The 72,089-nt window shown below is 37.9% G+C and overlaps 1 long non-coding RNA gene across 1 annotated transcript; it reads right to left on the bottom strand.

Moving 5' to 3' along the window:
- Positions 1-21,977: 21,977 nt before the first annotated feature.
- On the bottom strand, positions 21,978-38,262 carry LOC121065032. Its single transcript, XR_005816869.1, has 3 exons — positions 38,253-38,262; positions 34,931-34,934; positions 21,978-22,207 (listed from the first exon to the last, which is right to left on the bottom strand). It is a non-coding gene; the product is annotated as an uncharacterized LOC121065032 (long non-coding RNA).
- Positions 38,263-72,089: the final 33,827 nt, after the last annotated feature.

Here is a 72,089-nt window from a genome sequence, read left to right as displayed (position 1 = left end):
TTCAGAAAATTGTACTTCATAGTGATTTTAGTCTGCTGACTTGGACTGAGCACCCTTTACCAGTTCAAGTGTGTTAAATACCCTCCTTGAGTGAACCTTCTGGTTAAATTTTGTTAGAAGGAATCTCGTTTGTGGTCTGAAACATGAAATTGTCATGAAGTAGGATCGTTTTGCTCTAGTAGGCTCATTCTCAAGTCTTGTTTAAGTTGTAAGTCTCAAAAGCAGTTCACATGCACATGCATTATTTCTCTGTTTCTTGGTCTTGTGCTTTGAAAAATTGTTTCAAACATTTATGAATATTACATAAAAATTCTGAACAGACATGTTTTGGGTTGATGTGTACAAATTATGTCCGCAAACCTTTTTAAACATATAGGCAGATTATATGTGGCAAACATTTATAGTATGTGACATTCAAGAAATAATCCTCCTTCTGTTCACAAGACAGTATGTCTTTGCTTATACACAATGCTTCAAATCAGGTCTTGAATATTGTGGTAAATAGTAGAGAATCACAAAAATAATAACAAATAGGAAGTTTAAAGAGAGAGAGAGAGAATTACTTAAAAGGAAAGAACTGTGACATTTTCAAAATTAAAACAACAACAACAACAACAACAAAAACCTGTCATGGCTCAGATCTCCAGTAAGATCCAAGACTCTGTCCTCTTCCCGACCACACCCTCTCTATCACTCCTACTCTGTTCCCCTTCCCCTTTCCTCCTGCTTCTCACTATATTGTTGTGTCACAAATTATCACTACAGCATTTGAGAACCTTCTGAGAACTTCTGAAAACACAGTGTTTATGTTGTAATTAATTTAGCTACGAAAATATAGAAGAAACATTAAAGGAAAGAATCCTGGAAATAAATCAACATTAGAAGAAACTGTATTCCCTCGATCAAGAGGTCTAAAATTAATTATAGCAAAGTCTTCCAAATTGGAAGCTACTGAAATAATAAACAATAAACATATGGAAGGGATAAATTGAGACACAGAGTGTACCTTGTAACACATGTTCTGTGTAAATCATATACCAGTTCAGGTAATTACTCCCACACTGTTAAGCATAAACTGTAGTTTATTTCAAGCTTTCCCCTGACATATGATATTAAAAAATGATATGCAGGTAACACACTGTGCTAAAAATGTGTAAGCGTGATATAGTTAACCTAAACAATTAACTGAAAATTGGGACCTTGATAATTATTTCCACTATAAAGAGAATGTGATGATGAAGTTCAGTTCTTGCTGTAATTCTAACATTTTCCCAGCCTCCATGGTCAGGCTATTAATTCTTTCAGTTTGTTTTTGTTTTTGCTTCATTTCTGTTTCTTAATTTTATTCACAGAGATGTATATAATTCAAACCTTCCCCATACCATTGTCTGTATCATAACCAAAGATTCAGCTCTCACCAAGGCTTTATAGGAGGTTCACACTGTAAAGGAAATCTGGAAGCACATATCACAGGAAAAACAAAAAAAAAAAAGATTGGAAGAGACATCAGAAGGATAGTTAATACATGTCTTGAACATTCACTGCAGTGCTTCATTATGAAATTAATGGGTAGTGGCTGTTCTTAGAAATATGACATCACCTTATTTTGGTGTTCAGTTCTGGGAGATGGAAAAAAAAGTTTGGGTTATAATTTCCTATTGTCCTGATTAATTCACTCATACAGAACTCCAGTGCAATTTTCACATTCTTTCTTCAAAATAGAGACTTAAACCTCACAGCCTAGTGAGCTCTATAAACAATGCTTTGTCCTAACTTACACTAACTCCAAATGTGATAGGACTCAAAATAACATAACTTGTATGACTCCAAGCAGAATGAAATGAAATATTTCACTCACAGTTACTTTGTGAACAGGGTTGAAATGTGGTGATATTCCACATTCACAGTGTTTTTTAGTTTCAGTAGGACATTGCACTTCTCTCTAACCACCCATTTAGTCAGAATAATTCTGTCTCTAAACTTCCCCATGGGATCAAATGCAAATTCTTCTCTCTTTGTTCCTCCACTCTGAAAACCAACACACACACACATATGCCAGAAACCCACTCAAACTATAACCTCAGTTGCCATGAAACTCTGGGAAATTACTTGGATAGGAGAACTTTATTTTCTACCATCTCTTAGTTTATAAGTTCTTTTTTTTTTGCATTAATGTCTATTGTTGTAACTGTTTTCTCCATCATAGAAGTCATTTGCTTTTAAAAATAAATCTAACTTACATTTATCATTAACGAAGCCAGCTGTTTTACTCAACAGCTTTATTATGGTTTTGTCCAATCCCCAGACCAAAAATAACCAGGACAATGTTTGCATTAAGGAAAAAAATCTTAAATCTTTTCTAAATTTGAGGGACTACAGATGTGAAGCAGAAGTATGTGAGAGAACAGAAGCCTTAAACAGAAGCACGTAGAATTCTGGGCATATTTTTGTCAGTGTTCTGTAAAAATTGGTAGAATAATGCCATTTCTGAGTAGGCATGCAATTCCCAAGAACCCAAGAACCTGGACTGAATTTTCACTAATAGAGTCTGTAGTAAGAAAAAAAAAATAAAAAATTATAGTTACGCATGAAAATCCTTACTGACAGTGTTTAACAAAAGAGTAGGGCTCAGTATGTCAAAATAAATAAACAAATAAATAAATACATATTGATAAAGCAGATCCTGTATTAGATAAATTATATAATTGAAAACACAAACACACACAAAACAAAAAACATTCAGGTAACTTTTTTAGATTTATGCATTTGGAAAGGAGCTTTGAAGACTTCTTTTAAGAACAAAGATTTTGAGAGCTTGGTTAAGTGGATGCTTTGCGAACAAATAAATAAATAAACACAAACACACACAAAAAAAACATTTAAGGCAAATTATTTGTTTTTTCCTTTATCTATTTTCTGTTTGAACTCACCTTTGTGTATTGTGCTTGTTCATATTGACCCTGAAAGCACAACAAGTAGTCTGGGGTGGGGTGGGGGTGATGGGGGGGAATATTTGAAACATAGATACCTGAAAACGTATTTTGAGATATGAATATTGTTTGTTTAATAACTTCTAGCAGTTGGTTTAGGCTATGGTGTTATATGATTACTAGTGGAGTCCTGTCAGTGGTGTGAGTTTTTGCATGTATTGTTCTTAGTTCCTATATATTTCTTCAGGAGGTCATTCAAATATGCAGGCTGGAGAATAGCTAAGTAATGTTGGTTTCTTTTACTTGGACGAACTGGGTATCTCAAACAAATGCTTTAATGCCCTGTCTGTACATCACACCCTTTTTGATGTTCAGACATTTGCTGGCTTTCCTGATTTGTGTGTTTTTGTAAAGAGCAATTTTTGCATTTTATCATCTTTTATGCCGTCCCTGGTGTCTAAATTAATATCAAAGAGGCTGAGGCTAAGGTTGATGCAGGAGCATTTCAGAACTGTTTCATGGATAGATGGTAGCTTGGAATTTGTAATAAAAATTGGTAAGAGAAGTCAAGTATAGATGCCATCTAAATAAGTTAGCTACACTAAAATACAGTTATTTAGAATCATTTCCTTTAAATGGCTCATGAAATGAAAGGCATATTATGGACTATTTATGTGTACCATCTTGATGGTAGTAGCTGTGCAGTCTGGTGAAAGATAAAATTATTGAGGATGAGAACATAATGGATGAGTGTGCCACTGTTTAAACTGGAATTCCAAGTGTTTGTTCTTAGCTATTGCTGTGTTACATATGCGATGGACCAAATTAGTAATGACACTAGTGCTTCTTCTGTTTAGGAAAATGAGACATCCTACCACTCATAAGAGTAAAATCAGACCAAGATTTTTTAAATTTCTAGCTCTCCATTTAAGACAATTCTTGCATGGGAACCTTCCAACCTTTCAACCTATCAAGAACTGTGAATGCAGTCTGGAAATCATATGCTTCTTCTTCAGGATGTAAATTATTCTACCACAGACAGAGTCATGATTTATCTTTCCAAAGTTAAGCATATGCTTTGGCAGTCAGATCCAAGTACGGTGAGACTTTGCGACGGTCATAGTTTTGGTTGGGAAAAAGTTAATTTTCTTTGTAGAGGCTCATATGATGATGTGTTTTGGATTTTTGAAGAAAATAGTGGTGATAACACACCAGCGGTTTCAGTTATTGCAGAGCAGTGCTCACACAGAGCCAAGGGCTGTTCAGCTCCTCGTGCTGCCCTGCTAGCAAGGTACCTGGGGGTACACAAGGAGCTGGGAGGGGACACAGCTAGGAGTTGATCCAGACTCACCAAAGGGATGTCCTGTACCCTATGTCAGCATGCTCAGCAATAAAAGCTGGGGTGAAGAAGGAAGCGGGGTGGAGGTGGCATTTGGAGTCTTCCTCAGAAGACATTATGTGTGATGAACCCTACTTTCCTGGAAGTGGCTGAACACCTGCCTGACATTGAGAAGGAATAATTCCTTGATTTGATTTGCTTCTGCTCATGGCTTTTGCTTTACTTTTTTGATTTTCTTCCACATCCTACCTGGGGAGACTGAGCAAATGGCTGTGTCATACTTTGCTGCTTGCTGTGTTTAAATCACAACAGCAATGTTTCCCTAAAACTTCACTAGCAGCAGCAGGACTTTACTGAATAATCACAGTGAACAGAACACAGCATTCATAAATTCCTTTAATTAGGGCCTACTCTACTCCCATTTAAGAGAATACAAATGTCTCAGAGTTTACAGATCTCATGATCACACACATATTGATTACAATGACAGCTAAAGTCGCATCATTTCTCATCTTAAATCATCAAGTTGTATATCTGTTAGCTCTACGACCATTATAGAGGTCACAGAGTGTGGTGAAGCACTGCCACAGGCTGCCTAGAGAAGCTGTGGATGCCCCATCCCTGGAGGTGTTCAAGGCCAGGCTGAATGGGGCTATGAGCAACCTGGTCTGGTGGGAGGTGTCCCTGCCCAGGGCAGGGGTGTTGGAACTTGATGGTCTCTTCCAACCCAAACCATTCTATGATTCTATGCTTCAAACATTTAGAATAAAAATAATGTAAGAAGATAGATAATGGTTACAAAAATACTATGGAAACAACACATGCAGTGTTTTTATTTATATCTATCTCAGTAAGCCAGCAAGTGAATTCTTGTCAGATCATTTTAGAATACCAACAGAGTGTACATGGATATATAATCACTAATGAGAGCAAGAAAGGATGTCAAAAACTGTAATCATACTTTGAGTTTTGTAACTGTCCATTAATAGAAAGCTCTTTCACTTCTGGACTGAAAGGGTCACTGTAAATCTACATCTCCAGATGAAAAAAAATAATAAAAAAAAAAAAGGTCATTTTACATCTCATAATATCTACCCTACATTAGGGACTGTTATCGTGGTGAAGGATTTTTCCTTTGAATAAAACATTAAATCAGTCTTTTCTGCTCAGTAGGCTTTATGGATAACATGACATGACTAAAAGGGGAGTAATAATGATTAGAAATCTCCAAAGACTATTGGCTTAATGCTTATCAACTGTACATAGTGGATAATGAAAGCAGTTCATAAAGACTTCAGCATTAAAAAGCTTAATACATGGAAAAGGAAGATGGAGTTGTTGGGGAAAAAATATTTCTTTTTATATTAAACTCAGACTCAATCTATAGAGGAGTCTTAGGCTAAACCAGGAAATTTCTAGAGCACCTAAGTGGCTTTCTGTGTCCAATCTGTTCTACTGAATTTAAAAATTATCATTTTTATGACTGTTTTAACATTTCTAATAAGCAGAAGGCAGTGGAAAGATGGTAAAAAATAATAATAATAATTAAAAAAAAAGATTTTAGAAACCTTAAAAGAAAGTAAAAATGTGGGGCAGAACTCTGAGTAAATTTTAATGTTAATTTAGCTCGTAAACAGAAGATAAATGATTTACCTGTGCTCCACTGCCATATCTAATGCTCCATGTACTTATGTATATTCCAAAGCTATAGTCCATTAAGTATATTTTTGTTTCCCACAAATTAAATTTCTAAGCTTGCAAAAGAAGTTATCTGTATTGGTTGTCATGTTTCTGTGAAATGATGTGGATTTCAGTAAGGCTGTACAAGACTACAAAAATGAAACCCCCAAACTGAGTTGCAATATACTACTTTTAAATGAGGTATCCCATTCAGTCCTAAACTCTAATTTTCACACATGACAGAACTTGAAATGTGGCCTGAAGTCTTCCAGTTTTGTTGTAAATCATTGTCAAATGCAAAAGAGAATTTTTCTGTTTTGAAAAAACAAACAAACAAACAAACAAAAAACATTTAGTTTCTTTTGGTCATTATATTAACATCTGTGGTTTTAGGGGAAAAAAAAAAGAATAGAGTTAGATAATAATCCTCATTTATTTATTTATTTATTATTTAACCAACAAAATGAGCTTTGAAGAGAGCAGTAGGCTTCAGAGGGCTTCAACCCACGTAGTATTCCTTCCCAGCAACTGGAGAGTCCCAAAGTCATGACAGTGAGCATACAGAGACTGGTTATGGGAATCACCTTTGTATTGAGGTTCAAATTTATCTTGCAATTGCCACACAGTGCTTGCACTGTGATTTCAGTACAAGACTCTATCACTCTGCTAAATCCAAATCCTGTGTAATATGTTGTGGTTTAACACCATCAGGCAGCTCAGCACAATACACCCGCTCACACTTCCCACCAGTGGGACAGAAGAGATAATCAGAAAGGTAAAAATTGAAGAACTTGTGGATTGAGATAAAGAAAGGTTAATGGGTAAAGAAAAAGCTGCATGTGCAAGCAAAGCACAAAAAGGAATTCATTCAGCACTTCCCATTGGCAGGCAGATATTTAATCATTTCCAGGAAAGCAAGGCTCATCAAGTATAATGGTTACTGGGGAAGACAAATATCATAACTCTGAAAGTCCTTCTTCCTCCTTCCGCAGCTTTTATTGCTGAGCACACTGTCATGTGGTACAGGACATCCCTTTGGTTAGTCTGAGTGAGCTGTCCTGTCTGTGTCCCCTCCCAGCTCCTTGTTTAACCCAACCTCTTTGTTGGCAGGGCAGCATGAGAACATGAAAAGTCCTCGACTCAGTGTAACCACTGCTCAGCAGAAGCTAAAACATTGGTGTGCTATCAACACTGTTTTCATCAAAAATCCAAAACAGACCACCGTATGAGCTACAGTGAAGAAAATTAACTTCATCTCAGTCAAAACCAGCACATATAAAATACATGCAAATAAGTAAATTTAGTAAATCATTAAACCCTCCTCATTTATTATATCTAAAAGAATCTGGTCATACAGCATTAGACTGACAACTACTAGAGGTTAAACTGCAATATATGAAGGGTATGCCTCTATATTTTAGCATTCCCGTTTATAAAAAAAAAAAATATTTTTTTCACACTTACATACAAAATCTAGTAAATAATGTGAATTTCCCACATTTCATTGAATTACATATTACTTATGAGGTTGGCCTCCTTCTTACAAGTAAGAACATTTTAATGCACTGAGCAACATTAAGAAAAGCATTGAGCTTAGAGCCATTTGCTTAGTACCATGTCCAAATGGCTTTAAATATCTCCAGTGATGGAGACTCCACAACATCGCTGGGCAACCTGTTCTAGTGCTTGGTCACCTGCATCATAAAGAAGAGCTTCCTGCTGTTCAGATGGAACAGGAAATAAGGAGTAAACTGTTTCAGCTTCTGCCTACCACGTCTTGCCCATTCAATGGACACCTCTGGAGGGAGCCTGGCTCTATATTCTTTGCAACCTCCCTTCAGTTATTTATACACATTTATGAGATCCACCTTGAGACTTCTCTTCTCTAGCCAAAATAGTCCAAGATCTCTCAACATCTCATCATAGGAGAAGTGTTCAAGTCCCTTAATCATGACATGGACTCCTCTCCATGGGCTGCAGCTCCGGCCTGGGGCCTGCTGCTGCAGGGGCTCTCCATGGGCCACAGCCTCCTCCAGGCCACATCCACCTGCTCCACCGGGGGCTCCTCCACGGGCTGTAGCGTGGAGATCTGCTTCGCTGTGGGACCCATGGGCTGCAGGGGGACAGTCTGCTCCACCAGTGGCCTCTCCGCGGGCTGTGGGGGAACTTGTGCTGTGTGCCTGGAGCACCTCCTGCCCTCCTTCTGCACTGACCTTGGGCGCTGCAGGGCTGCTTCTCTCTCAGCTCTCACCCCACTCTCCTACTGTAGCACAGCAGTTTTATTTATTTAATATTATTTTCTTACATCTACTCTCACAGAGGGTCATACAACATTGCTTATTGGCTCAGCCCTGGTCAGCAGCGGGTCCCTTTGGAGCCTGCTGAGACGGGCCCTTATCTAACATGAGGCAGCTTCTGGACACTTCTCACAGAGGCCACCCCTGCAGCCCCCTGCTACCAAAACCTTGCTTTGTAAAACCAATACAACTTAGTAACATTTATTCAAATTCTAGTGCTAGACAACATACTCCAGAACTTCTAAAGGGAACAGCATGAATACAAGACTACTGTACATCTGAGCTGCACAGAGAACAGATGACAGGAGCTGTTATTGTTAAATGGTTGTGGAGAGGATCTACCACACATTACAAACAATGAAAATGTACAGCACATCCCCCCACAATTCTGTTGATATATAAGGTGTACCTGTGAAACAGAAATGCAAGCTAGCAAATGGCTGACAAACATATATAAAAACACGATAAGAAAACAAACTGAAAAACAAAAACAGTGCTTTCAGGGGGTGGGGGGGGGGGGGGGGGGGGAAGGGGGAGACGGGAATTGAGAGTGAGGGAGAGAGAGAGAGAGAGACCAGTTTCCCAGCTCTTGCTTATCTGACACAATTCTTTCATTCTTTTGGAGACATGGGAGAAATGGACATTAAAGTAGATAGCTCCAGCTACACAACAACCAGCCCTTGGTCTGAATTCCTTAATGGTTTAGCTGTGTCTTTATACTTTATGATATGTTTTCTGAGTAAAAGGAGAGTGTGACACAAGGTGAACAGGTCTATGTAAGAGCAAACTGGGTGCAGAAGGAGCAGATGAACAAATGGCAGCAGTTCTTGTAGTGGCCCTTTTGTCTTAATAAGACTGAGCTGAATATCCCCACCTTACCCTGAAACTGTCTGAAACTAATCATTGACTCACACTATTACAGCTTTATTAGAGAAGGGAATGTGTTTATGCATGTCAAATTAGATCTTCCATTTTAATTTCCTTAAAAAGGAATCTAGCCTGTACACAGTAAAACTGCTTTTCAAAGTGAGCCATCAAAGAGCAAGTGATATGTGTGGATACATAGCATGTGGATATCTGGACCCAAACTGTGCTGCTGGTCTGAACTTGTGTTTCAGTGTTTTTCTAAAATGTAATGGAATGTTTCTGACTAATTCTCAGAGTACTCTTAGCATCTGGGAGTGTGTGTGCATGTGTGCACATGCATTCACAATGGCTCCCAGATTAAAACGGTGATTCTAAAATGCACTACAGGAACTAACAGTAAGGACTGGGTTAACAATCTACTTGATATTTTCATTTGTAATCATCCTTGCAACATGGCTTCTACTAATGAAAGCCACTCTTCTGCTTTGTTTCCAAACAACTGCCCAGAAGTTGGGAGTTTTCTTTCATCTTTTGATTTGAGTTAATAACCAGAAGTAGTCTGAATACAATCTTGTACCAAATCTCTCAGCAAAAACAATCCTGCAAACATTCATGCCAGAAGAATTTTACATTCTACAAGTCCATTTCCCCCCGCCCCCCCCCCCGAGTTTCATGTTAAATTTTTCGTATTATTTCAACATTTACCTTTTGTTTTTACTGATTTCCCTTCCCCTGCCCAAGTGGTCATTTTCTTCTCAGGTCTTTTGCCATTCTTTTGTCTAGATTCATTACAACTCATCTAAAATGATGACAATATTATCTCGATGAAACTTACTAATTCGTTTTTGTTTGTTTGTTTTTGTTTTGTTTTCAGGTCAAGTATAATTCTTCCATGAAATAGAAAACCAAAAGATGTCATACTAATTTAACCTGAACATGCTTTAAATATAAATTCAGAAAGATGGATTTAATGTATTGATTTTTGAAGACTTGAACATCATTGTTTTCATAATAATAGATCACAGAGGAAATCAAAACACAATACTTTGACACCCCATATATCAAACTGACACAGCAGTTTAGCATAAACAAGTGCTATTTCATTTTAGAAATATGTAGATATATTTTATTATGATGCTAGTAGAGAATTGAAAATACATAGTCTGTCATAAACTCATAATGTTTTTTCCCATTGTTTTAGCCTTAATTTGAATGAAACATGAAGAATACTAAGCAATCACGTATAAGGCAAAGTTAGTATGACTTAAGGTTTTAGATCACATGGACAATTTTGAAAATCCATCTTATCAACTAATATCAAAAGAGAAAGGAAACTATAGGTTTTAAAACACGAATCATTATCTCCAATTTTTCATTCTTAAACTGTAAAGAAGAAAGGTGTAAAAGGTGAAAAAGCTGCGTTTAAGTAGCTCATAGATTGTACAGTATCACTATTCTGCAATTTAGAGTCAGACAAATTCAAATGACAAACTACAATTCAGAGATTAACTATTGAAAGTAGCAAAGGCAGATTCTACTCAAAGGTTAGAAGCAGTGAAAATACAAAACTAATATTAATATTATTTACTTCTGTTTTGTTCTGTTTCAGGACCAAAGATTACTCGAGTCATCACAGGATTAAACCACAATTGTTTAGGAACAAGTAGGACAGTAAATCTAATCTCCACGTTTTTCAAAATGATGTAAAAATAATTCGGCTATTTTCAGTCAGTAGAACTGTGCAGATGGATATTTTATTGTTTTTGTTTATTGTATTTAAAATTTATTTTAGGCCTCCCCAGTCATCAATCAGGGCTATAGACACAATCACTTTAATATTGCATTCCATATATACATTTTTTGGCTATCCAAGAAACTGCAATTGTATTTAATATCAGTTTGGGTGGCTACATGCCACTTCCTAATTAAGATTGCCTAATTAATAAAAAAAATCCTTCTTTTAAGGAGAGAGAAAGGCTTACAGCTAGAGAAGTATTAAAGAACAGTATTAGAATAAATGATAAGAAAAAAGTAACATGCAAATGACTAGTGTCTTATGTTGGAGTCCTTTTTCACTCTTCTGCTTGTTTGAGATACCCAGTTGTATCACCAAGCTGATAAACAACATAGTAATTTTTTTTTTAATGGTGTCAGACAGACCTTCAAATGATCCCACTACTAATATTCTACATTAAAATAACTTGAATTTTGTTTTCCAACTACATATATATCTGTAGTTTGATTTCCAAAACTCATATGTGAGTGAGCTATCTGGAGTGAAACTAAGTTGTTTTTGATTCCCCCCCCCCCCCCCCTTTTTTTCCCCACAAATAAAACATACAATTAGCATGGCTGATGACACTAAGTTATGGAAAAACAAACAAACAATTTTTCCTTTGTGTCTTCCCTATAATATAAAATTGGTGCCTGTGTCCATTTTGTGGATAATAATTCATGCTGAAAAACCTACCATAAGGGGTATACAGAGGTCAGCAGAAAGTCTGCCTTTGCTTCTAGGTGCAGCAAATAACATGAAAAAGTTAAGACTAACTGAGTACTAATCTACAGAATGAAAAGACACAGGAGTAAATATAAATTCAAAGAACAAATGCAAATTTAATCTCTCTCTCTCTCTCTCTCTCTCTCCCTAAGATACAGGAAGAGCAGAAACATAGGTCTCTAGGATGTGATGTTTGCTGTAAGAAAGACAGTGTTGTCATTATAATCTTATTACATAATAATTTGGGATAATCAGAAGTCTCTGTACAATACAAACATGAACGAACTCTATGCTGAATAGAGATGGTCATTCTTGTAACACTGTAAATTTATAGGTTCCTGTTCCAAAAAGAGAAGCGATTCAGGCTGGTTGTTGTTATGCTGGAGTCTGAATTAAGGTTTAATAAAACAATACAAGGAAAATGATGATAAATCCAAATGGCTGCATAAAAAAAAAATAATATTTTACTAAATTATACTTTAAATATGTCTAAGCTAATAGGCAGTCTCATATTTAATGATACTATCTTGTCTCAGCTGTATGTCTTACCATCTCTTTTGTTTACAAGTTTGATAATACTTCATATGGTTTTATCAATACTTCACTTTCAAAAATATACAATTTTTCTCTCTTTGAGTCAGTCAAGCACCTGGCTAAATTATACTCAATTTAATGAGCAGTCACATCTCACCTGTGTCTCCTAATGAATCAGGGCGTGATTTACCTCATCTAAATTTAGACACCTACAGTGCATTTATTCATCTGACCTAGTTCAGCCAGATGCTTTTCAGTAAGATGAATCCCTCCTTAGGCATGTTTTCCCAGCTAAACTATGTAAGTTTATACTCAGTGAATAAACTTAAAAGAACTCTGAAAGAACATATCTCACTCAGACTCAGATACTTCCCTTACAGAGTTTTAATTCCAGGAATCCTTGAGCCTGCCAAGTTACAAGCTAGTATTTAACCCAAATGACCTATTTCAAAGAATGTTAAAAATAAATAAATAAATAAATATTTTTTAAAAGCATGTTTTTTGGGGCAGGAAAAGTATGTTTGGCTCAGTTAGACTTAATGTTGTAGTGTACCTACTATGACTGAAGTGTTTAATTTCTTTTCTGAATTCTGATAATTGATCAAGTAAATTATTGAGGTTGATATGAGAGAATATCAACATGGGAAATGAGTACCTCAGTGACAGGAAAGGAAAGGAAAGGAAAGGAAAGGAAAGGAAAGGAAAGGAAAGGAAAGGAAAGGAAAGGAAAGGAAAGGAAAGGAAAGGAAAGGAAAGGAAACACTTAAAATGCTGTTCTAAGAACTGGCTACTATATACACACAAATTTTTTGAACACTGCAGTTAATACTGCCACCTGGCAGGTATACAAACAATTCTTTTCTAATTTTCCCTGCAATTGCTAAGTATTGTCTTGCACTTGATTAATAGATTCTGGTCTTTTTTTTTTTTTTTTTTTTAAATATATATATATATTTGACACTAAATTAATATCTGTTGTTTGTCTGCCTCCCAAGATTAGTAGGTCTCTAATAGGAGCTTACAGTATTCTGGACTCTCCAAATGTGAGAAAAAAAAAAGTTGGTTAAGCCACAAGCTCAGATTTGGGAAAAAAATTAAAAAAAAAAGATGAAGGAAGAAAAAGGAGAAGAAGGAGAAGGAGGAGAAGAAATATTTAGTTAGCAAAATGTGGAAAATCTGGAAGTCCAAGGCTACAGAGGAACAATTTTAAGAACATATATGGAACTGGTTCAAGATAAGGCAACTGAACTCCATTTAATGAAGATAATGATATGAGAAATCCAGGACTAATGCTAAAGGAGGGACTGTTACCAAGGTATGGATGCTGTGCTGTGATATCAGCTATAATGCATCTTCTTACTCATGGCACTTCAGAAAAACAAGGCTGGAAGGTAGCATCAGAGCACCCATAAGAAGTAGACACTTTTCATTTTCCTGAGACTGATAACAGGATTATTTCCTCTAATGAGGGTTAAGCACATTTCCCAGGACTGGTAAAACTGAAATTGTAATTGTCACAAATGTTGGAGAAGGCTCATTTTCACTTAACAAGCTATTCTCCAATGAAGAAATGCCATTGTTACTACTCTAATTAGGTAAACATTTCCTCTTCTCATTTTCACACACTTATTTTTACTTTTAAACTACTTACAGAGAAACAAAATTCTTCGGATTTTCTCCATAGATTTGTTCATCAAACATTGACATATTTTCCTTAGATGATCTACTGCCTAAATATAGGTATTTAGCTTAGATTAGGAAACCAACAATGCGTTTTTTTTTTTTAGTGACTATAAATGAAACAAGAAAATAAATTTTGAATTTTAATCTGAAAGATTCATATATTATATTAAGGCAAAAAAAAGTTAGTATATGACCTTAAGAGGCATTTTAGAGTCACCGGACTTGACAGAACCCCAGACTTTGACATAATTCTCCAAGAAGCAGAAAAGTCAAAATAAAATAAAATAAAATAATATTTTTATAGGATTGGATGAATGATACTGATTAGGCTCTGCTACTAGAAAGAGCGTTACAGTCAGAACTGTGCAAAAATATACAAAAATAATAGTAGATATCTGTGCAAAATTCTGTGTTAGTTTTATCGAGAAATACCAGGTAAAGTTTGGATGTTTAACTTAGTCAGTATCCAAAGATACAATACAGCTTTGTAACCCAAAGAGTTCTGAGTTATTAAATATATGAAGTATCTGTTTGAAAAAATGTTTACTTTTCCTCTCTCTTGTTTTCCTTTCTCTCTACTTTGTTTTTGTCCTTTCTGTTCACTAGTCTCTCTTTCTACCTTTCTCCATCAGCCAGAAAATCTTTCAGTAATATTGTCTTGGCCACTCAGAACAGCTTTTGCTCAAACCATTGACACAGAACAAGGTCAATACTCATCAGAAACAAAGCTAGATTCAGTTTTTGAGAAGCGACAGAGTAGGTTCTGAAAGAGAGGAAAAAAGAGCTGGCAATTCAGTTGAACAGAGGTAATTTATTGGGGCTGAAAATAATGGGGTTTGAGCTGTGAGGGAAAAGAAATCTAAGAGGGGTCATTGAAAGATCTGGGAAAGTCAGTGAGTTTCAAAGGGCTCAAGAGGAGGCTGGAAGGGTGGTGTTTGTGAAGGTGTGGCTGGGAGAAGTAAAGAGAAACTGGAAGATGTTTGGAAGCTGATGGTGGTAGTTAGAATTTTTTTTTTCTTTTTTTTTTCTGTCTGACAAAAAATGCATTAGTGTTGTGGTTTTAGTTCTTAATTTTTCAATTATAAGTATTTTTAGAATAGTTAAGTAAGTTAAGTGAGCCATGATCCAGCACCATGCCTAGGACCTTAAGTTAGGCTCCTGGGCGTATATATAGAACCTCAAGTATGTGGGAATACTCACAGGCTTATGGTTTTACATTGTCTAGTGATATATCATAATTTAAGTGCTGTCAACAGAACTATTTATGTATATTTTTATCTTAGAAAGAAAACTACTTTTTTTTTTTTTTTTTTTTGAGCTATAGCTCCCATCCAATTTAATTATGTTTTTTAGTTTTTTTTTATGGTTTAGTTTCACTGCCAGAACCAGATCTCAAACATCTCCAGTGTGTTGCAGTATACAATGTGAAAAGAACCTGCATCCCCCATCTCTTTTGTTCTTAGAATAAGGGCAGTACTCTTGCTTTTTCTGGGGGTGTAAACATCTACAAACCACATCTCATCGTATCGGCCTTGTCCTGCAGAATGTGAAATGCCTCTCTACATATTTTCAAGTCCCATTATTTAGGGGAAAGAACACTCTGTGTGGCACAGTACCTGTTTAGCATTGTAAAACCACTGGTCTGTATAATCATGCTATTGTTATCACTATCATGCTTTAACAGGTTCTAAAACCTCCACTATTTCACCACACTTGTCTATATGAAGCCAGTCATCTGTTTCAGCTGCTTACTCCGTACTAAATCAGCAACTAAAAAAGCACTCTGGTGTCTCTGCTTCCAAAGGTGTTGCTTGAACACAGCACAGAGGCGGCTGCTTGTCTCAGCAGAGGTAGGGAAGATTAAAACAGGCATCTGTGCCTCCATCAGTGTGTTATATAAACATACAAATATGTCACAAATGAACATGGGAGAGAAAACATTCAGATCTTGAAGAAAAAAAGGATAAATAGGATAAATAGGTCATAGTTTAAATACACTCATCTGAGTGAAGGAATAACTCTGAAAGTTTCAGCTAGCAATAAAAGGCTGCACAGATGCAGCAGAAAACTGTTCCAAGGAAATGACTTATTACATATTTGCATTCTCATGTAAATAATGGATACATTTCTTTGTACAAATCAGAAGGTGGGTTGCAACCATTGAGTTGTTCTGGTTCTATTTTTACTTATATCAAATATGGCAAGGTAGCAGACAGAAAACTTGACACTTCAGGTCTGTGGTGAAGTCTCAAAAATTTAGCAGATGGAGTTAACACCTGGCAAAATGTGGATGCATTTTGGTGCAAGGATAGGTTTGCATGAAGTGATATATTTGTTCAAAGGAGACAGCAACACTGGACATCACAGAAATGATCACATAAACTTTCATGTATTAGAACTAAAGGGCTGAACTGGGGATGAACCCTGAAGTGAGAGGTGGGAATAGAGTTCATCAGCCGTAAGGACTATAGACCCATTTGATATTAATGAAGAGGAAAATAGTTTGAATATGTCAATATATTTGTCATACAAAAATAGTATATATTAAAAAGAAATAAAGCTATTGACAGAGTGTTCCTCTGTGCATTAGAGATGGCCATTCACACTTTATATTCATAGAGCTGATGCAGTAGCCTTTGGCAGGTCGGTGCGGGTGTAAGTCTGCATACACAAACAACAATCAACGGACCACAAATATATGTGTGTCAAAGAACAGTGGTATCTCAAAATGAGCATGAGGCTAGCTCTCTGACAAATTTTCATAAAGCAGCTTTTGTCTGAATTAAGAATGTCCATAGGTATGTTGGTTTTCTTGGGGGGATTAAAGAAAAAAAAGGATTATTTTCCAAAGGTCTTCTTTACAGAATACTGTGACATCAAGAATACTTGTGACATCAAGGACTGCTCAATACATTTAAAAGGGACATAGAAATATTAAGTTGCTATATTTTTAAAAGCAAACACAACCGGATTGTGTGAATAGCCACAGAGGCTTGCTAAATGCTTGATTAAAAGCAATGTGCAAACAGAAGTGATCCGTCCTCATGAGGGAAGAACAAGGAAAAGAGAGCAAACAGTTGCTTGTGCGGAGATATTAAAGATGTACACAGATGTTTCATCTTATTGGTATGAAGAGAAATTTGAAGTGTTGGAAAACAGATATTTACCAAGACTTTTTAATTTCCTATGGCAAGAATTAATTCAATATTTCCCCAAATTCAATATAAATGTCTGGAGGCATTTTGTAAGGACCAGAAAATGGGCATTTCTAACTTTTCAGTAAGTCGAAGTGTCAGTAAGTAAAAAGCACAAGGAAGAAATGCACTTTTTTTTCTCCAGAATTTCTCAGAAACATCACATAGTATTAAGCCTTTAGAACACTCATTTCACCAAATCACACAGACTCAGCATCAAAGAATCCCAGAATCACTGAGAATGGAAGAGTCCAGAAGCTGCCCCATGTTAGACAAGGGCCAGTTTCAGCACGGATCTGCCACTGGCCACAACCAAGCCAATAAGCAATGTTGTTTGCACCTTTGTGAGAGCAGACTTAAGAAAAGGAAAAAAAATCTGCTGTGCAAAGCAGCTGGGAGAGTAAGGAGTGAGAACCAGCCCTGCAGAGATCAAGGTCAGTGAAGAAGGGAGAGGGAGGAAGTGCTCCAGGTGCATTAACCTCCCTATGCTGAGTCTGTTTTGACCCTGACAATAATGGCTGAGTGATCTCCTTGTCCTTATCTCAACCCCTGAGCCCTTTTCATTGTATTTTCTCCCCCTTTCCCTTTGAGGAGGGGGAATGAGGGAGTGGTTGTGATGGAGCTCAGCTGCCCAGCTGAGTTAAACCACCACACCTGTGCAAACAGGTGTTTCATTTAATTTAGCAGAAGGCCCACATTTTCTCAGCCTTCCTTCTGTCACTTATGTACAGTTTCCATAAATTCTGATAGAAAATATATCTGTATATGAAAATGTGATGGTATACTTTCTACATGCTTTCTTGTTACATATCACTAGATAATAGTTCTTGTTATGTAGTTTAATTTAAACGGAATATTTCAGTCTTACATGTGAACCTTTGCATTTTAATAACATGAATAACTCCACTCTCTGATATTCTTTCAGAGATTATTTTCTCTGTGTATATTTCAGTTCTGAAAACCTTCTTTGAATGATGAAGGTGGAACTGAAGCTAACAAAATAGAAGAATAATTAATCTGATCTTCAATCTCAGCTAATTTCCAAACATTTAAGGATCCTGCCAACAGACAGCCTTGAGCATCAGCACAGCTTATATAATTTCAGCCATTGGGTTACATTTTACTGCTGTTCAAGATACTGATGAAACATAAAGGTCTATACTCATCTAACCTAGTACCCTTTAGGCAACAGAATTTGAAAAAAAAAAAAAAAGGCAAAAAAGCAAGGCACAACTATTTATGTTTCTATTTTGCTGCCACTCTCTAGTGCTTCCTAATCACCTAAAAAGTCAGTTCAAACAGAGACTTATATACGACCTTACATAACCCACCTGTGTGCCTGTCTTTTAAAAATACGACAGAATAACAGTTTACAACAGTCAGCTGGGATGTGCAGAGGCTGGAGCTGTTCTACTTCCAGAAACATCTGCAAGTCCCCAAATTCCCTCTGATAAATTACTGAATTAATGGATTAACATTTTCCCTACTAAACAAAATCAAGATGTGTTCACCTCTACATAACCAAAATACCACTCACCAGTAAAAACAATTAAAAAGAGCAGCAGAGTCATACTTCAAAGGAGAAAAAATTACTGACAAGCAAATTAGTGCAACTATCTTTAAAATCCTCAATTTATGACCTTTTTACTTTTGTTTACTGATTAAAGACTGTTTACCACCTATACTGCCTATAAATAAATGTATGCTGTTATATAGCTTTGTCCACAGCTACTGAACATGTCTTGTAAGATCCCCCTTTTTTTCAGTACCTTCTCATTGAACATCCCTGCTCCAAACTCAAGTGAACTACAATGAACAGTATTTCAGCCAGAAATGTGTCTCAAAATAAGCATTCCAGTTCACTGCTGCTTCTTCCCTGGTTAAAGGCAAATGATAAACAGAATGGGGATCAAACAAGCATGCAGAAACAGAGCACTGATCATCGAAACGACAACAGTTCTGACTCATTCAATACCAGCCAAGCTTGAGGAAATCCTGCAAGAAGTGAGAATTCACCATCCAGCAAGGTGTTTTGCAAAAGTGTACATGGAATTCTGAAATGGTACTGAAGGTCATTGCCAGAGATACACAAACTCAGTGGATCTGAGGACAACTGCAGTAGAAAAGACTGATTCCCTGTAAAATCTCGCGGGCCATGAGACATTCATATCTTGCAATCAGTTAACATTCTCTCTTTCAATCTTTCATCTTGCCTGGTAGTAAAGTGGAACTAACAACCTCAGTCATTAAAAAATATATATAAAAAAATATATTTTATGTCCTAATTGCTCAGTCTTACCCACAGATATGGATCTCAGACATGGCCAGACAGAACTGACATGCAAACATAAACTGTTGACTGGCAAGCTGGAAAAATAAAGGAGAAAATTTTAATTGCTTAATTAGGCTACAGACATAAAGCTTATTTGAGTACGTAGGTTTATTTTTGTATTCTTCCCATTCCAGAACTAACCACAGATCTTTCTTTTACAATTATTGAATCTCAGAATTATAAATATTCTACTACTTTATTTAATATAACAAATATATTTAGTAGCATTAGTGCATTCATTACAAGAGTGTCACTCAGCTCTAAACATAAACAGCTTTTTCTATCAATTCTTCATCTCCTTTATTCTGATAGAATAGCTTTAAATTTATATTGTCTGAAAAAAATCTTCTTTAAAAAACAGTGCAGTTTAAGTTCTTTGCTTCTCTAGGAATATGTTCATCATAATCGTTTTAAAAGATTCTATTTTTTTTTAATTGAACACAAGTGACATTACATTACGAATAGGATAGAATATTATATGCATTTTGAGACGTTCATATTTCAATAGCTAAAGGACCCAGAACTGAAATACAAGGGAAATTAAAAGTAACCTTCTATATGTTTATACTGCTTCACTGTTGGCCACCTTTTATATAAATATAATCTCCACGTGATTAAATCAAGTCTTCATTGGTCTAAAATCTATATAAATAGCTATAAAAGACAGTTACTAAAAAAAGGCTATTTCCTTTAGAAATAAAGACTAAGTCTTTATTTCAAACTTGTTAAAGACATTGTAAAAAGCAGTACTTAGATAATTTTCATTTATAAGTAATTTATATATGCAACCTGTTAGAAATAAAACTTTCTGATAGTGCCCATAAAAGTATGATTAGTAACATACAACACTACCCTAAAGTCTGCAATTTAGTATAGCTCCTTAATTGGATACTACTACCGAAGCAGATATTTTGAAATACATAGAATTCAAATGAGGTTGGCAAATCTTCAACTCCATAAACTCACTATTTTGACCAAACAGTCTGTACACCTATGTAAACCCAAAAGACAAAGAACTTCCACTGTTAGAAGTACCTTTAAAAACATATATTATCAAAACCTTCCGTTTTTATTAAACAGAATGTTTTATTATTTAGGAAAAAATATATATTCTTAATATTAATGTGATCAAAATGTGATAAAGTTTCATTCTCACTCGTGGATTTTATTTCAAAATAAGAATGTTTTCGTCAAACCAGTTACATTGTTTTGTGTCTCAGTCCTCCTAGATAAGGTCTAAATAATCACATTTGTAATTTCTGATAGTTCCTGGTGAATTATTCACCTTTAAAGGTAGGTGAAAACTTTGGAAAAAAAAAATCTAATTTTGTTATGGCAAATTTTTAAATATTATTGTTCTCTGTTATTAATTCAGTTAATTTCTGGCAATATAAATGATGGACTGAGACATCACTGAGTATATAAAAGGACATGGGGATACCTTCTAGACATAAAATAATGTATTGATAAAATATATTGATGATTTAATCAGCAATAACAAAAATAGAAGAGATAAAGTATGGGACGTTCAAGTGAAGATTAGGAAAATAAATATTTCAATACGTTTTGAAATGTTTCAGATTGATCAGTATAATTCCATCATTAGCTGAAGTAAAAATATCAGTCTGTTTAAATGTTGTATTTTGCTGAATAACTATGTAAGGCTAGCCTATTCAAATATAAACCTACTCAGCACAGGCAGCAAGATGAGTAGGCTCATTAGATAACTGCTTAAATTCTTCTCAACTCTTAACTTCTATGATGCCTCCTATAGAGACTTCAGTAAAGTGAGTAACATAAATTGCAGCCAAAAGGAAAAGATGGCAAAGGCTTACATTTAGGCCAAAATGAGACATAATGAAGTGCTATATGAAAATAAAATCCTGTCTTGAGAAATAAGGAGTCTTGTCAGGAAATAACAGTCTGCTACAAGTATTAGAAAAGAATGAGAGTATTAGAGAATTCTGGGGCTGTGGTGGCCATTTTAAGTTGCAAGGCTGGTGGAAATAGATTCTTTTTGTGTGGGCTTGAACTGCAAGTAAAAATGAAGTGAGCTGGTCCATAATTCGTGAATGTGGAAGAACTGTGATAAAATTCCTTTTTTTTTTTTTTTTGGGGGGGGGGGGGGGGGGCTTGTTTGTTTGTTTTGTTTTTGGATTGGCTTCTGGCTTCTCAATTCTATTGATTGTAGAATCATAGAATCATAGAATGGCTTGGGTTGGAAGGCACCTTAAAGGTCATCTAACTCCAACCCCCCTGCAATAGGCAGGGATGGCACCCACTAGATCAGGTTGGACAAAGCCCTATCCAGCCTGGCCTTGAACACCTCAAGGGATGATGCATCCCATCCGCAGCTTCTCTGGGCAACCTGTTCCAGTGCCCCACCACTCTCTGAGTGAATAATTTCCTCCTAATCTCTAGTCTAAATCTATCCTCTTTTACTTCAAGACTGTTCCTCCTTGTCCTATCATTATCCACATGAGTAAAGAACCCTTCTCCATCCTTTTTATAAGACCCCTTTAAGCATTGAAAGGCCGCAATGAGGTCTCCCTGGAGCCTTCTCTTCTCCAGGTTGAACATGCCCAGCTCTCTCAGTCTTTCTTCATAAGAGAGATGCTCCAGCCCTCTGAGCATCTTTGTAGCCCTCCTCTGGACTCACTCTAACAGGTCCACATCTTTCTTGTGCTGGGGGTCCCAAACCTGGATGCAGTACTCCAAGTGAGGCCTCACAAGGACAGAATAGAGGGGCACAATCACCTCCCTCGACCTGCTGGTCACACCTCTTTTGATTCAGCCCAGGATGCAGTTGGCCTTCTGAGCTGCAGGCACGCACTGCTGGCTCATGTTGAGTCTTTCATTCACTAGAACCCCCAAGTCCTTCTCTGCAAGACTGCTCTCAATGAGTTCTTCTCCCAGTCTGTACCTCTGTCTGGGATTACCCTTACCCAGGTGCAACACCTTGCACTAGGACTTGTTGAACCTCATGTTGTTCACATGGTTCCACTTCTCCAGCCTGTCCAGGTCCCTTTGAATGGCATCTCTTCCTTCTTGATGTTGTAGCAATTCAAATAAACGCAGTTACCTAAAAAAAATCTGACCTTACGTTTGGACTGTATAAAATATTTTCCAGTTAAATATGCATATTTTTGTTAGTCTTTAGAAATCTCCTAATTCTGTCTGGAACCTGTCTTTTTTTTTTTTTTTTTTTTTTTCTGGTCTGTCTTTTGGCTTTACTGATTTACCCATTGGAAATATGTCTGCCTGATAAAGAACAAGATTTCATCCATTAACACCTGCGTACTGAAACCATCACAAGTTCATACAAACCCACCATGGTAGTGCTTTCCTGTGAGAGTCAATGGGACTTTTAAAGTGAATTGTAAGACTGAAGGAAAGTGCAAGGAGGTGAATAAAATGTATATCTGATTGCCTTATTTAAATTAGATCATTGATTTTGCTCTGATGTTCAGCTATTTGAATTTCATTTGTAAATATTTTATCTTTTGGAGAACAGAGATATATTTTTGATTCATGGGATTTTAATAGAATTATTTCAGACATATCAAGTTTATTACAGAAGATCGGCTAATAGCTTTAAAGCTGTCACACTGGAAGAATTTATACAATTTCCTTGCACATTCAGGAAGCTTAAGGTATACATAAATAGACAGAAGTTTTATTTTAAGACATCATCACAGTGAAAGAATAAGCTAATGACAAAAGAAATTCTTTGTGTTGTAGGATTTGCTGTAGAATATTTTGGTAGTCTAAACACAGCACACATACTTTCTTCAAATGTCTAGGGCCTGCTCAAATACACTACAAAACCCAGGGGCTATGGATTTCAATAATGACCACAAACAGTAAGAGGTCAAGTAAATCTTTGATTAAGTAATCTTAACTTCTAAAGAATTTGGTCCAGCAAAATATGGGAAATCTTTGGGGATGTGAAGAGTCACTTCTGCTTCCTTGGAAATTGCAAGGTAAGTAGGCATCAATGTGAACTTTCTGAAGTTGAGCAGTTTTCAAAACTGCAATTCCAGAGTGCTAAATGGAGGTTAAAGCTGACCTTTCCAGATGTCACTGGTGCTAAGCACAAGGTTAGAAAGATTAAAAAGATCAAGTGTGCATTTCAGCATTAGTGGATTTCACATCAAAATCATGTGTACCAAAGTTTTCGTCTTCAAAGCGTTTTTCAAATATTAGCTAGTTAATGGCTTTTATTTGAATATAACTCCACTTATGTGGTGTTATGCTGAAATGGGTAATTGACAAATTCAGCTTCATGTGAGAATGGAAATATAAGGAACAAAACTGATCCACTCACTTCAAAATGTAAATCTGTGTCAGAAACAGTCTGATTATTTGAAATTTCAGCCTAGGCAATCACGGTGGTGCTTCGTAGATTTAAGACAGCTTAATTGATCTTGAAATAACCAGCCATATATAAAGATTTTGAGTATCTGAGTCTACAGGAGAAGAAGAATCATGCTTTCTATCAGTGTGTTTATTTTTCAGTTTCCTGCTAATGATAGTACAGTTTGTCATTTCCCATGGGGTTCACCACATCTGAAAATGTGTAATGTTTTGCAAGGTCAAAGACTTCGAAGCAGCAGATTTACTAATGCAGATCATCGCTGACTGATCACTCAAAGAAATCTTTTAAAAGTACTGATTGTGTTAAATGAAAAGTAATAAATGAACATGATAGAGAGGACTGTAGAAGGTCAGGTTGTAAGTGATAGAGACCAGCAATAAAGTTATATTTTATAGAACCAGTGGGAAATGTGAGAGTGAGACCTTGGCCCTGTTAAAATCAATGAGATTTCTTCTTTTGACTTCAGTTTCATTCTGAGAAGTTACACGCAACATTTTTCTAAGGTTTAAACCAAGCAGAATAGTTATATAGAGAGATCCCTTATGCATTTTTCAAGCCTGAAAAATTACATTGTTAAATGTCTCTTTCAATGAAATAAGACATTTATAATTTGTTAAATAATTCCAGTGTACAAGATAAAGGTGAATAATCAATCAGGAAAATTAACACAATTTTAGATTTTACCTTTGATAGTGTCTCAGTGGATTAAATAATTAAAATATGGAAGCAAGGATTGCCATAGGTTGCTTTTTTTTTTTTTTTTCCACACAAATCATTTGGAAATTTTCTAATTTATCTAATAGTAGAGGAAAAGAAAAAAACTGTGATAGCAGCAAAAAATAACAGTAGAAAAACATTTATTTCCAGTTTAGACCACGAATACTATTTTGTTGTTGTTGTTGTTGCAGATCTTACCATGTTTACAAAATATATTAATTGTCCGTGCTCATAACAAAAAACAATGTCCCCTTTCATATAGACATTTCGTATAAGTTCACCTACTATTCCTTCTGACTTTATGGAGTGTAATGTATTGCAGTGCCTTGACTTGTACTAAGCTACGTATACATAGACACAGATTCATAGAATTCAGATTATTGTCTCCTAGGCCATTGCTCAGAATTCAGGTGCTGTTCCCTATAAGCGATTAAAATAGATGAAAAGAAGCTTGCTTATAATGATTCCAACAAAAGAAGTAGCATGGCGGAGACCAAATACATTGTCATGAGAAGCCAACTTAGAGAGAAAAAAGTCCTACTACATTGTCACATATGGAGTATATGGAAATATCAAGACCCACTTCAAAAGGCAAAAAGAGAAAAGAACTTACAACAATATGATTAACATTTTCCCCAAGAGAGGATTTAACAAGCATCCCAGGGGAAGGATTTTAGGAGCTGTGAAACATGATGATCATGCTTTGAATGTTTGTGACAGCTGGGGCTTGTTCTCATTTATGATTTTTTATTTTCTTTTTAAATATTGTGAAATGGAGATGTGGGGGAAGGGTGAGAGAAAGATAAAGATAAAGAGCAGAAAGGAGTTGTATAATGGCAGTAGGATCAATTTTAGATAGAAAAAAATGTACAAACAAAGTAGCATTTGTCTCCTTATGATAAGCCTGAAAAGCAGAAAATATAAAACTTCCCTTTGCTGCTCAGGTACTAGGGCACACACATAATAAATAAATAATAACAAAAATTGCACCTCTGAAAAAGATTCCACTGTCCTTAAGGAACTGAACCTTCTGTAATGTCCAGGAAAGTGTGTGAAAGAGGACTTCAACAAGTCCTGTAACTCTGCCTTTGCAGTAGGCCTGAATCATGCCACTATCCCAGAAATGAGAAGATTCCTTACCACATTACTGTGATAATTTAATTGTGAATCTGAGCCCTTACATGAGATGTATGTAAAATGTAGTATCTTTTATGTGTTTCAAAACACAAAAATTGATGTATTTTCTCCCATAAGTAAAAATGTAGACAAACTGACCTCCCACCGGAAGAGCAATGGAAAGAGATGCAGAGACAGGATGAGAAAGATGAAACACATGTAAAACTGCTCAAAGAAAAGCTGGTCAAGAAAAGGTCATGAAAATCTTGTGCAAGGAGAGCTTATTCAGTACCGTGAATCCCAGGGAGGGTCCTAGTCCTCCCTTTGTGTGTTGCCTGGAGCCCCTTTTTCATGATGACTGTGGCCTGAGCTGGCTTCATCAGACAGCTCCAATAAGCTTTAAACACTCATGTCTTGGTCTTGACTATTACTGTCCTTGCAAGATATCTTGCCATACATCAATTGCTTGTGACAGGTGGAGGAGGATATGTTCCTCAGATTTCTGCATGCTTTTAAAGACTCAAAATTCAAGTTTCTTCCTTTCCTGAACTTATGAGTTTGGGGTTATTCCTACTGGGTTTAATTTATTTCCTAAATATGCAATTTATTCTTTCTAAGAAAGATGAGCTCTTTGAAGATGTGACCTCTTTGTAATTCTATCATGATTGCTGAAATTGGTTATCATCTCCCTGTGGTGTCTTCTAGTAAGACCATGAAACTGTTCCTGAAACTATGTATTACAGCTAGAGAGCTCCAATATTCCTCATAAACTGATAATTTTATTCATGGAAATAGATTTATGCTTATCTAAATTCTGATACACTTTGTGCTGAGAACAGGCTTTCTACAACACAGTTTGGAAGATCTGGGTTCAAATGATCATTTAATCTCTAGAGGCTAGATTCACAGCAGGAATTAAGGTTCAGCACTGCAATGCCTAAGTTTAAGACATCCTATAGCTTAGAGGTTTTCTTTACCCCAAGTATGAGGGCTCAATCTAATATGGAATGTCAGCGTTTAAAACATACCTTCAGGCAAATGGTCCTTGGGGTGCACTTCAAGCCCCTAAATTAGGCACTTACATTTATTTATTTATTTATTTATCTATTTATTTATTTTTTACTGTGCATGTTACAGAGAGAGAATCCAAGGAATGTGATCTACTCAGTATGCTGACTGCAGACTCTATCTAAGCTAACCTTTAAAAAAATGCGGAAGAGAAGTATATCAAAAGAATACATGGTAGAAGTGGGATTTACATCTAAATATTCACTAGAACATGGTAAAAAAGGGAAGTGAGTGAAAACTTCTGATAGACTTTGTTATTATGATAGTTCGGGAGGCAGTAGAAGAGGTATGACTGATCCTCTGTGCCAATTATTCGTGGACATTGTTTAATTCTAAGACAGCTTGATGTTTAAACTATTCTTTTCAATTCCCTCTTATCTCCCTAAACTTTGAAGGAGAAAAAAAAAAAAAATATATATATATATATATATAAGTATCTGGCTAAAACAAAGAAGGCTCAAAGAGAGATTTATGTATTTGAAAACTTTTCTGTTTTACCCAGCTATGTCAATAGCTTAATAAAAAACACTTGTCTTACTAAAAACCTATCATGTTTATATTATTAGATCATCATGGCTACATCAGCTCTAAAAAGTTGAAAAAATAGTTGTTAGTAAACACATTAGTCAAGTTTCAAAATTCCTTATTTTGCACAAAAAAATAATTTCAGGACTGATGCCCTGTATCAGATAAATTTCATAAGATGCTCAGCACCTTGGAAAAGCTTACTGTCAATTTAGATCTCTCCAGCCTAACCTGCTTATAGAAGGGATTGAGACAGAAGTTATTGTAGTACCATTTAAGTTTATGCACTGCTACGTTTTATCACCCATTTCAACCCTCTTACCCACGTCCTCTGTGTTTGCATTACCTTTGCATTATTTTATTATCGAGGTAAAAAGGGTTGAGTCATTATACTGGGTCTGGTTGGGATGGAGTTAATTTTCTTCATAGCTGCCTTTACAGTGTTGTGTTTTGGGTTTCTGATGAAAAGAGTGTTTGTACCACATCAGCATGTTGTCTGTTACTGAACAGTACTGGCAGAGCATTGAGGATTTCTTTTTCCTGCTCTGACCCAAAAGTGCGTAGGCTGGGGAAGAATGGAAATTGGGAAGGGATGCAGCCAGGATAGCTGACCTGAACTGACCAAAGGGATACTTCATTTCTTATGTGTGGTGGTTTCACATTGATGGCTAACTAAACTCCACCACTCCCTAACTCTCCCTCCTCAAAGGAACAGGGCGAGAAGATAGGATGAAAAAAGGCTCAAGGGTTGAGATAAGTACAGGATAATAACTTGCCAATTACCATCACCCAGGGTTAGGGGTGAGTGCAATGGCGAAACTGAAGTGCATCTACACCAATACATGCAGCATGAGCAACAAACAGGAGGAGCTGGAAGCCATTGTGCAGCAGGCAAACTATCACCTAGTTGCCATCACTGAAACGTGATGGCAGACCACTCCAATGACTGGAGTGCTGCAACGGATGACTATAAGCTCTTCAGAAGGGACAGGCAACAAAGAAGGGGCGGTGGCGTGGCTCTCTGTATTAGAGTGTTTCAATGTTGTTGAGCTCAGGGTTGGTAATGATAAGGTAGGGTCCCTATGGATAAGAATCAGGAGGATGGCAACAAGGCAGACATCCTGGTGGGGGTCTGTTAGAGACTGCCAAACCAGGATGAAGAGATGGATGAGGCATTCTATAAGCAGCTGGTTGAAGTTGCACAATCACCAGCACTTCTTCTCATGGGAGAATTTGACTTCCTGGACATATGCTGGAAATACAATACAACCCTGAGATTACAGTCTAGGAGGTTCCTGGTGTGCATGGAAGACAGCTTGCAGACTCAGCCGGTTAGTGAGCCTACCACAGGAGGTGCCCCACTAAACCTGCTGTTCATGAACAGAGAAGGACTGGTGGGAGATATGGTGGTAGGGAGCTGTCTTGGGCAGAGTGACCACAAAATGGTAGAGTTCTCTATTCTTGGTGAAGTCAGTAGGGGAGTCAGTAAAACTGCTGCCTTGGACTTCTGAAAGGAGGACGCTGTTGTTCAGGACAGAATTGTTCAGGACACTGGTAGGGAGGATCCCTTGAACCTCAGTCCTGAAGAGCAGAGGACACCAGGAATGCTGGATGCTCCTCAAGAAGGAAGTCTTAAAGGCGCAGGAGCTGGCTATCCCCATGTGCCGTAAGATGAGCTGTAAGGGAAGAAGACCAACGTATCTGAACAGAGAACTTTTGCTGTGTATTTGGGAGAAAAAGAGAGTTTATGTCTGGTGGAAAAATCGACAGGCAACTCGGGGAGAGTACAAGAAAGTTGCCAGCATATGCAGAGAAAAAATCAGGAAGGCTAAAACCCAGCAGGAGCTCAACCTGGCCACTATGGTTAAGGATAACAAAAATTGTTTTAATAAATATATTAATGGTAAGAGGAAGGCCAAGGAGAATCTCCACCCTTTATTGGACGCAGAGGGGAGTATGACTTCAGAGGATAAGGAAAAGGCTGAGGTTCTTAATGTCTTCTTTACATCTGACTTTACTAGTCAGACCACTTATCCTCAGCGTACTCAGGGATAACTTCCCAGACCTGGAAGTCTGGGACAGGGATCAGAAGAACCCCCCCACAGTTCAGGTGGAAACAGTTCGAGACCTGCTGCTCCACCTGGACTGTCACAAATCCATGGGACCAGATGGGATCCATCCGAGGGTACTGAGGGAGTTGGCGGATGTGACTGTTGGGCCGCTTTCCATCATCTATTAGCAGTCATGGTCATCCGGAGAGGTCCCGGATGATTGGAGACTTGCTAATGTGACACCCATCTATAAGAAGGATTGTAAGGAGGACCAGGGGAACTACAGGCCTGTCAGCCTGACCTCGGTGCCAAGAAAGATGATGGAACAGGTCATCTTGAATGCAATCACACAGCACATGCGGGACAACGGGGGAATCAGGCTCAGTCAGCATGGGTTCATGAAAGGCAAGTCCTGCCTGACCAACCTCATCTCCTTCTATGACTGGGTGACCCACCTGTTGGATGAGGGAAAGGCTGTTGATGTAGTCTACCTAGACTTCAGCAAGGCCTTTGACATGGTCTCCCACAGCATTCTCCTGGAGAAGCTGGCAGCCCATGGCTTGGACAGGTACACGTTTTGCTGGGTTAAAAACTGGCTGGACAGCCAGGCCTAGAGAGTAGTGGTGAATGGAGTGAAATCCAGCTGGTGACCTTTCACCAGTGGTGTTCCCCAGGGGTTGGTGTTGGGGCCCATCCTCTTTAATATCTTTATTGATGACTTGGATGAGGGAATTGAGTGCACCCTCAGTAAGTCTGCAGACAACACCAAATTGGGGGGAAGTGTCTATCTGTTGGAGAGTAGGAAAACCCTCCCGAAGGACCTGGACAGGATGGGTCGATGGGCAGAGGCCAATGGGATGAGGTTCAACATGGCTAAGTGCCAGGTCCTGCACTTTGGCCATAACAACCCCATGCAACGCTACAGGATTGAGGCACAGTGGCTGGAAAGCAGTGCACAGGAAAAAGATCTGGGGGTGTTGGTCGATGCTTGCCTGAACATGAGCCAGCAGTGTGCCCAGGTGGCCAAAAAGGCCAATGGCATCCTGGCTTGTATCAAGAATAATGTAGCCAACAGGACCAGGGAGGTGATCGTCACCCTGTACTCTGCTCTGGTGAGGCTGCACCTCAAGTACTGTGTTCAGCTTTGGGCCCCTCAGTGCAAGAAGGACATCGAGGCCCTGGAACGTGTCCAGAGAAGGGCTATGAAGCTCATGAAGGGTCTGGAACAGAAATGCTATAAGGGGAGGCTGAAGGAACTGGGGTTGTTTAGTCTGGAGAAGAAGAGGCTCAGGGGAGACCTGATTGTTCTCTACATCTACCTGAAAGGAAGGTATGGGGAGTTGGGGGTCAGCCTCTTCTAATAGGTAAGCAGTGATAGGACTAGAGGGAATGCCCTCAGTTTGTGCCAGGGGAGGTTTAGGTTAGAAATTAGGAGACATTTCTTCTCATAAAGAGTGGTCAGGCATTGGAATAGGTTGCTCAGGGAATTGGTGGAGTCACCATCCCTGGGGGTGTTTAAGGAAAGGTTGGACGTGGTGCTTAGGGACATGGTTTAGTGGGTGATAGTGGTGGTAGGGTGATGGTTGGACCAGATGGTCTTAAAGGTTTCTTCCAACCTTAATGATTCTATGATTCTATGATCATGGGCAAACAAACTCTGCGTGGGGAGTTTAATATAATTTATTGACTATTATTGACAGACTAGAGCAGTGAGAAACTAAAAACAAATTAAAAACATCTCCCTTCATCCATCCTCTTCTACATCCTCCCCCCGAGTGGCGCAGGGGAACACAGAAAGGGAGCTGCAGTCATTCCATGGCGCTTCATCTCTGCCACTCCTTCACGGTCACTCTCTGCCCCTGTTCCACGTGGGGTCCCTCCCACGGGATGCCATCCTTCCCAAACTAAGCCTGTGGGGGCTCCCCACAGGCTACAGCTCTTCAAGAACTGCTCCCACTCGGCTCCGTACCATGGGGTCCATCCCCCAGGAGCAAACTGCTCCAGCACGGGTCCCCCACGGGCGGCAGCTCCCCCCAGACCCCCTGCTCCTGCGTGGGCTCCTCTCCACAGGCTGCAGCTCCGGCCCGGGGCCTGCTCCTGCGGGGGCTCTCCATAGGCCGCAGCCTGCTCCAGGCCATATCCACCTGCTCCACCGGGGGCTCCTCCACGGGCTGCAGCATGGAGATCTGCTCCACGTGGGACCCATGGGCTACAGGGGGACAGCCTGCTCCACCAGAGGCCTCTCCAGGGCCGCAGGGGAACTTGTGCTGCGTGCCTGGAGCACCTCCTGCCCTCCTGCTGCACTCACCTTGGAGACTGCTGCAGGGCTGCTTCTCTCTCAGCTCTCACCCCTCTCTCCCAGCTGCTGTAGCAATTTTGGAGGCAGCTGGAACTGATTCTGATCTGACGTGAGGCAGTTTCTGTAGTCTTCTCACAGAGGACAACCGTGCAGCCTGTCCCACTACTGAAACCTTGCCACATAAACCCAACAAGGTATGACATCATACCCAGCAGTAAAAGTCCAGAGAAAGGAGAAGAAAGTAGGAATTTTTGCGGTTATGGTGCTTGTCTTCCCAAGCAACTGCTATGTATGCTTAGGCCCTGCTGTCAAGGAAGTTGTTGGCATCTGCTTGCCAATGGCTTCCCATAGTGAACAAATTCTTCTTTTTCATTGCTTGTGCACACAGCTTTGATTCACTTACTAATCTTCATTTGAACCCATGAGTTTTCAGTTTTTGCTTTTCCAATTCTCTCCCCATCTCACTGAAGGGATGGTGAGTGAACAACAGGGTGCTGTACTTAGCTGCTGGTGAGGGTCAACCCAACACAGTCATTCTTCAAAATACTACCTAATAATGAGAAGAGGAAAATTTGTATAAAGAACCAAGGCATGCATCATCTACACATAAACAGGCATCAAAATCACTGGTTTAATTCACATAAACTATTACTGAAAATCAGATTGTATTAGGCAACTGATAACTTTTCCTGTAGGAGAGAAAAAGTCTCCTAGGGGATAATATAATATCACATTCAAGTTCTACATGATTTGAATGTGAGTAAGGAGATGTTCTAAAAAAGTAGACAAAACAAATCATGTAATCATTTGAGGACTTTATTGATTAAGGCACAAAGACAGGTTGGACACTTCAGCAGGGAAGTGACCAATGTATTTGTACAGGTCAGTGAGATGCTTCACTCTTTGCTTGTATTTTTATCCTGCTGTTAGAGTCAGATAAATGATTGCCCACCTGTGTACTGTCAAAAGCACTAGTCAGGTACTTGGATTAGCTAAACGAATAAAATCTAAAAGGTATTTTTCATGTATGCGTTTGGCTACCTCAGCACATCCAAAGAGCACAAAGACTATCATGAGATATTTAAATCATGGTATTTGTCCACACAGATTCCTTTCTGTTTGAATAATCCTTTGAATATGACTCTTCTAACTTGCTCTCATATGGGAATAATAATGCTTTTCTTACCAATCAACTCCAACAGGGCCAGAAACAGAAGTGGTGAAGGACTGAGAGCAGAACCCTTCCAGCCATCTTTCCTGAAGCACTGCTTAGCTGCTTGAGAAGGAAGAGTTTAGTATGTTCTTACACAAAGCTGTTTGCATCATATCACTGAAAACAAACCTTATTTTTTACTTTGTTAATGCAGCTGTTCTGTGGGTCACTCATTGGAGTAAACAAAACAGGAAACAGAGATCTCAAACTCTTGTTTTATCTTCCTTTTCATTTCTCTGGCCTTAAAAGAAAAATAAGAAAAGTTCCAGCCACTGGAGTGTGACTTCTCTCTTTATGTTTTTTCTAACATTTCTTAAAGAACTAACAGATGTGGTTAGAAAAAAGAAGGTGAAGCTACTATTTCTGAGATTCCTGTTGCCAGAAGTAATGCCTCTAATATACAGCCAAATTATGCAGAGACACAATAAATCTTAAATGTGCTGAGCTCCCCTGTAAATTCCTGTCTCCCCCCTTTATCTCTTGTGTATCTTTAAGATTAGTAGCTCTCTGGTGTAGTTATCATTTCCAATCTATGTTAATAAAACACAGAACAAACCAGGGTCCCTTTTCCTGATGCAAATAATTCCTACAGGAACTATTTGAAAATTTCCTAAAGGACCATCCTCAATCCAAGATTACTGCTCCATCAGTATTAAAAAATCCTCTGGGAAACGGGTGATTTTGCTGAAATAGGGGTTGAAATAAAAAAGTCATTAAAATGTTTCAAAAATAACAAAAAAGTTTCATTTCTTTTATTGTAAATAAGCATTTTGATTTTTAGTTTCTTCATATCAAAACCATGAGTACTTCTTCCAGACTGTAAATTAGAGAACCTTAGTATCACAGGATAACACGGGTTGGAAGGGACCTCAGGAGGTTTCTAGTACAAACTTTTATTCCAAGCAGGGTTCCCAAGGGATCTGACCAGGCTGGTCAGGGCTTCATCTAGTTGAGTCCTGAACAACTCCATAGGTGGAGGCTACATAATCTCTCTGGACAGCCTGTGACAGTGCTTAATTTCCCTCATGGGAAAACGTTTCTCCAGCCTGAACCTTTGCTTTTTTTTTCTGTTTCTACCTGGTCTTGTCATCCTGCCCTGCACTGCTGTGAAGAGCTCAGCTATGGCTCTAGCTCCTTGATAACCTCCCCGTAGGTACAGGGAACTGCTATTAGCTCCTCCCCAAACTATTTCTGCTCCAGACTGAACAAGCATTGCTCTCCTAGTCTCTCCTCACAGGGCAAGTGCTTCAGCCCATGGTGACATCCACTGTCTTTTTGTGGTGACATCCACTGTCATTTTCATGCTTGTGTTTTCACCGTCTTGGTGACATCCACTAAACTCTCTTCAGTTTACCAATGCCTTCCTTGTAGTGGGGAGTCTCAGACTGGACACAGTATCTATGATCTAACAAATGCAGAATAGAGGGGTATAAAAATTTCCTGGATTTCCTGGCTCTGCCCCTGTCCCTACAGCCCAGGGTGATGGCTCCCTGCTTTCAGGGCTCCCTGTGGGCCCTGCTCAGCTTTGCCTACTGGCAGGACCCCCAGGTCCTCTCCAGCAGAGCTGCTCCTCAGGCAGGCAGTGCCCAGCCTGGGCTGCTGCAGGAGCTTGTCCATCCCAGGTGAGGAACTTTGCACATGTTGAACTTCATCATTGTCCTTCTAGCCTACGCTCTGTCCTGTCTTGGTTGCCCCTGAATGACAACACAGCCCTAGAGCACATCTACAGAAAAGATAGGAAAAGACTGGATAGGAGAATATTGTGGGATACAGTGTCAAATCACCTTTTTCTCCTTCATTTTCTCAGAAATCATAATATACGTTTCTCAAGACAAAAGCAGAAAATATTTTGACTCTGTCAAAGAACATTATTTTAAATGGTTTAAAATGTTTCCAAATTCAAATTTTATGGAAAACTATGACAGTTTTTGGATACTGACCTGAAACCAAAACAATTTCCCTTTGGAACAAAATGTCTGTGTTTTGAACAGATATATTCAATATGGAATCTGTACTGAATGACAAAGGTGTTTCGGGACAGTTCCTATTGTCCAGGCAAGGCATCCTGGTAAATCTTTATTTCCCTCTAACAATGCCTCATCAACACAGTCCAGATTGTAGCATTATTATTTGCACTGGATTTTTACTCATAGCAGTGAACGGGTTGGTTCATTTTATTGTTCTGTTATACTTCTATCCAGTCAAACTTTTCTTTTCACTTCTGAATTGCTGCCATTCTCAACAAGGTTTGGCACATCCAGGCTCTGACCACTAATTTCCCTTGCATTATAGATGAAGCAATAAATGGTGGTACTATAAAGTATTTTAGATGTTATTCCCTATGCCTTTCCATGTAATTTATTTACCATTTTACAATGGGATGGCAGATGCTCACATGCTCATGCTGTGTGCCTTACATGATTGTGTGATAAGGCATTATTTCCATTTTGTAACTCTGCTGAGACCTGGCATCTTTGCAGAACCAAGGCCTTTGCTTTGAAAGGTCTGAAAAAAAAAAAAAATACTTACTAGGGACATAGCTGAGGCTGTTCTAAACAGAGTACCAGCCCTTAGCTAGCTAAACAGCGGCTTATGACATGAAACATTGACTATTATTAAAACTTTTCATCAAGCACCTTAAGGACTTGAAAGTTATATAAAACCTTAGAGACTTTGGGGGTAAGTTGAGTTATGTTTTAAATGACCAAGCACAGTGGAGCACTGATGTCAGATTATTTAGCCTTGCCAAGGGACAGAATAGGGACACAGCTCAACACTCGCTTGGTTGGATTGCTCTGAGGATGCTGATTCGCCCCTCTGCCCTCCCTGCCTTGTGCTGTTGTGGAGGAACCTTCCCTGCTCCCATATGAGTTCAGGGACATGCAGCAGTGTGCACAGGACATACAGCATCCATTTTAACTGATTTATTAGACAGTGGAAGCTGTTGTTTATCACTGGCCATTGCTGGCCTCTTAGTAATTCACGGATGGTTAAGCTGATAGATGGGTGAATTCCTTAATTCTCATACTGATCTTAGTTCTACAAAGGTCAAAGCATAGTCTTTTAGTAAGCTTATATCACTTTACCTACCGGCACTGGATAAAGGTAGATTGTAGCATGATTAAAATGCTGATTTACCATCAAACCATTTACCTTTGAAGGTAGTGACTGGTTATTTAGATCCTTCAAGTAAACAAATGGATCCTGTTAGGGAATACAAATATCACCACCCTGCCAGCATTCTTATAAAGAAAAAAAAAAAAAAAAGAGAGAGTTTTCAACCTAATATAGTTCAAGCTCTTTTATTAACGTGTTCGGGAGACACTAAGAACATTTTTTGTGCTATCCAAGTCCTGTGCTAAGAAAATTTAGCACTATCTCTCTGTGAATTAAGGACGAGTTTGACGAAAGCCCTAGTGAGTTCTGCTCATCAGCCCTTGTGGGTCTATAAAGGGGTTTTATTCTTAGAAGTCAGGAATGTAACTTTGCATAGTACTGATATGCTCTGCTGATTTCTTGTATTCCTCTGGTAATTTCCTTCCTAACAATGTTTACTTCTTTTTGAAGCTGAAGGCTTTGGGGAGTATTCTGAAACTGTCAAATCCCATTCCTTTGTCAGTACCATTTCTTGCTACAACGGATAAACTTTATTTATCCATTGCTCCAAAACATGTTTATTTCTGTTTTATCTGTTTGGGCTACATTTTCTATTTATTAGCCGAGATACTTAATTAATATAAATCCTTTTGTAGCTTGATTAATTGTTAATTTCTTCTTCTTCTATCCCTGCCAAGTCAACACTGTCTAGACAATCTTGTTTTCAGTTCCAAGCTACTGAAAGATATGTTGAGGGGCTGGCAATTCCACAGTTATCTTAGCAGAACTGAGTAAAGAAAAAGAGAAAAGCACATTTTTATTGCAGGAATCTCAAGCTGGTAATTTCTTCCTGGGAAATAATACTTTACAAATATCTTCTTCTTCTTCTTCTTCTTCTTCTTCTTCTTCTTCTTCTTCTTCTTCTTCTTCTTCTTCTTCTTCTTCTTCTTCTTCTTTCTTCTTTCTTCTTTCTTCTTCTTCTTAAATGAAACAGAGTGAAACTGTATTTGTTGCATTTTTTTTTAAGCTTTGGCCTCCTAGAAAATAATAAGAAAATATTTACCAAGAGTTTTTACATACTTCATAGACTTCCTATAGAAAAAGAAAAATAAAGAGAAAAGGGAAAGGGAAAGGGAAAGGGAAAGGGAAAGGGAAAGGGAAAGGGAAAGGGAAAGGGAAAGGGAAAGGGAAAGGGAAAGGGAAAGGGAAAGGGAAAGGGAAAGGGAAAGGGAAAGGGAAGGAAGGGCAGGGCAGGAAAGGGCAGGGCAGGGCAGGAAAGGAAAGGAAAGGAAAGGAAAGGAAAGGAGATGAAAGGAAGGAAGTGAGCGGAAAGGAAAGGAAAGGAATGGAAAGGAAAGGAGTGGAAAGGAAAGGAAAGGAGCGGAAAGGAAAGGAAAGGAAAGGAAAGGAAAAAGATGAAAGAAAAGTAAGAAAATAAAAAAAGAGAAAGAGAAAAGAAAGAAAATGAAAAAGAAAGGAAAGGGAAAAAGGAAAGGAAAAGGAAAAGGAAAAGGAAAAGGAAAAGGAAAAGGAAAAGGAAAAGGAAAAGGAAAAGGAAAAGGAAAAGGAAAAGGAAAAGAAGCAAAAAGAAAAATAATACATACTTAAATTAGGTTTTTCCAATGGAGGTGCAAACAGAGATTCTACAGAAACATGATGCTGTTGACAAAGAAATATGCATCTAGAACAGTTGTAATGTCATATACGTTGCATTTCTTATGAGATGTCTACCATACCAGACATCAAAAGGTATTTTTCAAATACATAATAAAAATATGCAAGAATACAGAAAAGTACAAAATTTGAGAAACTAATTTGTTTTAAATAATCTAATTTAAAAGTATGTACCAACCTTCAACAAAAAGGCCATATCATTGCTTAATGTACTGGTAAAGATTTCCATAAACCATGTGCAAAACAGTCATTTATTTAGTCAACAAAGGAACATCTGGAACATCTTGACTTCCAGAAAAGCCTACAGTCTTGTGATCAGGAATATAGCTATCTTGAAAATGAAAGATTGTATCCTTTTCAGCCTATAGAGGGGCTGAGGTTGGTTCTCTGACCTCCTGTATGGGTGATGCACACAGATCACTTGTGAACGTAACATGGCTACCTTCCTCAACTTCTTTAAAAAGAAAACAACACCCTTTTTAGACAAATAACTTAAACATCTGGCCTATTTGGGACACTCAGGGTTCATGCCGTTATCTAAGTCACAGCTAAATGTAACGGCTATATACAGACAAGTACAAAGGTGTGGAATTTCAGAGGCAAACTTGTCATCAGCATTCTCTGTTGGAAACAAACCTTATTTCTTTTTTTTTTTTCTGTTCCAGATGGACCACAGATCAACCAAAACTGCCTGTTTTACTTTTTCTGGGGGATGAAAGAGGTGGATTAGACACTTTTGCCTCAACATCACAGGAAAACTGTCCACCAGTTAGGTAATGTCTTTACACCATCTTCACAGCTGCTTTGTGCCATCGTGTGAGCGTCGGAGCTCAGGCCTGTCCCCACAGTGACTGTTTATTTAACATTAAGAAAAATCCTACTCATATTTCACGGTTCTGTTGCCAAGTATATTTGCTGAAATAACTGGCACTAATCCAAGGTGTAAGAGAGATCCAAGGGTAAGTGAGAGCAAAAGTGTCTGTTATCTATCATTCTTTATGGCCCTGGGTTCCTTTAAAGTTGTTTGTAGGATGTAGGCTTGCATAACCAACTTAATGAATGTGGTCAAGTGTTTATCTTTTGCAGACATTAGTGGTTGTGCTTGGGTTGTTTCCTGTTGTGAACATGCATTCTGCCTGATTTTCAGTTTATAATTGTTGTTGTTTAGCCCCAGGCATTTCAGTCTTCTTGCTCAGTCTTCCCAGGTGGGATGAGGAAGAGAATTGGAAAGGCAAAAGTGGGTTAAGATAAAGACAGTTTACTAGTGTCCTGGTTTCAGGTAGGACAGAGTTAATTTTCCTCCTAGTAGCTGGCAGGGTGCTATGTTTTGGATTAGAATGAGAAGAGCGCTGATAACATGCTGATGTTTTAATTGTTGTAGAGCAGTGCTTACACCAAGCCAAGGACTTTTCAGCTTCTCGCTCTGTCCTGCTAGCGAGCAGGCTAGGGATGCAGCAGGAGGTGGGAGGGGACAGACCCAGGACAGCTGACCCAAACTGGCCAAAGGGGTATTCCATACCATCTGACGTCATGCTGAACAATATATAGGGGTGACTAGCTGGGGTGGAGGGAGGGGGGGGGGGGGCGGCTGCTCGGGGATAGGCTGGGCATCGGTCAACGGGTGGTGAGCAATTGCATTGTGCATCACTTATTTCGTACACATTATTATTATTAATACTATTATTATTATTATTATTATTATTATTATTATTATTATTATTATTGTTATTCTTTTCCCTGTCTTAATAAACTGTCTTTATCTCAACTCACAGACTTCACTTTCCCGTTTCTCTCCCCCATCCCGGAGAGGGAGGGGGGAGGGTGAGCGAACGGCTGTGTGGTGTTTGGCTGCCAGCTGGGCTAAACCACAACAACTAGGTAAAAGAAAAGCCATGTGCACAAGCAAAACAAAACAGGGAATACATTTGCTACTTCCCATTGGCAGGCAGGAGTTCAGGCACTTCCAGAAAAGCAGGGCTCATCACACATAGTGTTGTGTCTTCAGGAAGACAAAAGCCACCACTCTAAAAGTCTTCCCCTTCCTACTTCTTTACCCGAGCTTTTATTGCTAAACATAGCCTCATATGGTATGGGACATCCTTTTGGCCTGTCTGTATCAGCTCCTGGCTGTGTTCCCTCCCAGCTCCCTATGCATCCCCAGGTACCTCGCTGGCAGGGCAGCACCAGAAATTGAACAGTCCTTGGCTCTGTGTGAGCACTGCTCTGCAATAACTGAAAGCATTGGTGTGTTATCACCACCGTTTTCATCAGAAATCCAAAACAAAGCACTGTGTGAGCCTCTGTGGTGGTTTTACTCATGTGGGCAGCCAAGCTCCACCACAACCACTCTCACACTCCTCTTCCCCCCGCCCCCCCCCCCAAAAAAAAAAAAAAAAGGAAAGGGGGAGAAAATACGATGAAAAGGGTTCAAGGGTTGAAATAAGGACAGGGAGATCACTCAGACGTTATTGTCACAGGTAAAACAGACTTCACGTAGGGAGATTAAAGAAATGTATTACCTTTTACTAACAAGCTAGAGAAGTGAGAAACAAAGGAAAGAAAACAAACAAACAAACAAAAAAACTAAAAACACCTTCCCCCTGTCTACCCTCTTCCACCTCTTCCCCCTGAGTGGCACAGGGGAATGGGGAATGGGGGGTGCTTCGTTTCTGCCGCTCCTTCACAGTCACTCTCTGCTCTGCTCCACATGGGTTCCCACCCACTGGATGCCGTCCATTTTTTTTTTTTTTCCCCCCTTCTTAAATCTGTTATCACAAATGTGCAAACAACATTGCTTTTGGCTCAGCTCTGACCAGTAGAAAGTCCCTTTGCAGCAGGCTGAAACTAGCTAACTGGCTTCTGGATTCTTCTCATAGAAGTCACCACTGCAGCCCCCCACTACCAAAGACTTGCCACGTAAACCCACTACAGCCTCTATGAAGAAAAAAAACTCTGTCCCAGACGAAAACATGACACTAACTTAGGAGTCCAAACTCAGATACTGCCTCCTCTGAACACCCTTTATCATAAATGGAAAAAAAAAAGATATCCTGGATTAATTCCGTGAAATTAGGGCAGTTGAATTGCCTTGGGCTCCCCATCTCAATGGAGAGAGCAAAATTTAGGCAGCCTTTCTTTCCCTTTGGAGGTCATCAGAACTTCCTTTGTTGACCACAAAAGTAATCAAAGGTGACAGACCTCTAAAGACATATACCTAAATTTGATCTTCCTTAGATCAAATAGTCTCTGCCGTAAATCTGTTCATATGTGAGAGAGTTCCAAATAAAAGTTTTTTTTTTTTTTGACATTTTCTACAATTTTCTTACATTTAGACTGGTTCAATGGGAAAACAGTTGTTGATTCTTTTCTTTTCTTTTCTTTTCTTTTCTTTTCTTTTCTTTTCTTTTCTTTTCTTTTCTTTTCTTTTCTTTTCTTTTCTTTTCTTTTCTTTTCTTTTCTTTTCTTTTCTTTTCTTTTCTTTTCTTTTCTTTTCTTTTCTTTTCTTTTCTTTTCTTTTCATATTTATTTTATTTTATTTTAGTATTATTTTTTAGCATACTCCGCTTTCCTAAAGCATGCCTACCAAGGGCTCCACATATTTACCTATGCCAGTGTCATAGCTAGAGGTTCAAAAAAGGGGTCAGAATGTCTCTGACTGAGAAGTCCTGGGAGTGACATCCTGAACATTAATCCTGGGTGCTCTCAAGATAACTTGTTCAAATTTAGCACAGAGCTAAGTAAGGAAGACCATGACTTCTCTCTCACTGTTAGAAAGTGCTATTCTTCAGATAAATTGTCCTTGTCACAGAGTATTTCTGAAGTGCAGTTGGAATGCACTTACAATTGGATGCAATTACCTCAGAAGTCAGGCACTTAGCAAATATTTCCCTTGGGAAGACTCTCTGATTTACCTGTTTGCAACGAGAAACTAGACTCTAATTCTCTTCACCCTTGTACACGTACTCACATGCATCCAGGTTAACACTCCAGTCCTTTTCATATCTATTTAATGTCAATTTTAACTGTTCAGGCTGTTGATGCAACTGTTTTTATAGTCCCCTTAAAATCTTGAAACTCAACAGCCAGCCTCAGTAGGCTGGAATTGCCTAACAGCCTGAGTTTTTGGACAAAGCCTTCATTTCTACTTTCAGCTGATACAAGTCAGACACATTCTTCACTGTCATTACAATGTACAAAAACATACTCAGGATAGATGTGAAGAGCCATGTGGCCATGTAGTTACTACCCTTGTCGGATTACTAGCAGTGGTTTCCGTAATAAGTCGAGATCATGGGCAGCCTCCATCCCTCAGTCTGCTAGATCCACACACTAAACTTATCCCAGGTTTTTTGTTTTCAGGAACAAAACATGGACTGAATCTTGGGTGGATTTTGCAAATGGTGCTATCTTCCTTTATAGCTGAGAGAGTTTTTCTGCTCAATGATTCAGATATGTTGCCTCCAAGATCATTGAATGCCCTTATCTTCGCTGTATAAAGGGGATCAGCACAGACCTGTACAGAAAGTGAGATGATTTTACTGCTTTGGAATAAAATTTCAGTATGTAGCATTTTTTTAGCTCTCACTTCTATCTCTGTCTTTGTCTCTCTTCTGTCTTTCTGTCTTTCTCTCTTTAAGTCTCTCATGAAAGTACATAGAAATTCATATATATTTTCCAGCTGATATTAAAGGAAGATCCTAGTTCAGGTGTTTCCAAGCCATCACATTATTTTAAAAATTATTTAATACAAATTGTAAAAAGTTTGTTCTGGGAATTATTTTGACATTTTGTAATTAACATTTTTTTTTTTCATGTAAAAAAAAAAATAATGAGACACTTGAGCATAATTTTTGGGTTGGAAATATTTATCAAGATAAAGTATTTCTCTCCAAAACTGCATTCAGTTAATTGTTTTTTTTTTTTTTTTTTTAAAACAGAAAACCTTTTATTCAAAATGCCACCAGTAGTTCTAGAGGTTTTTCCAAGCTGAGAAGAAAATGTTGCAGTAGACCCTGCTAAGATGATAGCAGTGCAGCCCAGCAAAATTTCTGCTTTACTACGAATATGACAAGATTGCCAATTCCTAACACACTGCTCCGAGAGGAGCTGAGATTGCAAACCAACTACTGGAATTGATATCTCACTTTTTGATCTAGCTGTTCTTTCTTGTATAAATTATAAGATGTATTTTTTATTTTTCTTTTTTGTTTACTAAGAGAAGAGACTGTTGCATCAGTCTTGTCTGCAAGCAGAAGAAAGCTTTTTCTTCACATGTATGCTGCAGTCATACTTTAGGTTTTTTTTTTTTTTCATATGAACGAAATTGTGTGCTGACTTTCCCATTGCTATAATGAATTTATAAATATTATAATAAAGAATAGTTTAAGACCAAACCAGGAAAACAGCACTCTTTCTTGTGCTTTCTGGTACAAATTGGAAGCAAGGAAGTGTAGCTCATCTGACAACTTTGGTCATAATTGTAAGGGTATGTGTTTTCTCCTTTAAGGTGCCTGGTCAAGGACCTTTTTCCAAGGCAAAGAGAGATAATACGAAAGGGAGGAAGTGATGGGAAGAAAGACTGGTCAGTCACACTATGGATGAGGTTGTGTAAGTGTAGGATTTTTTATTCTAGGAGGGTTATCAGATCAAGGACGTTTAAGATGGGGACAATGACCAGAAACAAGCCTCCCAGTCACATTAATTGGTGGGCTAACAATGTACAGGTGCCACTTCCAGGAAGGATGAACCTTGCAACTGATAAGTTTGTGAACCAAGGGATCCCAGACTGGAAGGGTGCAGAAACTGCAGAGCTCTGCAACCCACAGGGGGTGTTCAAGGAGAAGGAGGAACAGAAGCAATGAAGAGCAGATAGGTAGAAAAGGGTATAAAAGGTCTGGTCATGTGTAAAACATGTCCAGTCAAGTACTTTTGTCTGCCCAAACCCTGCACCTGATCAGTGCAGTCTGTCCTATCCTCTTATTTTTTTTTCTCATTATAGGTTTTCTTAACAGTTTCTTTGCATATTCACACTCTCTCTCTCATGTGCATGTGCACTGCAAGGACTATGTTCATGGTACTGGTGGGACGTGTGTGTCTGTGAGCAAAGATTGGTGCCAGCTGCTGGACCAAATGGAGGTGTCTCAGCACCAGTCACTGGTGTGACCAGTGACTGGTGCAGTGCATGTGTGCAAGTGGAATTGGTGCCAGCTACTGGAGTCAGACCAAGGCTGTAGGTCTGCAGACTGTGATACCAGTTACTGGATTGAACTGGGGCCTTGCATCAGCTACTGGAGCAAGTGGGGTCTTCTCTTCCCAGCCACCGAGATGGGAGCAGTGCGTGCTCCCAAACCAGTCACCCGGGCAGAATGACACAAGTGAGGTGAATGAGGGCTCCACACCAGTGGCTGGAGTAGCGCTGTGGGTCACAGCCTGTGTGCCTGGTGCCATCTTCTGGGGGCCAAATGTCTGTATCTTTCCCAGCCTGGTGTGTGTGGGGTTATGTGTGTTTATTCTCCTGCAAACTTTAAACTGGATTAGCTGGCAAGTAGTGGGGAGCCTTGGGTCTGGACCAGTGTATCAGGCAGGCAGAGGTGTGTTCTGTTACGCCCAGGGGGACATGTAATTATGTACATAAGGGACAATTGTATATATATGCATGTGTGTTTGCAGCAACCTTCAAGTTGGAGTAGTTGGTGAGCAGATCTGTGAAGTGGGTCAGAAGGCCCAGGATCTGGGCACAGAGAGAGTGCTGGGACTCAAAGGATCTACGAATGTGTGTGTACCTAGAACCTGGAGTGTGCTTACAACCCTGAGTGTGCTCTGTGTGCGCTTGCACTAGTGAACTTCTATCTCTACCAGCCAGAGATGAGGAGGGGACCTGGCTGTTTGTGTCTGTGTTGAAGGCAGCCCTTGGCTCGGGCAGCCTGTGTGGCTGGACGTGTCAGTGTCCTGTCCCTGTCTGTGTCTCTCTGGGATATATGCTCAAATTTGCTGCTGGTTGAACCTAAAGAGGGGAAGGTGGCAGCTGTGTCCTCCAGCCATCTTGTGTTATAGTCTCATCATGGGTATTGTGACTTAAGTCTAGTTTACAGCTTTCACAATGCTTTATGCTCTTACCCATATCCTCCTTCCTTTCTTTCTTGCCTTCCTCCTTTATTCTTTTTCTTCTCTTGGTAATCACAGTTCTGTATTACAGTCTTGAGTTCTGTCAGGCTCTTCTGAAGGCTTAGTTCAGACCTTCATCTTTTCTTTCTTCAACCTTTTACCTTTCTTAACACTCAAGCAATGTTTAGACTTGACATTGTATCCAAGTGGCACAGAGATCAAGTTTTCCGTTGAAGAGGACAAGGTTTCTAAAAGGGGATACATAATTACTTTGAAAAACACAATGCACTGTGAAAGAAACTTAATGGGTAACAGCTGGAGAGAAAGAGGTATTCAGTGTTTCAAAACTGTACTGAAGAGTAGTTCTGCAGCTTACACTGGACTAATGCTCTACGTGTGAGTTTCTACTAATTTTGGAAAATGTGAAAAAAAAAAGTGGTTAAGTCTGTTGTGATTGTTTGGAGTTTTGGACTGAATGTTCTCTGCACAGAATGGGAAAAGGAAACACACTGAGTTCCTTTTTATAGGAAGTGAACTTTTTTGCAGAAGCAATCAAGCTGAGAGCTGTGTGGTTCAAAGGCAATTTGAGTCACTCACAAGGGGTTATCCTCAGTAGTGACTGAAGCATAGTGAAGAATCCACCTATTAATGCATGGTCATGGGGAGAAAAATAGACACAGGATAAAAATTTTAATGGTATCCAACTGATTAAAGAATACATGTGCAATTAAAAAAAAATAAAAAATCCTAGGTTCCTAAGTACTGAGGCACTCTGAAAGTAAAAGGGATATAGAATCCTAAGTTACTTATGGGTATTTGGAAAAACACTTTTTGATGCTAAAAATACATCTTATTCAGAGTAAAGACGGGGACTAGCTTCATTTACCTTCTCCCATTGTGAATCCTAGGTGAATGGATTTACACTTTTATACATACAGTAGAATCAGGAGCAGCTCTTTTCCCTACATTTTCACTTGACATGTAGTTATTAAAATCTAGGTTTTCTTATTTTCTTTAACTTTTGTAAGCAATATGCTTATCTGGTCTCATTCTCATTCTCGCCCGTGTAAGTCCTATTGGTATGGGTCTTTATAGTGTATATGGGTTTCCTTAACATCTTTTGGTGAACAGATTAAAAAGGAAAAACACATCTAAGATATCTGGATGGGGAGAAATAATGATCATGAAATGTATGACTTCACAAAGGAAATATTTAAATGGGTGATATAAGAAAATTTGGAGTATTTGGGTTCAAATTAAAAATGAAGTTCTTTGCTTGTGCAATTGATTAAATGAGGAGAAAAATCTATAAATATTGCCCTAGGAAGAGACAAACTTTCCTTTCTTTGAGGAGTAAACCAAAATTATATAATGCTTAAATTTTCTAAGTGTTTGATAATACAGTATATATATTAATCCATGGGGCAGAAAATACTAGTGATAGAATCCAACCCAAAGAGCTATAAGAAATTCTTAGACTTCCAGTATTTTTAATTAAATTTTAGATGATATACTATGTCTTGGTCTGCAAGAATATTGATGGTGAACCGTAGTCCGTTTTTGCAAAGCATATGGGGAAAACTCTAAGCTATTTGAGGTCAGCCATTTTGGTATACATAGCTCATATTACAAGATCCACTTCTCTATATCTTGATTTTATCCATTTGGGTAATAATTTGGAAATATGTCATATTTGAAATAGATAAAGCATGAATGTACTGGATTCAGGAATTTTACTGTTTAGACACTGGCATTCATGATTTGTATTTGGACTTTGATCTATTCTGATAAATTTTAAATTAGTTTATACTTTCAACATGGTGACAAATCACCGTGTGTCCAGTAAAGATTGAAGACAATCCTGCAGTTCTACCACCCTATCATTAGAAACACAAAATTAAGGTGTTACGATGCCTTTCAATCAGAAGTGAAGATACTGTACAACATTTTAGAAAAAATGAAACATCCTGTGTTGCAAATAGTATTCATACTGCCATATAAATTATTAATAATAGAGACTTCCCTTTACTGTTACCAGTGGAGACTGTAGACATTGCTTTAAAAATGAAGTAAGAGTTGATCCAGCATCACACTGTTAAAGTGTACGCTCTAGGCTAACGAGCCCAAAGAGCTTCAAACATAAACCAGCAGTACTGAAATGTATTCATCTCTAGGGACTCCAGCACATAGTCAGATTACCTCAGCTTAACAATTTATCATATACCAGGTTGCAAGTACATATCCTTATATGCGATATGACAACTGCTTTGTAATGCAGTTTGCCTTACCCTTTTCTCATTGGTAGCTTATCTAACTTGAATGACCTCTCATTTGCCATGGCCTGGGAGTGCACACGGTGAGTGTTACAGCTGCTCTGTAATGTGACAAACTGTGATGGATTTAATTATAAATTTGAGTTCTAGAAGACAAGCTAGCTAACTACAAAGCTACCCAGGGTAGCTGTGAAGGACATACCTGTCCATAAGGATGTATTTGTAAAGAAACTACTCTAGACTTTCAAATTTTACTCAGTTTCTTAATACATTACACATTCAGGTTTTGATTAGGACACGAACAGAGGTGCCAAAATTCCAGAAGAAATTTCATACCTGAATTCCAGGTCAGGTTTACACATCTGTTTAAAAGTTGAAAGACTCTCTGTATTACTAGGAGCCCTGCCTTTTCAGTGTCACTATCAGCAAAGTTCTGCAACTGCCTTTTCCTCATAATAATGGAGGGCAATAAGAGTGTTATTAGAAGAGTCCCTGAAGTCATAAATAGCAAAAAAGCAAAGAAGTCTGAAAAAATGGCAACATAAGCAATTGAAAACAGTATGTGGTGTGAACAGAACACAAATGTCAGACTGAGCAACTTTAAGCTGTGATAAAATAAATAAATAAATAAATAAATAGAACTCAAACCAGGAAAATGCACTCATTCTGCAGATACTACATTTGGAAAGACCTTCCAACATCAGGAAGAAAAAAATCACACTGAGTTAAGAAAAACAAATGCTACCATTGTCCGTGCTCTGCAAGCACATTCACTTCTTTATATACATTCTATTGATGTGTTTGGCTGACTGCTATCACAGGCACTAAGTTATGGTGGTCGGGTGTGTATTCAACAACAACAGAAAAAAGATGGAGGGCTAGTTCATTTTAAATTACCAGCAGTAGCATTCAGGAAGCAGTAATCATTTGGGTTGGTACTGCAAAGCCCAAGAGCACAGTTGAGCATAGCATAACTCTACTTGTCACCAGAAAAAAAAAAAAAAAAAAAAAAGCTGTATATTGCCACAGGAGATACCTTTACCTGCCAGTCTGTCTGTTCAACAGTTAATGCTGAGACAGCAGTATGAGCAGATTATATACTACAAGAGCTGTAGAAATAATTTCCAATGAAAAAGTGTTTCTTTGGAAATTATGGATTGGTTGAGTCTAAAACATTTCACTGAAAACCTCCTGAGCTTTAAGTGAGCAAACCTTCACAGAAGCACTGCCTGGTATATTATTCCTCATGTAACAGGTCTGGGGGAGATAATGCTAAACACCCTGTCTGAATTTTCAGTGTTTTTGTCTGTATCTGACAGTGTATCTGTTGGGAGAATAAAATTGATTTTGTCAATAAACCCAGTTTTTGCCACAGAGCCTGGAATGTCTGATTCCTCATTTCTAGTCAGTCAGCTGCAGGCTTTCCCTTTAACTGTGGACCATGAGAGCATCTAGTTAGGCACTAGAATGGGTTGCCCAGGGAGGTGGTGGAGTCACACCCTGGGGGTGTTTAAGGAAAGGTTGGATGTGATGCTTAGGGACATGGTTTAGTGGGTGACATTGGTCGGATGATGGTTGGACCAGATGATCTTGAAGGTCTTTTCCAACCTTTATGATTCTATGACTCTATGATTCTATGATCGGTGTGCCCTGTGTGATGTGCACTGTCTAGCAATGCAGGCTCAAGAGGAAGATTTTCAGCAAGCAGCCACTGCAGAAAGTTAGAATTGGAAGAACCCGGAACTTGCAGCTCTACCCAGCTCACAGCTCTGGGCCAGGGGAAGTGAAGCTCTGGAAAGATCAATGTAGCAACAGTAATTTCAGACAGACCCCTGAGGATTCAGCATTTAGGACAAAAGCATTCATGTTTGGAGGTATGTCTGCATCCTAGGTAGCAGATCTGTGAGACAGAACACTGGCTTTTCTAGAGATTGATGCACTTTCCTCTCACACTCACACCTCTTTAACACCACATCTAGTTGCTCACCTTTAACAATATTCTGCAATAGAGCAGGAAAATGCCTGAATTTCCTAGAAAAGAAAAATAAAGCGAGCTGCATTTTTTTTTTTTTTTTCCACTCAGCTGCACTGGTCAAATGTTTTCTATAGGGCAATAAGTATTCTTACATCTCAGCCTCCATGTAGCTCTCATTCTTCACAGAGGTAAAATTTTTCTGTCAAACTTAAGTTACAGGCATAGCTCTGCCTTTGTCTGGTTCTGTCTACAGAGGAGTTTTGTACCGAGGTTGATTGGTTTAGAAACAGACCAGGTTAAATCAAGTCAATCCCATTATACTGAACCAAAAGGACTTTTGTTCTCCAAAACCAATGTAGTCCCTTTCCTTATCATGGTTTTAGTATCACCTAACTTCAACGATCTAAAATAACGACGTAGGCAAGTAGTGTAAATTTACTTTCTAGAGTCTGTAGCTGGCAGGAAGAAATGGACATCACGACACCACCAGATCACAGAATCACAGAATCATCTGCTTTTGTTGGACAGTTTGTTTGTTTGTTTGTTTGTTGTTTGTTTTGGGGGGGGAGTGGAGGGGGTGGGCATGGGACAAATCTGTTCTGACAGCCTTCATTATTAAATTGCAGATAGCTTTGACTAGATTAGATGGCTGGTTTAGACTAGTAGATTGTTCTTTTAAACGCCTTTGGACTAACTTTAAGGTCTTTTTATCTTTGTTTTACAATTTAATCTCTCACAGAATATTAATGAGTTCATTGAACATGCAAGAAGCAAAGTGATACGCAGTACTAAGCAGAGGACCATGTTGAGGAACCAGCTCCCACTATGCTCTGTCTAAGCCCTGCTGTGAGGACTGCTGGGGAGCTTCCTTAGTGTGTTGTCTTTGCATTATTACTCTGCCCAGGGCTGAGAACAATTCCTGGACAATTTTCTGCTGAACACACTGCTGGAAAGACAATTTTCATGCCTTATGAGTTTGCTTTCCAAGGTATTTCATTAATTTTGTGTTGTTTCATGCACTATCACTTCTGTGCAGCTTGTATCAATTATGGCAATTCACAAGCAAAGCTCACTGCAGTTCCAGGCAGGACATGTGTTCTTACAAGAGATTTAGAGGGGTGTTCTCTGATAGATTGCAGTCCCCTGTTGACATCACAGAGATTTAAAGTTAAATAGAGATGTAACATGAATTATGAAAATGAATATAATTATTGAACAGCTTCCTTTTTATAGCAAGGTATTGTGTCATATTTATTTTTTGCTTGAAATTCTGTTGGACCATAATTCTCTTGCAAAGGAGTATATTCTTCAGCAAATGTTGTTGTCTGGGAATTTTGGAGTCTCAGCAAGAACTAAGCAGTGGCCCCTTTTGCCTTCATTTTATGTGTTGTAGGAAAATAAATATCATGCATAATAGAACAAAGGTCATTATTCTCTTTAAAGGTTCATTACGGAGTGTAACAGTCACCACAGTATCAACAATGTCCAGTTCCTTCCCAGGACTAAGCATTGCACATAATCTAAGATAATTGTGCATGATAAAATGAAATACTTCTTATGGGTTATTTAAACATCTCTTTTATTTAATAGAAAAGGGACTTCTGAATGTTTGAAAACTTTCCAGAAACAGACAAATATGTATATACTTTTTTTTTCTGGTATAGGAGAAGGATCAGGAAACCTATCAATCAATAATTCAATTTGCCATTTCTATGTATAAACTTTTTCTTAACGACTTTCCCCACCTTGTGCTGACAGGGAGTCTGGAAAGTGCTGCAAAACTATAAGGAAAAGAAATATATTGTTTCAATGTTCTAAATGATAATGATGAAAATAACTCAGACTGACAGAAGATAGAACCCCTAATTCAAACTAGGGCAGTCTATAACTACTATAATTTTTCTTACAAACTCTTGCTTTGGTGTCAGTGGAGGAAGGGAGAGTATACAAGCAGTTAAATCTCTGTAGAATACAGTGGTTTAACAATATTTTGCCAAGGTTGAAAGGGTGGTTAAAAACAGAACTGTTGGCTCTGCATGGGATTCTTGAGAATTCTTACAGTTGATGGCAAATCTTTTTGCAAGGAAAATTACAATGATGAGTTGGATTTTGGTAAGAGAGTAGGAGTTGGGTGCTTTTCCATGCTAGGGCACTGCAGAGAAAATCTGTATATCAGGCATGAATCCTGGCTTCTTTAGGATCAGCTATTGAGTTCCCCTTAGGGGTGAGCATAGTAGTAACATGCTTTTAAAGGGGATTATCATGCATCTAAACAAAAAGTATGAAGAGGCAGAATGAACTCTGGGTTAAAATTGCCATATAAATACAGATTAAGGCTTTTGTTTTTGTTGCTTTTTGTTGCTTTTTTTTTCCTTCTGTTTTGTTGTTATTGTTGGGTTTGGGTTTTATTTTTTAATAGAATCCTAACAAAAAATAAACAAACAAACAAAAAAAACACACTATTTATATATATATCTTGAACATTTTGTAAAATTACAAATAACAAACAAAAAAACAAACAAACAAACAAAAACACCTAATCTGTAAATTCCCTAATTACTAAATAGAGCATACGATCTGGGAAAGTTCAGTGGAACACACAGACATGATAATAATCAAGAGAGGATTTTAAATTAATAGAGACTCACAGTACCAGTTAAAACTTTTTTTTTCTTTTTTTTTTTTTTTTTTCATAGATAAATAGACTCCTGCTTTTTGGAGGTTCTTTGTGCCCTATTCAAAGAGCTGGACACATTTTTTAATCAACGATAATTTGGTTCCACAAATGAATTTTAGAAGTATATAAAATACTATTACAGTCATGCTTAAAATCTTGTAAGTATACTTCGTTTTAATATATTGTTTTGGAAATAAGCATCCAAACTTGTCATTTTTACAGCTGTAATGCAATTCTCTGTTGGGTTGATTTTTATTTTTTTTTAACTGAAAGAAAACAGGTTTTCCGTCTTCCAGAGGTAAATGAATCAACTGTTTCAGACTGATCCAGCAGTTTATTTTTGTTTATTTCATTTCAAAAGGATGTGAATAAACTACATTCCCACACTCAAAATGATATATACACTGGATTTCATTTTGGGCCAAGTCAATTTATTTTTTCATGATATTTCAGCTGCCAGAGTTTTCAGACATGTCTGCCCTTGGACGAAAGTCCCCTCATTTTTCAAGGTCCTACACTTGTGAAAAATCTAGGCAAATTCCAGTGAAACACTGCCAACAGCTCTGCAGAAGTTAGCTGAACTCAAGTTGTTTTGAATTAAAAACATCTGGCAGGCGAAATAATTATTTCCCCACATTTGGAACTACCCTTTAATACCAGTTGTTACAAGAGATGCATGACTGTAAATTGTTCTCACTTACGGCAAGGAAGAAGACTAGCATGAGTTTTTGTTTAGGATTAAGGAAATTAAGTGTTGACTGAAGTCCCTGTTGCACCCATTTTCTCTGCTCTTTTGTGACTACAGTCTAGTAACTCATCTAAGATAGTTTTCACAGCTGAAAAAAACAGCATCACAGGAATCATTAGTTAATTAACTGGAGTAAGCTCTCTGGCCCTGGCAGAAAACATTATTCTTCATTAAAAAATGAAAAGTGGTCAATGTTCTTTGCATGCTGCAGCAGGGGGACACTCCAAAAATGTAATTAAGCCTCAGTGATACTTTCGTCAATTTTTCCGATTTATGACAACATAGCTTATGGATCTGGTTTTAGACAAAGGATGTAGTCTCACTTGAATTAATAGACTTTTCGCCTCTTCAAACCTTAATGCATTTCCCCCATTGTGAAACAGTCCTGCCTAAATAATGTGACTACTACAGAAATACAAACATATAAAGCTGCATATGTTTTTTAACTAAAATGTAATCAGATACTAGGTTTGACATGCACTGCATTAGTTATCTACCTGATAAATATGTTCCTCTCTAAATGTAAAAAATGACACAAACCAAATAGTTTAATTTTTCAGTAGTTTATTTGACAGCTTGTTTAAGTCAGTTTTACTGTTGATACTCTCCCCTTTTCTCTCTCTCACATCGCAGCCAGCAAAGACACTAAAAGGAAAATGCACTATAGAAGCTATGACTTAAACAACAGTACCCACATCTGCTAAATATGAGGTCCCTGTGAGTCTTGCTGTAAAGGTAAAATGGGCTCAAGAGATCTTGTCTTTGTTTCTATTAGTACCACAGACTCTTACTCCATATGCCCTGTATTCCCAGTGCAACCCCTCAGACAGGTCTTGAGTGACAGCAGCAAGGGTGGATTAAAATTTAAAAATTTTACTACATAAACACATGGTAAAGCTATACTAAATTTCCTGGTGTTCTGAGAGCTAATTTTTCACACTCATAAATGTGAATAAAGTAGCCAAAAAGCAAGATTTTATTTAAGGAAGTAAAGAAAACTCTTACAACACAGACGAACATGATAAGAGTAACCTATTCTTGAAGCATAATGTGCTATTTTAAATATCTTCTAGAGAAAATCTTATGTTTTATCCTGCACCTCATGCCACTGTCTGCCTTGTTCCCTGCTTCCACAAGTGATGACTTGCACTTCACAACCACTTTACAAGCAGATCGAGGTAACTTTGGTAGCTTTGGTTGCAATTTTCAGCTATTAGAAGAGCTGGTACAGTGGTGCAGATTAACCACAGTCTCTTTAGCTCACAGAAAAATCTTAAGCAGCATCTTCTGTCTCTCATAAAGGTTGCATCTGGTCTTCTGCCTTCTTCCTATTTCCTGGTCTTTAGCCCTTGTACTTCAGTTCTGGAAGAAAAAGCCATTGGTTGTATGAGGAGTCTCCACGGGCACATTCAGAGTTGCCTAATACACTCCTTTGTTACAAACCTTTAACTTTGTTGTAAAGCAACTTCTTTTTACACCAAAGTGCCTCAGTAATTGCGTCTCTCCACATGCAGTGAAACATGTTTTAGGGCCTGCTCATCAGTCACCTTATCTTTCTCCTTCATCCACCAATGTCAACAGAACGACCTTCCCTATCTGCACATCCCTCCTCCTTGATTTCCAGGTGAAAGAATGTGTGAGCTTTACTTTCTCTTTAGGCCTCAGTATCCACAGGGTATGTACAGCTGTGGGGCGAATAGTATAAGAAGGGAGCCTGTCCTCAATATGGGGATGCAACGGAATAATTAAGTTTTGTCCTCAATATGAGAGATGAAGTTAGGCCCTCAGTAAGAGAGAGCTGAAGTTATGTTTTCAATAAAGAAGTAGCAGTTACCGATCCTAAAAGAACCCTGGTGTCCATGTGGTCATTACACCACATCGCATTGCAATTCATGTTTCTCTGACTGCAATGAATGTACAATCAGCTTGGAATAAAAATAGCTCTCCTCAGCTCTGGGCCTTTCACAGGACACAAGCTGGTGCTGATCAACCTTTAGGCTTTTCACAATGGCCAAAAGTTAAGGCATTTTGTTGTTCTTAAAAAAAAAAAAAAAAAAAAAAAAAAAAAGTTTTATTTATTTATTAATTTATTTTTAAAGGTTGAAAGGTAGTGAACAATTCCTTCCCTGTGCTCCCTTTCAGGTAAACGTTGATAGCTGTCTGCAGCACTGCAGCATCCTGGATTTTGAAATCCTCAGAAAATGCAAGAAGCAGGTCATTTTTGCTGCCAAAAGAGTCAGGGCATACCTAGCTCCAACAGTCAGTTAGGAAGAGCTGCAAAAGGTCCTGGTATCTAAAGGGATGCAGGATCAATGTTGGCAGTTTGGGGAGAATTGGTCACCCTAATGTAATGTGGGAATGAGGGCTTAGACCCGGGTAGAGAGGAGGTTTAAAGGTTTACCTTCAGTATGAAGTTAGTGGAAGTAAACAGAAGCATCTTTTGAGTGGAAATTTTGGGACTTTTGGACAAATCAAGAGGCTTTGTTATGGAGTCAGGAGAAGAACTGAGTTCAGTGAAAAGTGGGGAGCTCTGAGCTAATGGGTTTTGGGACAATTTAAGGAGGTTAGGAGAACAGAGTAGTAAGAGGGCACCAAATACCATCTCTTTTGTTGAGCTTCTTCAGTTATGCAGAGCAATAATCTCAGAGCACAGCTCAAGCTCTCCTCCAGAACTTGATTTCTCTGCACCTTAATTCCAATTATTTGAGTGTTTTTTTTTTCCTGTTAACACTGCAAGCTTTTTGGGCTGATCATGATCTGTGCTGTGAAACGTACAGAACTTAGTATAACATTTCCATATTAACCAATATATATATTGTTTAATTTGTTTTGTTGCCAACCCAATTCAATGTTAATGTTTAACCTGTGTGTAAGTTATTTTATTCTACATCCTCTTTCTAAAACCCATCCTATTTCCAGACACTCTATTACATCCCTTACACATTTTGTCTTATTTTCACTTTTTTTCTGCCTCATGTATTAAATATTGAGGCCTGTGTATCATTCATAATTATGTATCTCTGCTTCTCCACTTCCTGAATATTAAATGAACCTGCCTGGATACATCCCAGTGGTAAAATCTAAAGCTGTGACTTGACACGCAGGAGGAGAATGCAGAAGTCATCCTTCTAAATGTTCAGTTTCAATCAGTAAACCCCAGAAGAACCAAATAAAAGGAGTCTGCACTTACTACTTTGTAGCAGCTGATTGATGATGGTATGGGATGCCAGAAAATAAAAAAAAATATATTTCCTATAAAGTTTGAGGTTTTTGAAAATTGTTTATATTCATTTTATTCATTTGTGGAATGTAAGAGAGAAGGTTTTATTTGTTTGTTGTTTGTTTGTTTTTGTTTTTAATCAGTAATTAATTTGAATATTCTGTCCCCAACTAGCTAATAAATATTGGAAATGACTGGGATTCCTATGGACCTTAGACAGCCCATATTCAAGTTCTTGCTTGTCCCTAATCATCAGAGCTGTCTGGGTCTGCTGTAATCACAAAAGTAGAAAAATGGCTTTAAAATTGTTTTGTTGGTGAGAAATCATCTTTTCACACAGCAGGACTGAGAACCACATAGCACATTAAATCTCTAAGTTCAAATCCCACAACCAAGTCAGAAGAGTAAGGATTTAAACTGCATCCTCCTGCATGCTAAGAAAAGTCCTTAACTATCGAGATAATGCTACTTTGGGAAAAAATACCTTTTCTTATACTCCACAAAACATATTTGTGACTGAAGTTACTTTTTCAACACAAGTTTTTCTAACCAAACTGTTTTTATTTTGTGTTATCCCTCCAAGAAACCTTAATAAATCTTTAAGTATTACAAAGCAAAGGAAATGCTTGCTGTTTTTTTTTTTTGTTTTGTTTTGTTTTCTTTTGTTGTGTTGTTGTTGTTGTTGTTGTTTTTCAACTCTCAGGCAGTTGCAGTGCATATCTGCACCAGCTGCTGCTTGACTATGTGAAAATAAAAAATCACTGCTATAGTGATTGAGGTCCCGCTCCTGGGAAAATTAAAACTCTGCTCACAGCACTTTTTCATATAATTTCTTGCATTTTTCTTCTCTGTGAATACATTTACATGCCTAAACTGAAGCATGCAAAAATCCAGGATATATCATTATTAAAATGTTTGATCTATTTCAGTATCATCGGGTAAATTATTTTCAAAATGCTGTAACACATGTACTGGCAGCTGCCATTTTTATGATGTTCAACGCAGAATAACTTTTAGAAGGAAATATTTTTTTTCTTCCTACTTCAAGGAAAATTTCTTTCTAAAAGATATAAACCCAAGATGCTTGATATGATATAAATAATCAGTACTTGATTTTTATCTAAAATAAGCTGATTTATGGCACCCTGGCAATGTTTAGGAGCATGTGTGTGATTTGGGGTGATATAATTTATTTTATATGCATTTCATTGGTATATAGTGGCATTAAGGTGAAGCAAGAAAAAAGTTTTGATGCAACAAGAGTAAAAATATATGAAAATATAAGATTCCAATGTATTAATATGGAATTCTATGTTGTTGTTTCAAGTTATAAACAGATTTTGTCTTTGTTCCCTGTGGAAAACAAACAACTTTATACTTGGTAGAACAGGGAAATATCTAAGGAATAAAATCCTTAAAACTAGAGTTATTCAAAACATGGACTATTTCTTATCAGGAAATTTTATTTCATCCATATCAGAATATTGTATGGCTCAGAAACCTGACTGTATCAGAAGAGAATTCTGAAAGTGTTGATTGGAAATGTGTTGCATAAAGGAGAGAGTTGTACTTAGTTCACTGCTGAACAATTCATCTGTTCTAAAAGTCACTATCATATCTGATGTAATATTTTGATTTACCTTAAATAAAATGTTTTTGAAACATTCCTTTATTGGTACTTAAAAATAAATAAATAGTACAGGATGAAACTTTTTTTTTTTTGTTTTTTGTTTTTGTAAAATGTTGATATTTCCTTGTAAACGTAAATACTGGAATTCAGTCTGTGAACGTTTGCATAGTTATCTGGTTACATATCCTATAATATTTATTGCCAGATGCAATGCAAATGACAGATTACAGAAAATGAAATATGCTCTGCCTTTAGAGTACAATTTCTTTGGAGATAGGCACATAGCTTCTTACACAGTATAAGAAAGAGTTAGTTGGAGAAAGCTAGAGCTAGATTGTCTCAAGACATTCTGATCCAATATCTTGTTTAAGAGCAAGCTATTTTGAAGCTCCAACTGTGAGAAAGGAGACTGGTCTCTCAGCTTCATTCTTTATCCTAAGTGGATAAACTTTCAGAGTTACGTAAATGCATTTAAACCTTCTCAAGAATCCAAAGCCCAATTGCTTTCCAAAAGATAAATGAAAACTCTTATTACTCCAATGAACTGTGTTTGAAAGGAGACAACAAGGTTGCTATTTTGAGTTTGAAACACATCTGCCAGAAGAGCCACAGACTCTCTCTTATTCCTTGACAATTTCCTGATGGCTGGAACACCTGGTGCCGAAGAAGATAAGGATTTTAGACCTTCCTTAGTTGAAAGGAATAGGGAATATCTCCCATGAAGACATCCAAATCTGATCTGCAGAAGAATAGTCTAATCCATCAATTCAGCTTCTTCTTTGGCAATGCCCTCATCTGAAAGGGTAAAAAAGAATATTTTGGAGGTCTTCACACTCCAGTAAGAGGGGAAAAAAGAAAAAAAAAAAGTAAAAAAAAAAAAGTTGTGGAATAAATAAATGGATAGTTAAACAGTGTTACATCGTAATAATGTGTTGTTTCCTAATTGGTAGGTTTCCAATCCTGACTAGCATCTGACTTTTTATAATCTAATCATCACAGTATGAGTTTTATTTGCTATTTTTAATTGTCCTTCATAAAGTGAGTCTCTGCTTTCATCATGCATGCTGCTTATTATATGCATTTTTAAGTGTTCTTTTAAATGACAAATATACTTTTAGTTGGTGTGATTTGTGTATTGTTTGTCAATAGGATAAAATTATACATTTGAGAAGCTCTAGGATAAGACTGTGATTTAACACTATTTCTTTATTTTCAAAGAAAATATAAAGGTTTCTTTATATATGTAATTTCTTTGTACTAATAAGTTCTTGTTACAGTCCAGACTGTCACTGCTCTACAGACACAATATAAGAACACAGTATCTGTTTCAAAGAGTTTAATATCAAAGCAATGTCTTAGTTACTAAATTAAATAATAACAGCTTATTGAGCTGCATGTATTTATCCACATTTTCTTTTTTGCTTTACAGTGTGGCATAAATGAGGCCTTGATCCCACACTCTTACACACCTGCAAAATGTTACTGGCTAATTCAGAGAATCTATTAAAATTCACAAAGTTAAACAGCAGCTGTGTAAGTATTTGCAGGGTCAGGGCCTTGTAGTTTAAATCTTTACTACATGTGTATGCAGAACCTAGCAATAGGGGGCCTTGAAGTCTCATTTGCATCTTCTTGGCAGAAACCTAGGAACAATCCTTTTGTAATACTCCTAACTGTATGCATGAAAACCCTTTGAGAAAAAGGAAAAAAAAAAAAAAAGATACAAACCTTCCTGGAAATATAACATTTTTACAGGTAACCTACATGAAAACTGCTTCAAAAGGTATTTTCAAGTGGCAATGTTCTTATGCTCTGTTATTTAAAATATATTTTTATTTCTTAGGTTGGTAATTGTCATTTGGAAATATTGAATTCTCCTTGTATACGTTTTCATTTAATTGCTATGAACACTTTTAAGAAGATATGTATTTTCCTCTTTTTTTTTTTTTCTTTTTAACTGTGTATTTGAAAGCCCAATTAATTTTGTTAGGAGTAGATAGCATATTTACATTTCCTTAATATTGTTTATCATTGTATGCTACTAGAAACTCACATGCAGATTTGTAGGCTGTACAGAAACAGTAAATCCATGAAGAGTGTCCATAAAGGAGGGGCTGATAAAGGCTGGGGGATATATACCAGTAACAAATACCTGGCTCTGAAGAAGACAATGTGGGAAGTGACTTAATTGTTGTTACTCTGAAATCTCAAACACTTCGCATTTCTGTAGAGGTGATACCGTATAATTTAGCTTTTCCTTTTCCATCTTTTCTCTACCAGAACTTACTATTTTAACAAAACTTTTCTGTATAGAGTGAATGACATTTTGGTGGGTTTGTAGTAAATTTTGCTAGATGAATCACCTGAAATAAAAATAGAATGAAAGTAAACATAAACTACCAGGTCATGAATTTAGATGTTGCTAACAAGGATGTTTACTAGGTATTCATCAAGAGTCAGGAAAATTCTATGTGAACAGTGGATTTGCTAAAATTTGTCATCATGAAAAAGCTTGGTGAATTCAATGCAAATTCATAAATACTATTAGCAAAGATTTATATTTATATAAAAGTTTTATATATATATATATATAAGCATATAACATTATAAATGATTATATGATTATCTTATGATATATACGATTAGATATAAGCCAGGACAGATGTTCAAGAAAATCTAATCAGTTATTTCAGAGATTAAGGCACTTGTTTGGCATATTGGAGTTGCAAATTCTCTGTTTGTAGAGATTTCAACCTACACTGGTGACTCTGACCATGACTATAAATAGTGAAAGAACTTCTAAAATAAGAACTTCGGAAATTCCAATATTGTGAATGAAGGATATCCACCTGAAAGATTCAAGAAATTTAGTCAAATCTGTGAAGAGGAAAAGAATAGGTTCATACTTTAGACTGCAGCAGTCTAAAGGCAGATGCTATTCTTAGATGATAACTTTGCAGCTCCCCTTTTGGAACCCTTCCAGTTCACAGAGAATACTTAAAGAGCTATTATAGCAACTGTTTCACCTGTTAGTACATGATAGTAACCTGAAAAATGGGATTTTTAAGTCCTGATGACTATCCCAGTGGATAGGAATGTCATCAGGAAGAACATAAACTTGAATCTGAGTCATAAATCTCTGAAGTTATCATTTAATATCCTGGATATTATGGATGACTTTCCAAAAACATCATGCTTTAGGTCAAGGGAAATAATCCTCTCAGAGGCCCCATTATCTTTCTTGAGATAGACCTACGCAGAACAGATTGTATATATGAGTCCTGGAGTAACCTGATAACACCAGCCTCAATGCTTTTTGTACTTCCTCCCCTACAAGATTTGGGTATGTGCATGCCCCTGTTCTCCAGCCAAGCACTAAATCTGAACATAGGACCCTCACTTGCATTGTTTTCAAGCCTTATGAACTTCAAAGTCCACATGCAGCTGTAATTGTGCAGCCAGTGAGTGAGGCAGCTACCTCAATATCTTGGAATCCAGAACTTTATTTCCCCTGACTGCCTTACAAAGTGTGAAAACCAAAATACTTTGGATTAAATAGAACAGCCTGTGTCCAAAGTTGCACAAATTTTATTCATTTTTTCTTCCACTTGGCAAGAAAACAATAAAAAATATATATGTTATATTTGTATATAACCTATTCCTCAATGGGGGCTACAAGTACAAAGGTGCGGGTGATCTCTAGGTCCCCTTGAATCCCTCTCCATCTCAACAGCTTTCCATTTCTCATTCATTTCTTTCCCTTTGTTGTTTCTAACCCCTATTTTTGTTTTGTTTTGTTTTTCAATCTAATTACATTTACGGGGAAAAATAAACAAACAAAAAAAAAAACACTGAAGTTTAGATAGAAGTAAAATAATATTTACAGAAAGTATAGAAACTTCAGTTTGAAGATCTATTTCTTCCTAGATGCTTCTCTACCTCTCCATTCTTTCTCAGTAGAAATCTATTCAAGTTAATTGCTTCTCTCTATAAAATCGTAGAATCATCTAAGTTGGAAGGGACTTTCAAGATCATCAAGTCCAACCATCAACCTGACCTACTGAGTTCCGTCACTAAATCAAGTCCCTTAGTGCTATGTCACACATCTCTTAAATGCCACTTTCTTTGCTCCAACTTGTTCCAATCCAGCTTCTGTCTAGTGTCAACTGTGATCCTGTGGGCTGGTGCTATGCTCTTCTTGGTCACATCTTCGGCTTCATCTCTTGCCTTTTGGAGGAGCAGGCTGCCTTCCACAGCTCTGTTCAGAAGGCTCAGTTACTCCTGTTGATCTCAGATTTATGGAGATCTGGAATAACCTCACCAGAATCACTGGCATTATCACTGTAAAAGCGACAGGAGATCCAAATCTGGCATAGTAGCGTGATGATTCATTTCCTCGCTATTCACAGGATCACCTAGAACACGTTGCACAGGATGGCATCCGGGCAGGTTTTGAATATCTCCAGAGAAGGAGACTCCACAGCCTTTCTGGGCATCTCTTCATGAAGTGTCTTTTTTCCTTAGAATTCTGTCATGGGCTTTTATTTTTGTGGTTAGTATGGGGCTATTCAAATACTCAGTGTGGTCCATAACTTAGAACACAGTATTATTCTGGTAACAGCAATCTGTTCCAGCTACTGAAAAAGCGTATACACTTTCCTTGTTCAATCAAATGCCTATGTTATATGAAATAATCCAGTTTGCTATTTTATGTTTGCTCTGGACATAAAACATTTTAATAGAAGATTTAGCAATTTGAATCCTCTAGGAGGATAGACTAGCTAAGAAACAAACAAAGAGAAAATAATTAAAAAATGGATAAAATCTTACGATGAGATAAAATAATGAAGTAAGTATCTTGATTTTAAATTCTCAACTTGTAGGTATTCTAACTGCTCTTAGGCTCTTTGCAATAAGATATTATTCTTAGGGCTAATGAGGAGAGAAACATCACACATATCTCCATATTTCTGTGATCATTTGTTTCTATTTCTACAAAATTAATTACAAGATGAGTGGACTGCGATGGAGAGAATCATATAAGATGCACTTAATATTGCTTGTGGTTTATACCTATGCAAGTCATTTTGCCATCACTTTATCTCTGATCTGCAGAACACAATACTTTAAAGCTTGACCTTTTACTGTATTTTCTTTTCTTATCATTGATAGACATTATAATATATATATAATATATATATATATATCAAAATCTATCTCTTTAAGCTGTAGCTATAGTTAGAACAGGGAAAGAAACATTGTATTTTCTCCTTGTAGGAAAACTGACACTTCAGCTTTTTGTTTCAATCCCAAATCAAGATGGAAATTTAGAATGTTCACTGCTTCACCTAAAACTTCCTTAGAAATTGGCTCAGAAATATAGAGATTATTTATATATTTCAAAGCTAAATAAAATTTCCCCAAAATTGAAAATTTTAATTTAGCTTTGCTGAAAGATGTGCTATCTGCTGAGTCACTGTTAGGACATCACAGGGGACTGTGTGGTTCCGTATGGACCAGGTCATGGGCATCAGGCACCTCCATAGGGATGGGAATGTGTTGAGGCTAGGTCAGACCATCAGCAGCCTGGTCAGGGTCAGGATCTGGACCTGGGTTCAGACAAAGCTCTGGAATGGCTTGTCAGTGCCATGGGGACAGGGACAGGCCAAGGCTGGGCCAGGGCATCAGCCTGTGGAGCCGCACATAGATCAGTGGGGACATGGCCAACCCTGATCATGGTTCCATCATGAGCAGGAGTTTGCTCTATTACTGCCTGGCCATGGCCTCTCCATAGCAATGACAGCCTGGTAAGCTGCATCTCACAAGAAGCAGACTGCTACATTTTACCTAGTAAATTAACCTGGGAACATCCTTGGACCCAAGAAAATTATTGTCCATTTTTGTGGTTTGATAGTACATCCACCAGTGTACACACCCCAGTGTGGTCCATGAAATCTATTACTTTTTGAAACAATATCCAGGCACACTGTGACAGTTAAAACACCTCAGGGATCACTTCCAGTAAAGAGTTTGCATGCAGCCTACTTTAAAAGTAAAAGAATTTGCTAGTACAACAATTTGGACCTTTCTCTGCTGGTCATCCTCAATGCCCAGGAAAGTTCTTGGTCATAGCTTATTCTACTGGTATGGATGTATTCTCTGAAATATGATTGTTCAGAAAACCCCCAGTGGATTAGTGAGATTTGCAAATCTGCATTGCATCATGGGAAATGTCATCTCTTTGATGCTGAATTGTTACAATATGATGAAGGCATTAACTATCTACCATAAGTCAAGGCAGCAATGAAAATAACCAACATATAGCATTTTAATGAATTAAATTAATAAGAAATATTTGTAATCACCAACAAATAAGATTTTAATTTCCATTTATTTCTACCCTACCTTGAACCCAGTTGTGACGTAGAGTATGAACTGCAAAATTTGCTAATTACTTCTTAAGTCAATGTGGAGGTAATTCTAAACTAAGACACACAGCTCTTCTGTTACAGCTCTTTTATTCTGCTTTACTAACCTACTTGTTTTAATACAGACTCATAGTCAATGTTAAAGGTACTACTCAGAATTCTCTTTAGCAACCACCGAAGCATAATACCCCCAACTGATACTGCTTAGTGACATTGCTCTTTGCATTTTAATAGTAATAGTCGTTCTACCTTTCAGCTGCAGTGGACTATGCTTACATTCCTCAACTTCTCATTTTTATGTTAATAACACTCAAATGCATTCATTCGATTAACATCTTTTTATTATTATTTTTATATTGAATATAGGTAAAGTTAGTTTATCACATAACTTCATCTGGTTTTGTTTGTTTTTTTTTTTCACCTTTTGACTACTCTTATTTATGGTAATATTATAATTAAATATATTGGAAAAAAGTAGGATCATGGAAATGGAACAAATGAAAGATAAATCATTGAGCTGTAGGGATATCATAAAAGGATATCGGAAGAACGGGATTATTGGAATACTAAAAACAGTACAGAATGCTGTAGTACAGACTGTGATGTTATCTACTTGGAAAGTAGTAATAAGAATTTCTGCTATAGATGGTGATGTGTTCATTGTAAATTAGAGAGGAAGAAATTCATGTGTTATAGAGAGTTAATTGCATTGCATTCATGAAAAAGACACATAGAATATAAGAGGAACCTCTGCCTTGTTATTGCCATTATAGGTTAAGAAATAACAAGGCTACTGTATGAAGCACCAGCAAAATTTAATCTGCAGGATAGGTGCTGTTCTGATCACATTAATGCCAGACATAGGAACAGATAGGGGGATGAGTGGCTGGAAAGCAGCTCAGCACAAAGGGATCTAGGGTTGCTGGTCAACAGCAGTATCACTATGAGTCAGCAGTGTGCCCTTTCAGCCAAGAGGGCAAACAGCATTTTGGGGTGCACTAAACACATCTTAACCAGACAGTCAAAAGAGGTGATTATCCTGCTATGTTTAGCAGTGGTTCAGCCTCACCTTGAATATTGTGTGCAGTTCTGGGGTCTACAATATAAACAGGTACTCGAAAACATCCAGAGGAGGGCAACAAAGCTGGTAAAAGGGCAGGAAGGCATGTGCTGTGAGGAGAGACTGAGGAATGTTGGGGTGTTCTGTCTGGAGAAGAGGAGGCTGTGAGGCAGCTCCCTGAGGAGGGAAGCACCGAGGGAGGTGCCGGTCTCTGCTCCCTGGGACCAATGGTAGAACACACGGGAATGGCACAGAGCTGCACCAGGGAAGGGTCAGCCTTTAGGAAAAAAAGTATATACATATATATTTACTGTGAAGGTGATCAAACACTGGAACAGACTTCCTAGTGAAGTGGCCAATGTCCCATGCCTGTCAGTGTTCAAGAGGCATTTGGATAATGCCCTCATTAAAATGCTTTAACTTTTGGTTAGCCCTGTAGCAGTCAGGAGGTTGGACTCGATCTCTCCTCTCCTCTCCTCTCCTCTCCTCTCCTCTCCTCTCCTCTCCTCTCCTCTCCTCTCCTCTCCTCTCCTCTCCTCTCCTCTCCTCTCCTCTCCTCCTCTCCTCTCCTCTCCTCTCCTCTCCTCTCCTCTCTCTCCTCTCCTCTCCTCCTCTCCTTCTCCTCTCCTCTCCTCTCCTCTCCTCTTCCTCTCCTCTCCTCTCCTCTCCCTCCTCTCCTCCTCCTCTCCTCTCCTCTCCTCTCCTCTCCTCTCCTCTCCTCTCATCATTCACTAAGCAGTAGATCAGTTTAAGTAGAACAGATAAGCTTATTAGGAAGAGAAGATAAATGGAGAGTCTTCTGAGATGGAATGCGATTGATTTGGTCATTTTGCTAAGCTGAATGACCAATGGGAAGAGAATTTTGTCATTGTCCAATCGAGAAGGAGACTATGTTGTTAGAGAAATAATAAAAACATAAGTATTTCCAGACTTTACCACAGCCTTCTGCCTTATTACTGTACTGCTCATTAGCACTACCCAGTCTTTGACTAGGCAAATCTTCTGTGATGAACTTAAGGGTGAGATATGAATAGTGTGAATTGTTCTGAAACCTTAGCAACTCCTTGTGCAACATCTAGATGTGGGAGAGAAAGTGGGAGTGGGAAGTGAGGCTGCAAGAATAACTGAGAAATGAGGTGTGATCACTGAGCTCACTGATCAGGCCTTTTGCTAAGGCTAGCTGTATATAATTACACATGAAGATGTCTGATCATGGCATCTTTGTCGTACTTCAGATGACTCTGTAATAAGCTGTGTAGATTCCCCTGGCAGAAAAGAAACATTCGCAATACAACCTAAAAGATGCAATTCTCAAAAGAATAAACAGGCCTATAAATTTAGTCTGGAAATATAAAGAAAGTACCTGGCCATGCCTGACATGAAATTCCAAATATCCTCCCCAGAGACCAATGGTAGAATAAGTATTTTAATATAAAGATTAATTAGTTTATCAGGGAGATTATATAAAAAGTTTGCCCATAATACCAGATGATGAGACTGAGATTTGGGGTCCCTTCACTACCCTTCCCTTCACTACCCTCTCCCTTAACAAACTACTTAGCTCGTTATGTTCATCTTTCTGTCCATACAAATATCATAATAGGTGAGTCTGCTTTTAAATTTAACCTGTTCTTTTGAAACTTCAGAATTTTGCATTACATGGGGCATACCACATACTGCATCATCTAATTAGTTTTAGATGCTTGACGCAAATGTTATCATTTAAGAAAAGAAGGAAGTAGAGTGAAAAAGAATCATGAGACGGCTGGGAGGCATATAATGCAGAACTGAAAACAAAAGAACAGCAGTTTCTTCACTAAAAGTGATATTGTTTAAGTTGAACACATTCCATTATTCAAATAAGATTGCTTAAAGTTAACATGTTCTTGTGGTTTCTGTGGAAACAAGGTCAGAAAGCTATAGGTAGTCAGCGTGCAGCCATTAGCTGAGAAGGAGAGCTCTCACTTGCAGATTTCAGGAGCTGTCTGCCTGCTGGGAAACATGTACAAAAATGCAGCTTCCAAAAGTAGTCCACAGGGTTTCAGATTGGCTGAGAGGATGCAAAGGTCATTAAAAAAAAAACAAAAAAAAAAAAAAAAAAGGAAAAAAAGGTCATTGTCAAAAAATTGTAAAAACCTTTTATATAAATCATTGGAAAAAAATAAATCTCAAATAATATTCAACTGCAAAACAATTATATTTTACAAAATACCAGCATTTTTAGTTTTCTGTATTACAAAATGGAGGTTTCGGATAATCTGATATTTTTGTGAGAAGTTTAATTGCAATGACATCAGATACTGCTAATTAATCTGATAACCATTGAAATTGTAAACTAATTATTCCTGATACTAGTATTGTAGCTTTAACAGACAGAACAAAGTAAAGAAAGCCCATAGTGGTTGTGGATACTTGGATTTATTTAAGAGCCAATGAGATGAGAGCTTTTACCCTACTTGCTTTTCTCATATGTTTCTTCACTAACGAGATGCTAGATCTCAAATTCCTTTCCTGTAAGGGAGGTTGCAGTTGGTCCAGGAAGGTTGGACAGAAGTTGTGTCTGTGTCAGTCCATGCTCAGTTACCAGTCTCAGGAGCCCCTGGTACCCCTGGCATTTCTCCATGCATCTCCCCAATCTTTTATCTCTCCCCGTCTCTCTCCCCGTCTCTCTCTCTCTCCCCTCCTTCCTTCCTTCCTTCCTTCCGCTTTGCTTCTTTTCAACTTCCACACTTTTTAATGGAGACTTTCTCGTGACAGTGTTATGCACCAGCAACAAAAATTCTTTGGCATAATTGGTAATGTAAAGCCTATGACAAGTAACAAAAAGATAATTTTGTGATGAGTTCTAGGGATTGGATCCATTATGAGTTCTGCATCTTCTGAATGAAGACACACTTTATGCTCTATGGCTATGTTAACCTGGTGATGGGCTTAAGTAAATGCATCTTGCCCTTAAGGAAGGCATAAAACAACTCCCCTTACATTTATTTTTCAACCAATACTAAACAAAACCCTGTTTGGCTTTATTGAAAAACAATATTTTGTTATGCCCAGGCTTGTAGGGCAAATACAACACAGGAAAGCAACATCTTCTCAAAATGCTGTCTTTGTGTTCTTGTTCTCATGGTTCCTTTCCTGTCATTTATTATTCAAAGACCACTCTGATGCAGAAACTTGTCTGACTGATTGCTCTGTGCTGCTCCTATTTAATCTCTCCTTCTTTTTCTGTGACCTTTATTCCCAAGGGATTTTTGAATATTGCTCTCCTCAGAGTCTCTGCCTCCTTGATATTCATCTTGAATGCTACTATCACTGCAGCTTCTCTTTGGCCTTTTACATACTGAAAGGGTGAATGAATCACAAGAGACCCGAAACCGATAGATGCTAAAAGGTGTGATAAGAGTGCAGAGAGCTCTTTTTTCCTTTCTCTCCCCTACTTATGTATTTTCTCTATTCCTCGCAGGTTTTATGCAGGTGTATTTTTCAGGGTAGTCAGGCTTGCTGAGATGTAAAATGAAGCAGTGATAAAAAGTAGACAGATGCATAAAAAATGAGAAGGTGACACCATGGTTAGGATGGTTCTGTCAGAAGCAAAAGGAGGGGTGAGGGAACTTTGTGAAGATTTTCCTTTTAGCACTATGTGATCTCTGGCTGTTTTGTTTTTCCTTAAATCTCCTAGAATCCCACAATTACCAGAGAATCTGAGGTGTCATTAAAAAGAGATGAAGAAGAATATGAAGTAATTTTCTCACCCCCATATCTGCAAAGAGCTTGGCAAATATAAGCTCCTCTACAAGTGTAAAAATGGATTGCATTTTGAAAAATCTCTAGATTCTGAAGCCTTTTTTTTTTTTTTTGTAGGTAGATTAAATAGTTGATCAAGAATAGCTAAAATAGAAGCTCTTTTCTTTTATGAGTAGATAGTAATTGACAGTTTTGTGTAGCACTAGAAGTTCCAATGTTGTGAAGCTGATTCAAGATTTTTTACAGTATTGCTTTTTTCTGTCGGAAAATAAGTTTGTCAAAGAAATATCTTTAGAAAGTCTAACTGAAAATTTTATTATGGAAGTACTCAGACCAGATATTATTCTAGATAAAAATAAATATTAGGCTATGAAAATAGAGATTTATTTTCAAACTGGACAGAGAAAATGTTTGGTTCATGGGTTTATTTTCCATGATCATAACATAACTACTTGCTTATTGATTTATTCATGCATGTCTGAAACATTCTGCATGTTAGGGGTTTTATTCTGATGAAACCCAAGACCCAATTGTACAGGTTCCACAGTGCTTTTTTGGTCCTGAAACAGAGCTGAACGAAATACTTTTGCTAAAGACATCACTCCAGTATCCAGGGTGATCTTCTAGGTCAGGCTCTGAACTTTCAATACTGCTAGTAGTGTATTGACTTCCTTTGAGTAAATTTGTATGGAGTGCAAAGCATTTGGCTGTTCAACTCTATAATCTTCCTTTGCTGTGATTGCTTTAATTGGAGAAAAATGTTATTTTGCTTTATTACAAGGATAACTTCACTGATTTTCTTGTGATACTTTTAGAAAATATGATGTGAAATCCAAATGAAGATCTAGGTATTGGTCACAATCTAAGATAAGGATGAAATTTGCTCTTCTTAGTGTGATTTTATTTTTTAATTCAGAACTTCTATCACTTAACATCATGCACAAACCACACAGTAACTGTGATGCCTTGAAAATATATGCATTCCACTATATTCTGGAAGTGCCAAGTACATAAATACTTTGGTACTTAGCAAAGTCCAAACCTAAGAAATGCAAATCAAACTAAGCTTGATATTTGAATAACCTTTGATAAATACATGTGACATTTTGGTAAAATAAACTATTTTGAATATGTATGTCAGAGTTAGTAGGGGTTTAGTAAAAGGTTGTGTGTGTGTGCCTGTACACACACAGTCATACAAACATACTGAAATTAAAAAACAAAACAAAACAAAAAAAAAAGGTTAGTACTCAGGATTTCTTGAAACGATAAGAGTTCAGAATTCTACCTACAAGTATTCTGCTGGAGGAGCTTTTCAGAATCATTTTTTTGATCTATATGCCATAGTAAACCTGTGAGGAATTTTAGAAGGCTTCCATTAAGGAATAACTAGATAACCCTCTGTTCAGCAATAGTCAAAACAATAGAAGCCACTAGCCCATGACAAGACTAAATGGAAATACTAGCAACTGGTGATGGAGGTTTGACAACGTAAGCTTGTGCAGCCTTAAAACTCAGAAACAGCTGTAGAGTGGGAAAGGACAAAAAGATGACGAGTAATGTTTCTTGTGCTACCTGAGTAGCTAGCAATTAAGAGATTTTTGGAAAGAGTTCTGACTAAAAAGACAGTTTGGGATATGTGAACCAGAAGAGTGTAACTAAGCTGATGTCTATATTGGCAGATTCTTGCAACTGCCCCTGAAGTTTCCTGTGCACATAGTCCGTGTGCACACAAGGACTGGCTAGTCTGACTCTTCACAATTCTGTTTCTATCTGCACATATGTTTTATTTTTTTATTTTTTATTTTTTCTAAATGGAACAACTGTATTCAATAAGGACACAAGCAAATTGCAGATGTTAGCTAGGAAATACTTCTAAATCTCCCATCTGGCACACATCTACAGTGCTCAGAGAAACAGCCTTCTTTTTATATGGATAATATAGCATCAACTTACTTGGCTTTTATGTAATTTCTTATAATCTGTCCCTCATGTTGCCTAACTGCTGAGGCAAAAATAAAGGTACAACTGTAGAGAAACTGATCAGGTATGGGAGGGGACGTATAAATGACAATGAAATGACTTTGTACTATAGTTGATATTGTACTATAGTTGTATATAGTACAACTGTTGTACTACAGTTGATGTATTTTCTTATTTTTGTATGGCTAATCCTGAGACAAAACTCTGCTGACTAAAGTTAACTGCACACTAATCTGGCCATTTACTGCATAATAATTTTGCATATATCAGAACTAATTTCATGACAAAAGTCTTTACTTGAAAGAGAACTTGAAACTGTTTGTTTCTGGTAAATATTCTTCACACCTTAGTATTAGAATCCACCCTGTAAGATCATGTGTTGGAAGAAGTGAAAAAACCAACAGGGTTAAGTGTAAAGCTAAAGATCTATCAGAGCTTCCATCTGCAACAGGAATGCCCTGATGTGTTCTTTAACCTCTGAGTGAATTTTGGAGAAAAAAAAAAAAGAAAAGATATTCTATTAATAATCAGAAAGTTCCTTACCTTATAGCTGCCTTAAAACAGAAGAAATACCTTAATAGTTATCAGTTCCTAAATTTCTTTTTAATTGATACTTTGATTTTAGAGAAGATCTTTGATCACAGATGATCAAAGAACTTCAGAAATGTTGCTGAGTTCATCCTTGAAATACCTCTGTAAAATAGCAAATTTTATTTTCCCACCTAAAAAAAAAAAAATCTTATATTTGAAAAAAAAAAAAAAAGTACACCACAGGGCCAAATTGGAATTAGAATTCAGTAAGTTTCTTCCCCTGTTGATTGTAGGCCAAACTTGTGGATGAATTTTAAATTCTACATCCAATTCAATACAGACCGTTTTTTTCAGCATATATACCCAAAACTTGTCTACTTATTTGTCTATTTATTTATTTATTTATTTTCCAGCCATGTACTTTGGTTAAATGAAATACATTTCCTTGTCTCTCAGACCTCACCATGGTTATGTACCTTGTCTTCCTTAACTACAGTTATCATGGTGTGGTGGAGTTCAGGATCCCAAGAGGAGGCAACAGGACAATAAAAAATATCTCAACATTAGACTTCAGGAGAGCAGATGTTCACCTCTTTAGGGGTCTGCTTGAAAGAGTTCCTTGGGATAAGGTCCTGGAGGCACCCAAGAAAGATGGTTACTACTCAAGGATGACCTCTTCCAAGCTCAAGAATGTCCACTGAGGACACTATTAAGCCTTAATGGACCTGCCCAGCCTAACCTAGGACCTTTGCCCACATACTGTCCATTGTCCCAGGAGCATTATTTCATCACAAGCCTTGGCAGTCCTATGTTGACCCTTGCGCTAGGTATCCTCATCTCTGGTCGTCTCTTTCTGCACTGGGTGTGCTTCTTCAGTGAACCCTGGCCCCAGTTCATTGCCTCACCTTTTCTTATAATCACAGGAGAACCTACACATGTCATGACCGCAGTCCTTCTTTGCTGCTGTGGGACAGTACCCCACCAGTGAGGCCACTGCCTATGACAAGGTCACCCTTGTCTCACAGTTCACCCTGAATCATGGGGCAGTCCTGTTTTTCTGCTCCTGGGCACCTGGAGAGTCTATATGACTTCTCTACCTTCCCTGTTACTACTGAGATTCTCTAACTGTCTCTCAAGACAGATATTTTCCCTAAACCTTTCTATATCTTTGGATTTTTAACAAGCTTCTCTTTTAGGACATGACTCATTTCTAAGCTATTGAC

This window comes from Cygnus olor, chromosome 1, assembly GCF_009769625.2.
Source record: "Cygnus olor isolate bCygOlo1 chromosome 1, bCygOlo1.pri.v2, whole genome shotgun sequence".
NCBI classification, from domain to species: domain Eukaryota; kingdom Metazoa; phylum Chordata; class Aves; order Anseriformes; family Anatidae; genus Cygnus; species Cygnus olor.
The sequence above is the reverse complement of the archived record's forward strand: the minus strand, read 5'-3'. Positions and strand labels throughout refer to the sequence as shown.